Genomic DNA, 72,089 nt, shown 5'->3' with positions numbered 1-72,089 from the left:
AAAGGGCACCCATATTGGCATGACACTGACAGCAGCTGTGTGTGATGCACCTGCTAGAAACTTTATTAAAGCTGTAGCTGGCCATAGTGTCTATCATGCATGTGAGATGTGTACCCAAAAGAGCCAGTACAATGGAAGGAAGAGTCACGTTTCCTAACCTACGTGCACCCCTGCGTACGAATGACTCCTTTCGCTCGCAAGAGGACAAACATCACCACGATGGCCTCTCACCATTCCTGCCATTGAGCTTAGATATGGTGATGTGTTTCCCGACAGAGTATATGCATTTGGTATGCCTGGGTGTGATGCGGCGGATGCTCAGAAACCGGGTGAGCAGAGGCCAGGGTCCTAGGGCAAGCAGGTTAGGAAGATTTGAGCACTGCAAAGTTAATGATTGTTTGCGAGAATGTGCAAATGCCTTTTCCAGCTGCTTCCAAAGAAAGCCAAGGGGAACAGAAGAACTGGACCGCTGGAAGGCATCAGAATTCCGTACATTCCTTCTCTACGTGGGGCCTGTGGTGCTTAAATATTTGCTTCCAGCGTCACAGTACCAGCACTTTCTGTTGTTCCATGTGGCAATCAGAATATTGGTTTCTCCACAATACCGTCTGGTGTACAACCAGTTTGCCCGTGACCTGCTGCGATACTTTGTTCAGGAATTTGGCAAACGGTATGGCAGTAAGCAGCTCGTGTACAACGTGCACACCCTCAGCTATCTTGCGGAAACAGTGCTTGGTCCATGGGCCCCTTGATGAATTCAGCGCCTTCCCTTTTGAGAACCACTTGGGGAAAATGAGAAGCTGCTGCGCTCCTCTAACAAGCCACTCGCTCAACTCAGCAGGAGCTGTCAGAGATGAGGCATCTGAACTCCGAAGGCACAGAAGCAAGGGCCCTGTCAACTAAAACCAGGAGACTGTTTTTTTGCTGGATGATGGACCGGTGTTGTGTTGTGGAGGTGAATGACAGCAGTTTTAAAGCCGCAGCCCTACGAATCCAAGGGACTTTTACAAAGTACCACTCCAGTCATCCTGGCTTTGCATATAGAAAATGTGATGCCGCTAGTGGGATTTGAAAACTTGGCGGCTTGAAGACCTTCGTGGCAAAACACAGTGCCTTAAACTGAGGCGCAAGCGCAACTACATAGTTTTCCCTTGTTGCACCTGCAGTGAGAAGCCGGCAACCATCCTTTTGAAGCAAAGTGAATTTCTTAGTTGACAGATCATGCAACATTATGAGAAGGTTATTGCAGTGCACAGAGAAAAAATGTCTACGCCTGTGCATTACCTAGACAACTCCCACAGGTGATTCTGTGAGGATTTTAAAGCTGTTTAGCAAACCATTACTTGTATCTCGTATTACGAAACTATCATCATATACGGTATGTGCCACGAAAATTGGGTAAAGTCACTACTCACCACGGGTCCACTAAAAATGAAGAAGGTAACAGGTTCACCCAAAAAAATGGCTGCGAATGAACTCGTGCCTAACCTATGCAGTCATAAGTTGCTCGAAGATAGTCGCACTCCCAAGGAAGAAGCTGCAGTTTGTGAAGCGAGGCTTCTCACTATGCGTGAACGTCGGTGGCAGCGCTGAGAAGATCCACAGTATATGGCCAGGGAATTGTAACAGAAGAGACTGCAGTGGCAAGAAGATCCCGATTACAGGGAGCCCAAACATGCGGCAAATGCTCTTCATGTGTGTTCCCCGTAGCAAAGCCAAGCCCACCGAGAAAAGTTGAAAGCCCGTGCCTCTACCAGTGGCGCCGACACAAGGTTTCAGTGTGAGTTCCTTTCGTTGGAATTCGGACATTCCTATGAAGTGTGTGATAGTCTTCGGTTCAACACAAACAACCTGTCTACTCTCAGGACTGTGTGATAAGTGGAGTAGAGCGACCTTGGCTTGCGTAGGCTGCAGGAGCTCTTCCCTGACGCTATGACCGAGCTGGAAGATGTGTGGCTGAGTAAAACTTGTTACAAGACCGTTCTTCGAGGGAGAGGGCCACAGTGCTGCTTGAGCAACGGTTTCTCATCAAAAATCTGATGGTCTAAGATAAGGGAGGCAGTTCACTACATACCCACTCGCTTTTCGCCAGTCAAGCCAAGTTCAACCTCATTACAGCCAAGTTCTGCCTAAGTACAGTAATAAGCAAGCAAGCGACCGATCAATTCACAGTGGATCGAGCTATGCGTCGCTTAGTGCAAGCTTTGAGCCATATTTTTTGCCACTTTGTATCTGTTGATATACAGCAAGTGCAACATGTTTTTCAACCTCAAGCTCTGTAGCCGCTAGTCCACCATAACGCTGGCTAAACCTCTTCCTTTGCATCACTCTCCTCAACATTCACCCACCACGTTAACAGCACCTTCCAGTCAGATCACTGAAGTGCTCTCTCACTATGCCACAATTAGCATGTGCACCCTCTTTGGAGCAAGAGGATGCAGGATCACTGACAAATGATTTTAGTCACAAGCCTACTTGGTGTCAACAATAGCCTCGCAAAGCCAAACGATTGCAGTGATGAATAGCCTAGTAGCCACCTACCAATAATGAGCCGCCACACGCTGCTGACCTGTTTGCACTGGCGCGTCTCCCCGACAACTCACCCACCACCTTTGACAGCACACTGTACATGCCGAGCCACAATTGTGGTGCTCAACACTCGATTCAGTGGGAATAATTGGAGGGGTCCATGACATCACTCATGTTACATTCCAAATTGTGTTTTGGAAGGACTGTTTCTGCCATCATACAGCCTACAAGGACAATTTCAACGGCACTATAACGTCATTGCGATGCCAAATGAGTCAAGCCACCCATGTTGTCGTGTTTGTGTCTCTCTTTTGTTTGTGGTTTTTAGTAGCGGCAGAATGCCATTCAGTGAGTCAAGTCAAGGTGTTAGATGCTGTGAATGTTCATGATCAAGCAACATTTTTTTGTAGAGAAGTCCAGTTGTTTTCAACTAATTTTGTGACCTCTGGTGCTGGCCTTCTTGCTACCTGCAACCTTTATATGATGTTCATGTGCACACTGGTTGCAATTGAAGCCTTTTAACTGTCACCAGGATATTAGCTAATGCTTTTTGTTCCTTGATCTTCTTTGCTTGTTTTCTATCTCCATGTTACACCTCTTTTTTATTGCAATGCACACTGCATGGTCTTTGATTACGAGTTTTTTTGTTATTCTCCAAGTTTGTGCAGTGTGTGTTAGTACTGTGTTAGAATACAGTAGTGGTATACTTTTTACTTTAAGGATAGCGGCAAGTTTTTTGTCATGATTATGTTATGTTTTCTGCGAGTGCTCGAGCACATTTTTGTTCTTTGCTGAATTTTTTTTTGACGTGTATGCACCCATCTTAGTAATTGTTCTATATATACAATTTAAGCTTGTACTCATTCTAAAGGCTGGCTGCGAATTTTAAACCCATTATCTTTAACTAGGATATTGAGCTTGTATGAGCTTAGTCTTTATAGATGATTTATTTTTATTCCCACTTCAATTACTCCAGTACTTTCTTGGTATAGATCATCAGTATTAGTGGCAGTTATATCCCATCATTGCTGAAAAGCATGATGCCCGTAAACAGCAGATTACCCAGGTATTCTCCATAAATTCCTCACTAGTTCCTCTTTGTTCCCAATCTAGCTGTCCAAACAGTCTTTGTAGGCATGTAGTAAAGAATACATTCCTTTTTTTACCAAAAATATTTCGCTCTTCATGTGCAGAAGCAGCTGTAGAATCATTGTAAATGATAGTTATTGTCTTGGGTACTCCGTGGCGATGCAAAGCCTCGAAGCACTAGTATTTCTGCTGAATCGAATGCTTTTTCATAGTCTATGGAAGCCACATAAAGGAGTTTGCTACACCTGGAAAATATCATTTACTAGATAGACAGCATGGCTGTGATCCGATGTGGAATGTTCTTTCCTGAAGTCCACTTCCTCTATATTGGGTGGGCAAAGTCGGGTGTTTCTCTTATCCTATTTGAGATTGATTTCAGGAGTGCTTTGTATATTGTTGAAGCTATAGGCTGATTGGACTATATCATTTAACTTTTATAGATGTCTCCTTTTTTTGTATATTAAGGTTACATCAATAGTTTATCAGCTTAGTGGAACATTTGGTGTTCAGACATTTTATCCATCTTTCAACAAATGTACTGCTATGTCATCTGGCTGCTTTTTTATGGGACATGCCTAATATCGCCTTTCTGACTTTGTCAGGAGCATTGAAACTCGATTTAATGAAGCGATGACCAGACCATTAGTATTCCGTAAGGAAGGCATTTTTCAGTCCTCACTTAGTTGATTGTGTCTGTGTGCAGGAAATAACAGTATGTTAAAGGGAATGCACAACAGTTTGCATGACCAATATCACATCTTATCTCACTATAGTGCACCATGATACAGATAGTGCCAAACTTCATGTAGTTTGAAGAACACGCACAGTTTCAAAAACGGCACACATCTATTGCCAAGAAAGACCGTATGGCTGACGGTGTATTAAGGTATTAAGTCCGGAATGAGTTCGGTGGATGCAGGGCAGAAAGGCCAAGCCACAACAGTTTGACTGTGATCCTACGCTATCTGATAATTGGTTTAATACCAGTCAAAAGAATGCACTGAAATACATAAGCTTTAAGAAAAAAGGAGATAAAGAAAATGAAAGACAAATTGGGATTTGACTTTCTGATATCTGCGACCCCGCTACAGATACACGAGACTAGGCGCTTTCAACACTTCACCACACACCACTGCGAAAGGCTCAATTCAAAGAGGCAATATGTATTTGCATACTTACAAGACCCAATTTAATTTGTCGTTCATAGGTGTGTGATCTATGTTTGTACATGCTCAGCATATTATTGCTCCAGCTAAGATACAAGTCTCTAGAAGCATCGGTGGAAGTGCGAACAGGTAAACCATCCAGGGAATCTAGCTAGACAGTGTAATCTATGCTCATGCATGCACGCCTGAATTTGTAAAAACAATAACCATAAAACAAGTGGAAGATGACAAAGAGAGATTGGTTCGTGAAGTAGCTATCATGACTTCTCTGGGTGATGAAAATTGCATTAACATGCCATCCATACATTTATCTTCTGCAGAAGTGAATTTCATGGTGAAAACACAACAGGTGGGTGTCGTATCACTCTGGCATGTGCCTTGCACTCTATTTATATATGTGAGCAACACGAAATAAAACAGTCGAAAGATACACTTTGTCCCGTTTACCTCTGTCTGTCTTCTTTGTCAATAATGCGTAAAACAACGCTTATATGAGACTTCAACATGGATGAACCATCCCCATTCATCGCCTTACTTTTGCTCGTCAAATGCCCGTAGTAAAGCGCCGAAATCGAGATATATTCCCTTCAACATACCAGTGCATACACATTTCTTAATATGTCAATTGTGAGCATGGCCATAGAGGGTCACAAGTTTCTCATGAGATTTTTTGCCGATACGCAGCATGACAATCTTCAAGTGTCCTTGCCTTTAGGCTTTTGGCTGATATACAATTGCACCTGGTCTTCTTTTCCACAAAACCTCGTTTCGTCTGCTGTTCTTGCCCTCGTTTGCCCTCGTTTCGTCTGCTGTTCTTGCTCCAGATACATATTCAGTGTTCTTCGATGTAATTTCTATAGGTCTTTTCATCATTATTAAAAATTGTACTAACGAATGTGTATGCGAGTAATGTTGGTGAACGTATCTGACTTGATGCTCTGATTCGATGTACTCGCTGTTTGTTTCCTTTTTATTGTTTTCTTTTTGGTATTTTGTTTTCTGTTTATGTTGTTTGAAATGTATGTATTCACTTAAATCCCCCCCCTATGTAATGCCCAATTGGGCCTTTAGGGTATTGAAATAAAAAAAAAACCCTGTACCAAACAACATATATATTGTATCCCATGTTCATGATCAAACAAAAAGCACGCCAACAAAGCTGCTCAAAAATGCGCATGCACATTGTTTTCACCATGAAACATGTATCTGCCTTTGAGCATATCATATAATCAATATATGAACATGATTTCGGTCATGCCTGACTCAATCAGATTTTACTAACATCACATCAAGAGCACATGGGCTCTCCTATGATTAAGCGAATTTTTCATGATTCGTGAGAGGACATGAAATTGATTAGACACCATTAACATTGGTCATTGATTTGAAAAAATATGTTTTCTGAGACTTGTGACAAACAACTGAAATAACATCATCACCGTATGAGTATGATGTACAAGCAATACCATAAAACAACGTACTGTAACAGCTCGTTAATTCGATGTCGAAAGGTACTTTCAAACTGTTCGAATAAAGCAGAGTTTGAAATACAGGGCAGGCACTAGAATGAATGGATATCGAGCCACACTGCGTAGGCAGAACCCAAGGAAGACACCTCTGGACTTATTATCACAAATTAGGCGCTACTACAAGTTTATAGCAGGTCAAGTTGCAAATTAGATTTGTTGAGCTCTAACAGCATTGAATACTATAGCGTGAACTCAGAACAAAGACAAAGGCACACGAAGACAGAGGCGAACTTCCAACTTAGTGTATTGCGCAAGCGCTTGAAAATATATAGGCGACAAACACGTGAAAAAAAGATGAGCTATGCAGTAAACTCAAACTTAATAAATAAATGAATGAAACAACCAAGACACCAGTCCAGAGCTTTGTCGTGTGTCCTTCTTAAGTCTCCGTTTCCTTTAGCACTTCACCATACATGAACCAAGACAGAATTACTACTCAGTGCGTGCGCAGACGCTTTTTAGAAATCCTAATCCTTTAGCAGAGAGGGACAAAGCAGGCATGCTCACGCATGAGTCGTGCTCTCCAGGCACCTGCGCAGCCTCAACAATGATTCGTGTGCGGTCATCCCTGTGCCTGTACAGTCTCACACTATGTACCCGAATAGAGGCGCGCAGTGACAAGCAGTGCAATGCTGAGCTTCGTGTGCCTTTGTCATTGTTCTGAGTTTGCGCTATAGTATTCAACATGTCCTCCTAACTAGCCCAATCCACCGCCCTCTAATTGCGAAAAGAAATTAACTCATCAGTCAGTGATAAGGTAGCAGAAAGTACCGACATGCATTCATATGGGCACTGAGCCTTAATGTCGAATATATGACGCTATCTCTGCTCCGAAACACATTTATTTACTTGGCAGAATTAATGCAATCATAAATAAAGTAATCAGTAATTTCCATTTGCTTGTGTTTGTTCTGTGGCGACAACATGGGCATCGTCTGCAGCTTACCCAAGAGTTCCAGTGCAGCCTGCGAATTCTGATCTGCTGAGAAATGCTATTGCTTTATTGTTTTGCATCTCAAGGACATTTGTTTTGGTTTGGTTTTGCAACACAATGCCATTACATGGGGCCGACTTCTGCAAGGAGCGATGAAAACCAGAGGCGCACAGTTCCTGTTGCGGATACCGATGCATTTGATTTATCGAGATTTCCCCCATAGAATACAAAGGGCTGGGCCGGGACCAGGGCGTCAGTTCGAATTATGAATAAGTTTGAATTAACCGAATTCAAATTAACGAGACTTTACTGTATAATGGTGTAATATTTGTCACATGATGGTGACGAAGAAAGCAGCGGTCAGTGTGTTTAAGACAAAACTCTTTATTCGGGCAAAGTACGTTGTTCTGAGGAATTATTTAAAGTTAAAGTGTATGTGAGCAATACACGCTGATCGCAGCGATCTGTATAGCCATCAGTAACTTCAGTATCGGTGGAACACGTAGTTTATTACACACCATTTATCGAACCTTTCAGCGCTATTGCTGGTGCTTGTGTAATCTTAATAGAATGATCTCAGACAATCATGAAGCTTTTCAAACTTGCACCCGGAGGTGTAGCCCGATTTTTTTTTCTTTGGGGGGGGGCACCTCCTTGATTTGAAGTGGGGACCAGGCCGGCAGATATATGGTCGAGTGTCATTTTTTGCTCCACATGCCACGGAAAAAAATTCGGGGGTGGGCACGGGCCCGGTGTGCCACCCCCTGGCTACGCCACTGATTGCGGCGCCAACTGCATCACCCCAAGCTAAACACAAAACCTAGAATTGAAAAAAATGCATGCAGTACGAAAGAACTACAATTAAGCAAACAAAGGCTAGGCGCACGACATGAACGACTCGGTGCGCCGAGACATCGATAGTACCTTGTAAGGGCCAAAGTGTCGGCGAAGAAGCTTCTCGCCAACTCTGCGTCGGCGTATGGGCGTCCAACACACACATGGTCACCGGGCTGTATTCCATATATGCCGTCGTTACAGAATGTAACCGCGGCTGTCGATCATCTGCCGATTCTGATGCGTAGGCGGGCGAGCTGCCGGGCATCTTCGGTGCACTGAAGGTAGAGCGTCCAGGTTGTCCTCGTCACTACGACCGGCAACAGGACGTCAAGGTCGAGGCCTTGAGGGGCACCATAAACTAGCTTGAACTAGTTGATGTGCGGAAGCTTCCATGTCTTGAATCGACGTTGACACGTATATTGTCAGCATGTTGGCGCACGTCTTATTTATAGCCGCTCGGTGAGGCCATTCGTCTGCGGGTGACAGATGCAGTTCTGTCGGGGACCTGTATGGTTGCATTTCAAGACAACGTTGGCTTGCGTTAGGTCCGTCGCAAAAGCCGTACCTCGGTTGGTGAAGTGCTTCTGGAGCGCCGTGACACAGGAGGACGTTTCTAGAGGGCAGTACAAATGTCTGAAGGGAGACAAGTAAGGTCCAACATCGCCGGTGAAAGCCAGCAACTCAGCCAACATTGATTCGCGTGCGGAAAAAACGCGGAACAAACCGTCGGCTTCTCGGCTAGGCGATATCGGCGAAAGTACGGCAAAACCGGCACAAGGTTACCGGTGAAAGTCATCGGCTAAGCCGATATCGGCAGAACGGCGGCAAACTCGGCCCAACGTTGCCGATAAAGGCCAATGGCTAAGCCGATATCGGCAAAATAGCGGCAGAACGTTGGCGAAATCGACCCAATGTTGCCGGTGAAAGTCATCGGCTAAGCCGATAATGGCAGAAAGGCGGCAAACTCGGCCCAATGTTGCCGGTGAAAGGCCGACCTCGGCTGAAGGGGCGGCAAAGCCAGCCCAATTTTGCCGGTGAAAGTCAACGGCTCTCCGCCGATATCGGCACCATGCCGGCAACGCTGGCCCGTGCTTTGGCCGTGCTCAGCCGCCGTAAAACCAATATCGGACAGACGTTGTGTGCTGCCTGGGAGTGAGCCAATACAGCACCTACACCCACTGGGGACACACAATAATAAGGGAGCGTTTTCGTTAAAATGTACCAGGAAAAAGTCTAACGTTAACGACTTCTTAAGACATTCCAGCACCTCTTGGTGCTTCTCATCCCACTTCCAGTTAGCATTTTTATCTAACAGCCGGTAATGCTTCTCTGTTGTTTCAGATCGACCGCGCAAGAAACGATTGTAAAAGTTTATCATACCTAGAAACGCCTGTAGTTATTTCTCGTTGCTTGGGGCTGGGTCTTTGTGGATGACCTCTACTTTGGTTTCCGCCAGATAGACGCCTTTTTGGTCAATTCGATGACCGAAGAACTCCTGACCTTGTTTAAAAAATTCGCATTTGCTTGCGTGCACCCTGAGTCCAGCCTTGGCCAGCCGTCTAAATACGTCGGTGAGCACGTGCTCATGTTCCTCTTCTGCTTCACTGACCACGAGAATGCCGTCTAGGTATACGGCAAGTAGGGGAAGTCCAGTCAGTATTGTGTCCATGGTCCTTTGAAACAGACCAGGTGCCACAGATACGTCATACGGCAGTCGACAAACTTTGTAGAGTCCTTGTACTGTGTTTATCGTGAGTATTTCAGAGCTCTTTTCGTCCACTAGTAGTTGTTGATACGCCTGCGCCAGGTCTAATTTTGAGAAAATGCGGCCTTTGCCATGCTTATTAAAAAGCTTTTTGCTGGTCGGTAGGGGGTAGACGTTGCTCTTAGCGGCAATGTTGACGGTGCTTCGATGATCCCCGCAGATACTGAGCGAGCCATTCTTCTTTCGCACCACCACAGTGGCGGTAGCCCATTCTGCAAATTGAGTCGGCTCCAAAATTCCAAGGGCCATGAGTTCGGTCACAACAGCATCCTTCAAAGCAAATGGCACGTTCCGACATTCAAGAAACCGCGGTGATGCATCGTCATTCAGCTCGATGTTATTAGGCGGCAACGCCGCGCCAGGCAGCGACTCGCTGAAAACTTCCGGGAACCCACAGAGGAAACGTCCTGGTTTCTACTAGTGATGTGATGAAGGCCTGTTACTTCTATCTGCAGTGCCATGAACCAATCTCGGCCCAGCAGCGTGTTCCCTTCGTTCTTGACGACCACTAACGGCAACTTGCAATTTCTGCCCTTGAACTTTGTGGCACGATAATTTTTCTTAACAATTTGAGACCCTCCTTGGTCCAGGTGACGAGCTGCGTGTCTGGTTCTTGCAGCTTCCCGTGCTTTGCCACTGTAAGTTTTCCAAACTCTTTCTGGCTGATAATGGACCGCGCTGCTCCCGAATCCACTTCCATTTTCACCTGCTCACCGGCAATCTCAATATCGACAACGTACTTTGGAACGACGTTTGTTACTTGGCTAATGCAAAATAATTGACTGTACTTCGTTCCCGCAGCGACAGTAGCTTCATCCAGCTGACCTTGTTCGTGCGCCATAGTGCCTCTACAGGCTTTCGCTATGTGCCCTTTTTGTGAGCAGCTGAAGCATACAGCGTTCTTGGAACGGCAACGCATTGCCCTGTGATTTCCAAGACATCGAAAAGAGCGCCGCTCAAACTGCTGAGACGCACCCACGGCACGTTCGCCTCCCCTTTGTTCCGTGCCTTCCTTCATGGCTTGCGTGCTCAATTTTGCGGTCATTTCGTGCTGGACTTCTGTCTTGTGTCGGGTTGCCCTTATAGCTTTCTGCTGTTTAGCCGTAGTTTCCGCCGTCACTGCGAGTTCGTATGCGGCTTCAAACGTCAGCTCTTTTTCTGCCAAGAGGCGTTGCTGAACCACCCCATCAGCGATTCCAAAAACCAATCGGCCTCGCAGCATTTCCTCAAGCGGAAACTTGTCCTCGCCGAACCCACATTTTCCGGCTAATTTGCGCAGAACGGCTACGTAGTCAGCAACAGATTCCCCGCTTTCCTGGTCCCGTTTCGAGAACACATACCTCGAATAGAGCATGGATGGCCTTTGCTGGATATGTTTCTTGACGGGGTCGATGATCACCTTGTAGTCGACATTCAGCGGTCGCAGAGGCTTGACGAGCGTCGCTATCAGAGAGTACATTTCCGGTCCGCAACTGCTCAGTAACACAGCCCTTTTCTCTGCATTCGTCGTCAGCTTGCTGATGGCACAAGACAGTTCGATGCGCTCGACGTATCTATTCTTCCCATGTCACACCACCGTTGGCATCAAACTCTGCAATGCGGCCGGTCCACGCCATTTCGTCGAATCCAACGGCCCGCACGGGCGAGACCGCGCTTCGTCGCCACTGTAATGATTGACGTCCGCACAGTAGACAAGCCAAAGGAAGGCAGTGTTGTACGGAACGGCGTTCCAAGGAACGACGTTCCAGGAACTAGTTCCTTTTTGGAGGAACGGAGGAACGCCACCGTTCCATTGAGGATTGGTGGAACTGTAACGGTAACTCGTTACGTTTACGTAGGAACGGCATAGGGAACGGCGTTCCTTCTGCAAACGTTCCTCGTCATTGAACAGGCACACGCACGCAGCACATCACGTAAAACAGGTCGGATGAGCCACCGTGTGAGGCGCAAGAATCTACAGTTCGTCACTCACTTGAATAAGGCGCCCGCCGAGGGCGCAGGGAAGCTGTCTTCTGACACCCGGTTGCGTGGATAGCGGGGAAGATGACCGAAACTCAGTGGACGAGGGTGCCGCAGTGGCGCCTGTCCATTGCCTTCGATGTTTGCGTTTGGGCAGGCATCCCTTCAACACGTGAGTTATCTCCATGGCTATCGGTCTATAATTTTTATTTAGACATATCGACAGCCGCCCCACCGATGACGTGTGTCATGCAATAAACGATACGCGTATATCCAGGGCTACATTCTTGTTTCGCCCGCTGAACCTGCCCTCGCCCCTACGACTTCGGTTGACTTTGTTCCTATACTTGTATACAACACGGCAGTACCCACAAGCGCTTGATGGAGCGGCTATTCAACATTGCCAACGAAGTGCCGAAGAGAAAACAGGTTCGGCTGTCGGATACAATCACCATCATCATCATCATCATCATAACCATCAGCCTGACTATGTACACTGCAGGGGAAACGCCTCTCCCATGTTCCGCCAATCAACCCGGTCTTCTGCTTGCTGCACGTTATGCCCTCAAACTTCCTAATCCCATGTGTCCACATAACTCCCTGTCTCCCCCTTGTGCGCTTGCCTTCTCTTGGAATCCAGTCAGTTGCTCCTAATGACCAGCGGTTATCATGCCTATGCGCTAAATTTCCTGCCCATGTCCATTTCTTCTTGATTTCGACTAAGATGTCCTTAACACCCGTTTGTTCCCTGACCCATTCTGCTCTATTCTTGTCCCTTAAGGGACAAGAATAGAGCAGAACTTTTCTTTCCATTGGCCGCTGCGTAGTCTTCCATTTCAGTTGAACCCTCTTTGTAAGCCTCCAGGTTTCTGCTCCGTACGTAAGTACCGGTAAGATGCAGCTGTTATATACCTTCCTCTTGAGGGATAGTGGTAAATTACTCTCGCAAAATGTTGCGCGTTAAAGACGTAGACAGTGAACACAAAATAGACACACGGAGCGCCCAGTGTGTGTCTTTTTGTGTTCCCTGTCTACGTCTTTCACGCGCAACAGTTTATGACAATGACAAACCAACAAGCTTAAGTCGACACCCTTCTTAAATGGTAAATTACCATTCATGATTTGAGAACGCTTGTCGAATGTTCTCACCCCATTCTTATTATTCTAGTTCATTCTCATGGTTCGGCTCCGCGATCACTACCTGTCCTATATAGACGTATTCCTTTACAACTTCCAGTGCCTCGCTACCTATCGCAAAATGCTGTTCTCTTCCGCGGCTGTTATGCATTACTTTAGTTTCCTGCATATTATTTTCAGATCTACCGGTCTGCTTTCTTGTCCATTTTAGTAATAATGAGTTGCAATTCGTCCCCTGAGTTGCTCATACAGACATCGAGATGCAACTCTTGCTATGTGCGAACTAATGACTTTACTAAGTCGCGAATATGTATACTGGACAATATTTTCCACTTACACTGCAATACTGAATCAGCACTCATAAAATGTCTATGTATTGTTATTTTGGATGGGGTTTCCTGTGCAAGGAACTTAATTATATTGGTGCATGTGTGGAAATTTCTACTTGAATATCTGAAGCGCAGTATTCTGACTGCGCATTTGAAGACTGACGTGAAAGGTGCCACATGGGCTGCACTTGTAATAGACGCGCACGAAAGTTGGGCATGTCTGTAGTACTGCCGGTGGTCTATAAAAAATTCGTCTAGGAGCGTTTCTTTAGATTCCTTTTATCTACCTAGAACCTGCTGCCAGCGATATAAAATTCGTAAAGTATATGTAGTTTGATGTGAGCTTTAAGTTGTTGACTTTATTTCGCCTCAGGATTATACGGCACTATATTTTGATTAAAATTACAAATGTAACGTTAATGTAACGACGCGTTCCAATTTTTGAAATGTAACTGGAACGAGTTCCTTTCGCATTAAAGGAACTTGTAACGGGAACTCGTTCCGATATTGGGAAGGAACGAGGAACGAGCTGTCGTTCCTCTTTTAGAGGAACGTGTACAACACTGAGGAAGAGCGAAGTGGCAGGCACGAAACACTCCTGAGAAAATTGACAACAAAGTTTGGTTGCAGTTGACCCTGTGCTAAAGTGTGCCAGGACAGTAATGATGGGTGTTGTTGCCAGAAGGCAATAGTTTGGGCGTCTACTTCCTGATTTGGCCTGATTTATGAAGTTTATTACCCTCTATCATTTACTGCACACGCTTTTGTGCAGCCTCCTGGAACGCAATTGCACCAGACTACATCTGAACATCGGGCATGTTGGACTGTATCGCTACTGTTGCGGCCGATGAACGTGTCGTCAGGCGACCTAAATAGTCGTGCTTTAGCTCGATGAAGCTTTGTCATCACCCCTGTCGACTTCTAAGTCCTAAAGATTAATTTTCTTGTGCGATAAACCGCACTCGCGCCGCACAGCCGACACCCAAGCCCTTCTCGGCAGTCTGAAGCTGACGGCGGCGTCGCACCGACCTAAACAGCAGACGTATTTTTCACATTATTATCTTTTCTATGTGAAACGAGAACGCTCTTCTGCTGGTGGGAACATTGACGCGCATTTTATCGAAACGTGACCAGGAACGCGCGTGCGAAGCTCGGGTCTCAGCGGAGCGGCGCGAGAGCAAGCGTCTGCATATCAACTCCGAAGTAAAGCCGGTAAAGCGGCACTCGTCCCGGCAAGGGACGACACTGTAACGATTGACGTCCGGACAATGGACAAGCCAAACGGGTTATTTCAACTGTAACGAGCTCATGTAGGTGAACGATGCCCTTATCTGCACTTGTGGTGGCCGATACAAACGGCACATGCTGCCTTGCTCCGCCGTTACGGGACCGCACGAGGTCACTTTTATCACCGACCCGACGTACCGACAACCCTGTCGGTACGCCCCAATCTTATGACTGGCTCACGCGAACCATGCGATAACGTCCCCCGATTTCCCCCGTACGAAAGTAAAGAGGCTCCCACTTTGCCTCTCGTACACTCATCACCTTTCGAACAGCGGCGATTCACGTGCTTACGGCTACGGAGTGATCAAGCAACGAGCATTCCGCTTGTATACACAGCGGCCGTCGCCGTGGCATCAACCAATAAAAAAGCGCCTCTCAACGGTGTCGCGCGCTCCGCCAATAGCAGCGCCGCGTACATAGCAAAGTTCCTCAGAATGCCCTCCGAATTTCTTGTTGTTTGCCTTTGTCTACGCGGTGATCGTAAGCGAGATGGGCGGAAACGGAACGGCGGCACTTTGAGCTTTGAAACGACGCCAAGATGGCGGCGCTCGGTGGCAGGAAAGACGAATGCAATGCCGTGAATTGCGCCATTCCAGCGAGATTTTGGGCTTCTTTTTCACCGACTTCACTCACAAAATTATTTTTTCGGAAACTTAGAGTGCGTTTTTAACGTAATCGTTTAGATACTGCGTAAATGAGAGACCACCGATGACAAAACGAGTGCTTTCCAAAAATGTATTTTTTTTGCTATTTTCGCGATTTGGTTCCCGCGTCCCGCCTTAAGAGAAATTTATATATCTGCTGCATCTTACCGGTACTTACCCACGGAGCAGAAACCTGGCGTCTTACAAAGAGGGCCCAACTTAAACTGAGAACGACGCAGCGAGCGATGGAAAGAAAACTTCGACTATCTCCCCGAAGGGAACCCTGATGGGATGCGAAGCAGCAGCGTTGCGCACGGGTGGCGGCACGGGTTGAACGGCGCTAACGCGGGTGCTGCGGTGAGCGCTAGAAGATTCGTTTGAAGCGAACTCGGTGTAGCGTTTACTGGTGTAAACGTTTGTTTGAAACGCAGACACGGGAGGCGAGCGGGCGTTGGAGCCAGCAGCTGCGGCCGCCCCGGCGGGTGAGGGAGAGAATGACGTACGCGCGCACCTGCGAGGGAAGCGTGCGAGCCCAGCTGCGGCGTGACCTACTTGGCACCGCTCCAACACCTGCGCCGAGGGAAGCGCGTTACTAAGGCTAGTCAAAGAGCTGCTTCGCATCTAAAAAATATATAGGTGTAACGTTAAGGGACAAGAAGAGAGCAGAGTGGATCAGGGAACAAAGGGTTGTTACAGACAACTTAGTCGAAATCAAGAAATGAACCTGGGTAGGGAATGTAGCGCGTAGGCAAGATAACCGCTGGTAAGTAACAGACTGGATTCCAATAGAAGGCAAACACGCGAGGGGGAGGAAGAAAGTTAGGTCGGCATATGAGATTAAGAAGTTTGTGGGTATAACGTGGCAACAGCAAAGACAGGACCGGGTTGATTGGTGGAGTGACGTGAACAGCGCGTGAAACACATAAGGACGATTAACCGACGAGGACTAGCGCTGTCCTCGAACGCTAGTCCTCGTCGGTTAATCGCCCTTGTGTGTTTCACGCGCTGTTCACGTCACTATGGAATACCCAATATCCCGGTCACATACCTTGATTGGTGGAACCTGGGAGAATCCTTTCCCCTGCAGTGGGCGTAGTTAGACTGATGATAATGATAAGTGACCTTACGCATGCCGCCCTTATTGCTCTGCCGCATCATGAGGGTATGCCTGCTAGGAATAGCAAGTCGGAAGACTGTGAAAGTATTGGCACGTGCGTTATTTTGATGTATTCGTAGTTCACCCGGAAAGACTGTTTGCAACGGTCGGCGCAGACCGCGCCGAATTGTTTCAGAAGCCTCCCGATTGTTTAAGATCATTCCGTTAAGGTTGCGCGCAGGGCGCGAATAGTGTAGTGTATTCGAGAGCTTACGGGGCCACCAGCGATAACGCTGGAATCTTCGACAGCACATGTGTAAAAGCCGACACGCTTTGCTGCTTGTCAGATTATCGACGGCCGACGCTGCGTTCGCCGCTATCAGTCTAAGCGAGGTATCGCTTGTAGTTTGACTTCTCGTTTAGCGGGCACAGTTTCGCCCAAATAAAAAGTTCAGTCTTGAACACGCCGACTGCTTCCTTCGTACACGTCACGACCCCGTGACATTATCTTCGGCAGCCATCCTTTATGAAAGCATTTATACATGCAGTATTAAGGGCTACGATGTATAATTCATAACTGTGCTGACTCGCAAAAACAATGGAGGACAGTCACGCGAACGACCTAGGTACGTGTCCGTATTCGACTCACTTATTGAGGTGAGCTTCCTCTACAGCTCAGCCACTGATTTCTAAAACGTCAAATGGGTTTCAGGGCCCATTTTCATAAGTGATTGCTCCAAAGATTGTAACATACCCATGCCAAATTTTCACAATCAAGCGGTTATTCTAATATAGCATGAATAATAAATTGCGATTTCTTCGCAAGACGCCATAGGTTTTCGGACAGTTTTTCTAATTACAACTCGGTTCCCCAACGCATACTCGTAGTAAGCAACGGTTTCTGCATCTCACTATGCCCTAAATATGGTAGAAAGAAAGAAAGAAAGAAAGAAAGAAAGAAAGAAAGAAAGAAAGAAAGAAAGAAAGAAAGAAAGAAAGAAAGAAAGAAAGAAAGAAAGAAACTGTCTACTCTGTCCTTTTTTCCTATGTTCGCGCGCTTCAAAAACCTGCCAGTACGATTAGTCTCTCTCTAAACGTCCGTGTCCTGCTCGCCAGCATCATGTTACATACATGTATAGGCACCCACAAAATAATTCGGAGCGCCGGACCGGTGGCCCCTGATCGGCAGAACACGCCGGTGAACAAGCAGTGCCAAGGACTGCGCATGCGCGATATCCCTAGCTAGCTCGCCTCACTCCCCAGTGCTTGCTCAAAAGAATACGGTTGGGTGCTTGTTCGAGTTTCACAGGGGGCTGTGCGAACGCGGTCTCTAAAAACGCTCTGTGCGCGCTTCTGTCCACGGTCGAGCACACGCGCGTGCATGCGCGGTTATGGGGGATCGGCGTCCTAGAAAATGCCTTTCTGGCTCATTAGTCGCAGAATGTCGTCACTATCTGGCTGCGCGTCGTGGACAACAATTGCGGTAGCGAAAATCAGATATCGGTATAGTACAACTACACCGTGCAATGAAGCGTGCAAAACTGAATTAACAGTAATTATGAGTAATTCAAGAGTCCCTAGACTTAATAAAAGTAATCGGGATAAATAGGAAGACCAAATTGCTGACATCACACGAGTCTTATCATTTAAAACATGCTAAGATGGATAGTAAGTAAACGTGTTACCATTTGTTAAAAGTAATTAAGTGTTACGAAGAGTAACAGAGACTACTTAACATCAATTCGAGACTGCGTGGTAAGATTGGGCCCGCCAAATTATGACTAATCAGGAGCTCATTGAAGTTGATTAAATACTAAAGGTTCATTTACTAAGAGCTCATAATTAAGAGTTAACTAAGGGTCATGCCACAAGGATTAGGCGCGCATTTAGAGATTACGCTGCATACCGCCCTAGTACGCTATAGCCTACAGGCACATATCGCACAGATGTGTTGTCAGGGGCTATAATAAGGACAAACTGTATGTTTTTTAACGCAAGGCAACGCCTATGTAGATACACTAGGGAGCGGGGCTTGCTTGCTAGGCACGCGCGGACCACGGCAGTATCTTTCTGCAGGTGTGCTCCGCTGACGAGCGGCCACCGGTCCGGCGCTCCTAATTATTTTTTGGGCACCTCTACTCTCCCCGCTTTCTCCTGTTTGCCAGCCGCTCCCAAGGGCTTGGGTACGCAAGCCGCGTGGAGTACCCGGCACTGAACTCGTAATCTTTCTCAGGGCATTGTGTTTTTTTTTTTTTTTTTCTGTCAGAATGAAAGGCAGAGCTTATGCATACCTGCCACGGTAAGAAACTCACTGCGCTTTTGCTGTGATTCTGAAAGAAGCATGCAATAATGTCAGCGGCATGATTTCGCACCAGTTTAAGATTGAGAAAAAAATGTTGCACTATGCTTACATTTCCTGAAGCCGTGGGGCCGGGTACGCGTAGCGTCCTGTATTGAGAACTTGTGAAATATCTGTGACTAAGACCTAAAACAGTGTATTAATCCTGGACGTCTTGCTAATAATAGCAATGCCGTGGAGCATAAATATTTTCTGTTCTGTACATCCTCCACTTTCTAAACTTTACATGGTAATAAAATAATAGCGACATATGACAATGCTTGCTATTTTTACAGTATTTGTGTTTTCTATGTTTCTACCACAAGCATGAATGGTAAAGGGTTCTTCATAGAGAAAACACTGCTAGGTGTTCACTCCAAACAAGTGTAACCCATAACATGCTACTTAAGATTGCTCATGCGAATATAATTTTTCAAGCGGTTGTTGTTGAAGGCGTACTCCGTTTTTTTATGAGGTTACTACAGGATGTACTTTATGACTAAAAATACACAACGGATTCGCTTCATTAACCACACATACAAAATTCAAAAACACACTGACTTACAATCGGGCTTCATCACAAATAATTTTCGTCAAATGCGTGAGCCCCGTTTAATTTCGCTTTGATAAAAAAAAAAAGGTTTTACACCAAGGGTGCCGCTCGTTAATGTATTGCGCCAAACTGGCTACTTTTCAAGCCCGTCTGGCGAGAGAAATTTCAGGTTTGCTACACGTGGCTTTTATCTCGCTACGGCACACTTACTAGTCATTTTTTTATTATTTGCAGCTACAACCTGAAGTAAACATTAAAAAAAAAAACATTATTTATAGGTCTTTATTCTGTGCTGCCTCACAAGTGGCCCCATGTTATCAGCCCGGTGCCAAGCTGGTGCGCATCGAGGCTAACCGACGCGTGGCGCAGCTCCAAAGACGAATAAATAAAGCTGCGATCATGCCGGCAAACAAGTGGCTAGCACGCTGCTGACGCGTAGTGCCACTTTCTGATGCTAATGCTGAGCGCATGTTCAATTGTGTGAAGTTTACAAAAACAGAGATACGCAACAACATGATAATTGAATTGTTCATATGGCGGGCCAGATTTCCCTCCTCAAAGTAGGAATGGCCTTATGATGGCTTTGCAATCATATTCTGTCTGGGAAGTCAAGGAATGTATAATATTTTGGTATAATATTTACATAATACTTGTAGCCCAAAGAACAACAAAAGAAGAAAACTCCTGCACTATCTTCGTTCTCATTCAAGAAGATATTGATGCTATATAATGATAAATAAATGTATTCATAATTTTGCTTCTATTCAATTTAGATACCTGTTTTACGGAACGATTAAGTCACTTGATGGCCTGTAGCTACTTTTCCCTTCAGTTCTGGCTCTTTTTTGAAATCTACCCAACGGCAACCCTCTTCATACTCATTCACCTGTAGAACAAAGAACAATACCAACGAACTATGTTTGTAAGAAAGGTAAGTTTTTGCGTATTCTGACAAGCAGACACACCACTTGCTACAAGCATACACATACATTGTGATTCAAGTGTACGTTAAGCTATTATGAGGCGTAATAATCTATGTGTATGGTTTGCATGATTCATGTTTTCGCAACACATATAAGTGATATTGACATATTCGTACCTGTACTGTGCGCTTTAGGAATACTATATGTGGTGCTCGGCCAGATCGCATATACCTACAACAGAAACCACAACACGTCCTTTAAGATTATTTGATCTTCAAGCAAGTTTACAGAGAGTTGGCGATACACAATAAAGCATCGATCTGTTGGATCCGAAATCTATTGACGCTTAAAAAAGGCTAAAGCCACATATGAAACATCAATGAATGCCCTATTGCTATTTATTTTACTTGAATTCGGTTTGCTGCTAGCTATAGGCTGGTTTTTTTGCAAGGAGCTGTACATATCCCATGTGTAAACAAATGTATAGAATGTGGGCACATTTTTTTTTCTTCTGAGCATACGGAAGATCCTGCTGATATTACATTTCTGGCTGAAAACGCGGCTGAAGCTGTAGAGTTTACTGTCTCATGTAAACAACACAGGTCAAATTCAGCAATACAGCATTAATACTCCGTAATGCAGCAAGTTGTTTGGCCTTTTCAATAGAGGCTTATTAATAATTTTTTGCTGAGCACTGTGTATGGCTTTCAAAGAATTACTGGCTTGTACAGCCCTCAGAAAGCTTCTTCAAACAAAACTGTAATACCCACAATGATTAATTCTTCTGTCAACGCCTCAAATGTTTTATTCGAGCCGTTGAGAAAACTTTGGTTGTGCTGGACCCTTCTGCTTTTTGCGAGAAGAATGGCGACGACGCGCACAATGTATGGGCAGGATCGGAGAAGTAGTAAGGTTGAATCAAGTGGCGTGAAGGAAAGAGAACAGCTATTTTAAAGACAATAGTCTTTCTTGGGATACTTAAACGGAGAAATTTTGGTCTGTCTTTCTGTCTGTCTGTCTGTCTGTCTTTCTGTTTGTCGGCACGTCCCTCGATTCAGCCACTCGGCCAAAGTTGAACCACTTGCCCAAGGGCCAGCCTTCTTGAACTGGTACGGCTGTTCATACTTGTGAACGTTGTCGATCAAAAAGTAAATATGCATATCTGAGGTGCAAGATCATTAGGTAAGCATTAGATGGCGTGTTCCTTTAATAGAAACTGCATACATACGTAATTTAAGGACCCTAGTTTCTTAAGCTGCGCTGAAATTTGCCTTCCTCCGTGCCCTCCACACGAGCTCATTTGTGTGTTTCGGTTTCGGTTCTGTATTACACTGTACAAATGCCATGGGTTGGTGTTGAAAAACTTTAGATTTGAGAAGGCCAAGAAGGTGAAAAAAAATATTTAAAAAATGAAAAAAGCAGCGTTGTGGGCGACCTTCAGGCTGCCGGTTGTGGGCGCCGCTCTGGCATTCCTGTTTTACCTAGGCGACGTGTAAATAAAAGAGTGTGTGGAGAGCACTCGTTGAGTGCGGACGTTTCTTCTGCTTCAGCGTTTCGCACCAAACCGCGTGTTCGAGCTGGCTGGCGTCCCCGCCGGTCGCGTTGGTCACCGCCGGTCTTCGCCTGCTGCTGCGCCGGGACTACCAGCACGCAACACCGTACTTATGTTTCCCGACGTATTGCCAGATGGCGTCCATATCTCACACAGCGCCTCTTCTATCGTCTTTACACGACATTTGCAGCGAAGCACGCAGATACGCGGCCAATTTTTTAGTCCCCTTCCTCTGAGCACAAATTAAGATAAACACAGAATTACAGATGTATTTGCAAAACACAACTGTCAATCAATCGTAATATATTCTGTTCACCCTTTAGTTCCCAACCCAACCACGTACAGACTCCAACGTAGGCTTGGTTTGAAGCTCAACAACCTGTAGTTGCAGATATCACAAAATAAGCGTCCACTGTTGCTAGGGAAGCTACCTGAAATTAGCTACAACTTTAGTTTCAGCCGACAAACGCCTATTATGTCTAATGAAAACGAGGAAACGGCTGGAACCTAGCAATACTTCAGCTTGTTCACTCTTCTTGGAATTATTGTTTTTTCGGCCTTCATTTCGATTTTCATATTCTTTTACTTCTCACAGCATGGAACTGTAGCTAAGCGACCTCTCTCACCTTATTCCTGGCTCATCCTTAACAGGAGGTACACTCGAAGTATGTGGTGAATAATTATCATCATCTGCCGGAAATGGAGTACCAGCTTAGAGGCATTTATCATAAGTTAGAGGGCCACATATGCTCATCGTGAATGTGCCACTCTGTCAAATGACAGCAGTTGCTTCTACAGTTTCCATTGCTCAAGCACGGTACCCACTTAAGCAACCACTGCGGTGCTCTGTACGATATCGTGCTCATAACTGTAAATAATAGGAGTCTGAATTTTGTGCGTTGCGCTCATTTATAGTCTAAATAAATAGTAATGAGGTGATTTATTGCAAAGAATAATTATTCCTGCAGCTCTGCGGAGCGGCGTCCTAAATAAAACGGCCTTAAAATAAAGTATTATTCGTATAATAATCATTCGATTCAACAAATGTTGCGCTTCATAGTGAAACGAATTAATATTACGTATGAATTTTCCCCGCCTTTCCTCGGACCATCAATGATTGGAACGCGTTACCTTTTGTAGCATTCTGTGATAAACAAAATCCTGACTTTGATAACTATGTATCTTTCTGTTCTTAACCGTGAAACTCAAAGTCTCAGACTGTCTGACGTTGTATTTCATTTGCATTCTCTAGTTGCGTTTTGCATTTTTTTGCTCCCATTTGCTTTGTTCAATTTTGTCCTGTGTTCTACTGCGTTAACATGTTTTTTATTACTTGAACTTTTTTTTATTGAAGTTACATTGTGAATCACTTTTTGTTATGCCCCCCTGCTTGGTCTTTCGACCGCAGTAGGCTGTAAATAAAAAATAAAATAAAATAAATAATGCCTGAATTATGTCCAATGATGCCGTGTTGCTCCCATATTTGTTATTTTCTCGCATTGATTCCGTCGTCTTGAACGAAGCGTCGTATGAGCTATTCTCCTCATGTGTACCGCGTAAATTCGCGAGGCGTTGCATCATCGTTGTGAGAGCTTTTCCGTCCTATTTTCGTCACTATTTTCGCACCATTGTCAATACTGACCTGTTGTCATTGCGATACCAGTTCCGTTACTCTACCGTCACCCAATTATACGGTGTACATGACAGGATATCGCCGTCGTCGTTTCATTGAGATCATGCCATTGTAGGCACTTAGTGTCCATGGCAGTGTAACACTCATTCAATAGTCATCACTGCACCATCTTCCTGTAGTGGTGATTATTTCGCTGCTTTCATTTTTTTCATGCGTGAACAGCGTGTGATCGAACAGCGTAGGGTTGCGTTCTCAATTTTTTTTTCATGTGTCGGCAAAAGAAAACGAGGGCTCAGTGCAATAGCAAATAAAGCTGAGGGCTCCACCCTATGAGACTACACAGCAAAATGTAATAAATAAGCTTCTCTATTACCACTGCTAAAAATTTCTATAAGTGGAATAAGGACAGGCAATTTCCATATCTACTAGTCTTTCATGCCATTAATTTGAGAATATAATGATAATGAGCCTTCCTGACCGTATGAATTTCCCGCCTAATTGCTCCCATTCCAAAAGCTCATGCCTATCAGCGATTGGTAATTGGCCATTCGTTACGTATAATCTTCATTCATCTTCATATATAAGTGAAGGAGTGCCTTCCGTACCTTGGCACGTCATTAACGGAATAATGACCTAAGGAACCAACTGTAACGCTACTAAGACGGCGCGACTATCTCGGAGAAGCACATATGCGCTTAAAATAAACTCGTGGTGTATACATTTTCCTGATATCGTGCTTCGTCAGAACTAGCTTACTTAAGTATGTGAAAAGCCTAAGATCGTATCGGCAGCGAGCTTTCTTGAGCACGAAAGTAGCTGTAAGAGAGCACTGGAGAGCTTCCTGCCAACTCAAGAGGCCATTCACAAAGACCATTGAGGAACGACTGCAGAAAAGAGTACTAGGATATGAATGGAAGTGGTAAGGTTGCGTTTTATACTTCGTTCTTCTTCCTGAGTCATTGTAGCTGATATGATTTTACGCTGTCTTTTTTATGTAAAAATATTCTATTCCTATTTTCTGAAGTTCACGTTAATCATAATCGGGTGATGCTACATTTCAATATCAGATTTCTGTACGGTTTTACAATTTAGTATCGTTCTTACTTATGGAGACATTTCCTTTATTGCCTATAACGAGCTCATTTCTTATCTCAGCCATTGCCCTTCAATATCAGGCCTGCAAAAAAGCTATTCTGTTATGTTCTCGCGTGGACACAAAAATGTTCGCGCTGAAAACCGCAAAGGCACTTCACATCTTATTTCCAGTGGTAGTCGAATTGCCTTTATATTGCTCCAGAGAAAAAAAAGGTTCCAAATTGGTGTTATTTCACTATGAACGCTGTGTAACTTAACAAGTTTGTATTTCTTTATATATTTACCAGTGAAACCCTTCGCCGGAACACATATCCGGGTCACAGCCCTGAATGTAAGTTGAACTTTTCTCAAATACGTGAACTACATGTAAAACCCTTGATAAACGTGCTGAAGCTTTCACTCGGGTTGCGGAAGTGCACACATTACTCTAAACCTAATAGGTCGAATTGGGGGGGGGGGGGCAACACATCTTCTGTTACTCGTGTTTATGCAAGAGTGGGAATGTTCACAAAAGCAAATGCTACACAGAAGACGAGCTGTGTGTGCTGAGGTGCTCGGGTTGCGGAAGTGCACACATTACTCTAAACCTAATAGGTCGAATTGGGGGGGGGGGCAACACATCTTCTGTTACTCGTGTTTATGCAAGAGTGGGAATGTTCACAAAAGCAAATGCTACACAGAAGACGAGCTGTGTGTGCTGAGGTGCTCGGGTTGCGGAAGTGCACACATTACTCTAACCTAATAGGTCGAATTGGGGGGGGGGGGGCAACACATCTTCTGTTACTCGTGTTTATGCAAGAGTGGGAATGTTCACAAAAGCAAATGCTACACAGAAGACGAGCTGTGTGTGCTGAGGTGTCTTGCTTATGAAGCGATCCGAGGCATATAGAATTCATAGAGTGTTCTGGGCCTCCTGGTGTCGCGAATAGGTATATATCTCTTGAAATGTGGTGTTCTTGTGTAATATCAAAAATGACAGTCTGGACGACCAGACGCTTGAAGATGACAAGTCGGTGTAGAAGGTCGACTGGATTATACTGCAATCAGCAAGTATGTTTTAAAATGTATATTAAAGTTTCGTATATTAGTCTCGTGAAGACAATTCCATAGTAAGCTTCGGATCACATTCAGGTAAAATATCTGAAAGGTTGTTTCCGGTGGTGCGTGCATGAAACTCAGATGCGTTCGGTACGTCATTATCATCGCTGTGCGGCAATGTAATCTGTTGAATACATTAAAATAAAATGATCAAGATTCCTATAAAAATATTTCTTGAAGTTTCGTTAATGCCTCTGACGAACACAATTTACAGTAATCTTCGGATCACATTCAAGAAGGATTTACTAAAGGGTATTACAGGTGTTTTAGGTAGTGCGCACACGAAACTCAGATGCATTCGTTACCGTCTCATTCGTTGCGCGGCTATGTATATTGGTGAGCATGTTACAGGATATAAAGGTTCTAGACTTTACGCTTTTCAGTGGTTACCCTGGATAGCCCTGAACTGCAGCAGCAGTGAGAGGACGAAAGGGATGTATGGTCCAATGGCAAACATGATTGAGGTCCTATCTGAGCAAGCCGGCTTCACGTGAGCATAATCTTTGAAATCTTCCGGGGAGGCACATGTTCTGAGGTTCTAATAACTTTTTTTTCTAGAGCGGGAACAATTAGTACAAAGCTTGCATTCCCTTCGTCATTTGCAATACAAGTAACATGTCCACCTACTAAAGCAGCTTATCAGGCCCTTATGAACCATCAATCTAAATCGCTTCCTGTCTGCGTCGACTTCGCTTGCTGTAATACCACGTATGGCGCACGTAGGTTAAGGAATGGCGAAGAATAACGCAACTGCAATGGTGGTCCGAAAGAGTGTCGTCATTCTGGTCTTCTTGACAGGGTATGGCAGTCGCACTCTTGGGCGCTTTGGTTATGCTTCGCCAGTGAAATCTATTCGATTTACACGCTCAGAAAAAAATGAACCGCGAGTGCATTTCGAAAATAGCAAAGCAACAATGAGCTCTTGCAAGGAAGAACTTTATCTCCAGTTTCAATTTCTTCTATTTAAGAGTGAACGAAAGAAGGGGCATTCATCAAGGGCGCGTTTTCTTTGTTATACACAAGCTAATGAATTATTATTTGAAATTTATAATCAATGCCGTAATTATTGTCCCGAATCATCCTATTATGCCTGCCGATCCAGAGAAGTAGTTATGAAGGTTGCGAGCAAATATACCACTTCACCTATTTTTAGGACATTTTGTATAACACATTTCGCTAAACGCATTGTATAGTGTCAAACGTCGTGTACTGGTCGCGTAATATAGTGTCGGGTGTTGCGCCATGGGAACAACATCAGAACAAGTCCGTCATTACACAGACAAGTTGACTACTGGTCCTAACCTTATTTCAAACAGGATGCTCATGAAAATCATGGTCTTTATCAGTGTAGCTAACAAGTGCTTTAAAATTTCACATATTGAAAAAGACCTTGGACTCAAACATCACAATCAGTGCTCCCAACCACTGCTTTCATTATGGCCAGCTAGTTAGGTCACTTTTTTAGCGTGGATAGATGTGTACAATTTGACATGACGTGTGGTAGCCATGATGTTGATACGTTTCTTTCGGATTCTGTTTATAAACAACGAAGTGCCTGTAGTGCAACATTGTATGTGATTAGCAACACCCATCGGAACACAAGGAAGACCTAGCAGGATTTGGATAATTGGTTAAACGTACACCTCATTGTGTAGGACTGGGACTGTCTTTTTTCAATTTTCCCACCTGACTTTTATAAAGATAACACGATGCATTGTAACATAACTTTTTATTCCTTTCTGCCACAATCTCGGCCAAAGTCTAAGCTAAAGCACTGCCAATCAGCACAAAAAAATGATAAGAATATCAGTCGTATCAAGTATGCTGCGTTAAAAATCACATAGAAACGTAATGCGTCGTACTTGAAATTTGTGCTTTGGTTTTTGCAGTGGCCTCATTGTTTGCTTTTGTTTGCAGCTACAACATGGTTTGCCCCGATGAAGGGGGAACTGGTATAGCACTTCCCAACGGAACTTGGATAGGATTAGTCGGTGATCTCTATCGAAATGTGAGTTGTATGAAACGACCTCAGGTTCCTTAGACCTAGGCGCTGCACCATATACCTAATAGCGCTGTTTCACTTAATGGCCCTGAAGAAAAGAACGTGTTTGCATGTTCGTAATGCTTAATGTGCAGAGAATTGGTTATTTACGTGAGATGATCAACGTCAAGCTTTATTTTTTAGTAAAGATAGGCACTCGAAAGATAGTAAAGCCCACTTCCGCAAATACGTTGTGTGGTCAGGTGGACAGAAAGTGAGATAGTAATTTATCCCTCTCAGCCGTCCATTCAATTAAGGTATAGTAATGAAGTTTTTAGTGGCTGCAGTAAGCGGCCATGTATGTATTGGAAAGTAGGAGGCAGTCGTGTTTCTACACAGTTACAAGTATTCTTCTGGCGTGTGCGTGCTGCAATATATCGGGCTGCTAAATTTAATCGCAGTGTGTATGATAACGCGTGAAATGCATTGAGGGTCGGCGAAAAAATTCTCCTTGATGTGACGTGCAGTCATTCGTTGCTTTCGCCATCTCGTAGTAAAAGGGACAACGTTATCATATTTGCCAATGCCTGCGGCCCGCGGTCAGAATAGACTCTGCACTAAACTGCCGCGGCACATCAGGCGGAGCTTTGCGCCTGACCTTACAGTGCTGCATACGTTATCATGCGAACCGCATTTAAATTTTGTAGCCAGACGTCTCTAAGAACGTGCATGCTCTAGCTTTCCGATTAAACATGCGCGGCCGCTTACTGAAGCCAGAAAGAAGTTCACTATTCAATTTTAGTTAAATGGGTGAGCTTAAAGCTATATTTATCATCTCACTTTTTGTCTCCCTGGATGCATACAGTATCTGCAAAGATGGTCTTCACGCAGCTCCCTGCGCTGAACTTTAAGAGAACCATATAACTTAACTTTGTTCAGCCTCTATTAGTGTCAGCGCTATATATTTATCCTAGAGTCCACAATGTTTCCTGCAAGGCATTAACGCTTTAAGTGCCGACATTAGTCTTACGAAAAAAGTACGGAAGCGGCACGTGTTTTATGCAAGTATGAAAGCTAATTGCAGGCATACCTGAAAGTTTTCATTTTATAAATGGCGTTTAACAGTTCCTATAAACACTGCAATACGCGTATTACTATATTTTGTATTTCTTCAACAACATGCGCGCGACTTGTGTTATACTTTTTCTCTCATAAATTATGCCACATGGTGGTTATCGCACTGACGCATAGTGAGTTTCCTGAGAGTTAGCTCTTACTGCAGCGCTTTGCTTGTATTCCTCTACCTCCATAATTATAACGTGTCTATTTACAGAGGGCTGACATCGTTATCACTCCAATCTCGGTAACATATGATCGCACTCAAGTTGTCAAATTTTCCCCGCAAATCATGGCGGAGTATTTGGCCATTTTGGCTGGATTCCCAGATTTGGTAGAAGTCAGCGCTTTTGGAACACTCATGGCATTTCACTGGCAGGTAAGAACACAAAGTTTCACCTCAGCGATACCAGGTGTTCATATATGCGCAACGCATTTGAACTACACTATGTAGTCTCATTTGTGTACTCAGGCACGGTACATAGCGCTCTAGAGCACAGACGCACAATTGTTCTGTGAAAGTACCGCTATTTTTCAAAACTACTCCAAGTAACGATACATTTTTAAATTCCAAATCACATGCTGTAATTGAAAATTGAACCTGAGGAGTAAAGAAGGGATTTGCGCTTGGTATAAATGGTACCGTCGTTTTAGAGATATCTGCCCCCATGATCTCAGGAAATGGTTTGGTGTTCTACAGAAAATTGCAAAGACTTGTTTTAATGATTTCAGCAAACTGTTCATTGCAATACCAATATATTCGCTGTCTGAAATGGATTGGTTCTAGAAAGAATAGTGTTGGCGCAATCTACTGCTGCACATTTTGAAACTGATTCATTTATGCACTTTTTGACATCATATTGTTGTTACAGCACGCGGTCATAAAGCGGTATTTAATCAGATGATTAGCACATCACATGCAATTATATGAATAGGCATTGATAATATTTAATGCTGCGTGTGTCCGCCTTGCTAGATAGCCTGCCGACCAAGATTACAAAAGGAGGAACAGCATATGTATTGGTATTCCAGATAATAATAAACACTCTATATCTGCGAAGTACGCTCTTCAATATTCAGTCTCATGAAGTAAAAGCAGTAGTGTGTCGAGCAACACGTATACATTATCTAAAAAAATTTTACCAAACTGAAGAAATTTAAGCATATGTTTATGTCAGCGATAAGCTTCCCGACTGGGATCGTGCAATAGTTATCCAGTGCTTCATTGCGCTTTCCGCAATGAGCAGCATACTTGTAGGGAATCCGGTGACAATGAATAGAATAGAATAAGAATGAAAAGAAACAGAATAAGATCTATTTGCACGTGCTATGTCGAGCTCACCGTCACTTTAAACTTGAGGCTTAGTACGCGTGTCGCAAATATTACATTGTGAGGAAGCTGTGCTTGAGGCTCCTGAATTACCATGGGAAAAAAATTGCTTGTTTTATGGGCGACAACATCACGCAGAGTGAGGGTCATTTTGCGCCCCTGAATAGTTTGACTAACACCATAATGTGTCTAAAAAGTAAAAACGCTTCTTCGTTCATTCATAGCACGGGCCTCGTTCTCGAAGACTCCATGCCCTCAAGTAGCATTCATGGGATTATTGGTCAGCTGCCAGCTCGTAAAATGATCACGTGCTACGTGACGTCAGAAGGCAGAAAAAGAGTGTTCCACACTCGCTGTCATGGCTACCTGCGGCGCTAATTAACATTCCGAAGTTTAAATCCACACATTTACCCGATAAACAGGACGGAATGATGACTGCCGCCGTAGCTCAATTGGTAGAGCATCGGACGCGTTATTTGAAGGTTGCAGGATCGCTCCCTGCCGGCGGCAAGGTATCTCTTTGTCAAGTTTATTGGTTCCCATTTATGTCATAACTACCGGAAATTACGTGCCCTATGCACATCTTGCCTTGACTGTCTCTAATTTCTCATTTTGGTCTTCCTAACAAAGAAAAACCCAGCCTTTAAAATTTCCCCTTATTTGTTGGAGTGACATTTGCGAAATTGTGGTAGTCACTGGAGCACCTATTATAGGCTTTCATGTCAGAGATAAAACTTTGCCGCTTGAGATTCTCTAAAAACCGCTGTTAGTTTATAATCCTCAGTATATACTTTCGTTAAACATTTGGAGATACCGCACTATGCTTTCTTCTAACTTAACGTTTTTGTAATTTTAGTAGTGCTATCGACAGCTCTGAAGCAGAAAAATGTAATCCACAACCTTTTAGCAAGTTGCTAGAAAAACATACGGATTATTCAGAAAGTAAAAATGGGAATTAACGAAAATTTCGCCCTCCTTCAGATTGTGTGAAGCAGTGGAAATTTTTTTTTCAAGTACAAAACACCCTTGCTCAGAAATTCCTAAGGATTGTTGTGCACCGTCATGTCAGAACAAAAGTTTAGAACAAAATAAGGTTTAGTTACTCGGAAGTGGATAACGTTAGATATTTGAGTGCGGACATGTACCCAAGAAGCCAGAAACACGTTTTCTTTTTGCCCCATATGTTCCTTATTGCGATCCTTTCGCTAGCGATACTGAAGCATTTTACATCACCTGTGTAAACAACGCCCAAGGGAACTAGTTTATTTTACATTATTTGAGTCAGTTGTCTGCTCTAAGTACATTAGTCTTCTCTTATGTGAGCTGCAACAGCGTAATATCTTTTATCACGTCGAAATATCAAAATTACTCCAGGAGATGTTTCTAACATCGTAGTCATGGAAAAGAAGCTGACCTTTTTAGGCGAAGAATTGATACCCGCGCCAACCAACGCCAACGAAAGTGTTCCTAACTCCTTTTTTAAGGCGAAAGCCTTTAATGTCTCATACTCGTAGTGGCCTTCCGTCCGTGCCCTGGCACGGTGCCAGCTGTGGCCTCTCCCCCTCACACTTTCTCAGCAAACACGTGATGGCACAGCGGTACATAGCAACAGTTGCACGTTGCTCCTTCCAGCGCGCTTTGCGCAACAGGCGCGCAACGCGGCGACGGCATCCTGCGGCGGCGTCTGTCGGCGACGTAAGAATGTGGATTCCCCCGATACCATCGCATAGTCAGTCGGAAGGCCACAGACTTTCGCCGAACACACTTTGGAATTTACAAAGTTTCCTTGTGTTTTTTACGCATCATGTTTCCAAGTGTGCTTCGGGCTATATCTCACTTGTCTTTTCTTTCTGCCAAAGGTATGGGCTGGCCTTCTATGCTCCTTGGTGGCCTGTGTGGCAACTGCTGTTTTGGTAGACATCGCTGAGCGCATCAAAGAAGGCGCGACCATCAGAATGGGGAGAATCTTTGAGGAAAATTGGTGGCTGTACTTCTCGGCCATGTTCATGGAAGGTAGGTTGCACTTCTCACAAGTTGCTTTGAAATAACGTATGCCTTGGCCTCTTACGCGCATATGCTGCAACGGCGCACGATGTACAATAACACTAACTGAAAATAAGGACCGGTCCTTGTAGGCAGTGTAGCGTTAGAGGCTGGCTGTCTGACGTAGTGAAGTTGCTTCAACAACTGTGTTTCACTTGGGTATTGCCACTACGCTATCGAATTGACCAATGTTGCCTAGTGTTGGCTATATAACAAATAAGGTCCGCTTGTTTTGCATCATGAGGCTAACCCAATAATGGCTAATGTTGACTTGCGGTGGCCGTCCACGCTTGTACTGCTGAAATTGCGTTCACTCAATCGCGTTTAGCTGATTTGTCTCCTAAGTTTTTTTCAAAACACCATACGCATCTTATGACAAAAATGAGGTGACACGTTATCCTTATATTTGATCGAAAAGTACGGGAGTACAGGGGTAACTACATTTATCACAGATAAGACTAGAGATTATTACGGTAATGTTGAGTGGGTCACTTCTGTCACGCAGAAGTAATCCATATCCTTTCACTTTTAGATGCCTTTGTTTGTTTTGTAATGCTTAGCTGAATATGCTGTATATTAGTTTTTCTGTTTCTGTTAATACAAAGTCAATAGTTGAACGGAATCAAAACTAGTGCTTGCCTGCTTCGACAATTTTTTTCTAGTATACCGAACGACATTATTCCGTCTTAGTCATAAAAATACAGATGTTCAACTTTGGCTTACTAGACAGCAGAGCAGAGTTCCTTGGCCAATATTACGCTTAATGTTAGTTAGCAAACGTAAATTCTGACAAACTTGAATCTATAAATTTTGATTCTAGACATTTTTATTCTACACAAATACACATCGAGACTTTTCCTGTGATACCTAAGCCACAGAGATTGAGCAAGTATATACACCAAAAACACAGCGCTGTGTTTTGAATCGGTCACATAAACGCTATACAAGCATATGGCAACATTGCTTCTGAAAAATTCCCTAAACAAAAGAAAGTCGTTGCTCATTTTGCTATGGTAACCACACTGCTGAAATAAGATTACAGCACCCTTTTAAAGGGACACTACAGGCAAATAACAATTTATGTCAGAGTGAATGCACAAGGTATGACAACGTCTAAAACGGCAATATTATCAACAGCAGTGCCCTACTTACCGAGAAATTAAGCTAAATGTATCACACGATGAGCGCCACGAGCGGCACATTTTTGAAATTATCCCGATGACGTCAGAGTTCGACTGCAATTATTCACTGGTAATCAAACTAGCTGCAATAAAAAAGAAGCTTCCGCGCATCAAGGGACGTAATAAAATGCTTCTGGTTCGTTTCTGTTCAATTCATGGAAAAAATAACCGCTTTGGCGTTGCCATGGGGAACGGCGTGCGTGGTTCAAAGGTTCCGTTTTCACCGAACTGCGCTTCGCCCGGCGCCCTGCTTCGCTCACGCGGTCGCGTCTCAGTGGTAGTTTCGGTATCGCGTACTGACGCGTGTGTTTTGCGCGCTCGTGAAAGTCGCTCTGAGATCAAGACCGACAAAATCCCGCATGCATGTGATGTTGCCAGATGCCCGAATGGCACACGCCGCCAGTGCACGCCGCCGCGCAGTAAACGCGGGCAACGTTGGGCACGGCAGCCGTGACGCGAGAAACACCGCTTTCAGGCGGGTAATCTTAAGTGTGCTAACGCGACGCGGACCACTAACACGTGATTTCATTTCAAAATAAGCACTTCCTTGGCACAAAAGTAGCACTTCGAGGTTTCTGGACCGGTATTATTGCGATAGCAATTATATAGCCACTCTAGGCTGATTTTTGTCGTCGCCGTCTGCCGACGCCGTCAAGTCCCGGAAATGTAATGTATGTATATACATAAAAAGGCACAAAGAAAAATAAAACAGAGAGAGAGAGAGAGAAGAAACTTTATTATAGAAGAAACTTTATTATAGAAGAAACTTTATTAATAAAACAGAAGAACAAATTTCTGAAGTACCCGACCACGGATTCGAACCAGAAGCTTCTCGCTCACCAGCGCGGTGCGGTAGACAACTCAGCCACACGTCATGTATGCGCCAGCGAAATAACGGGGAGCTATTTATATACACCATGTACCGCTAGTGGTAAGCAAATCTCGGAGGAGCGTGAGCGTGTTTTCTATCACGCAATGCTCCTAATGTTCTTTCAATTTAAAAACTGCCCTTGAGTCGCACACGACAACGTGGCCCTTCTCTGTACCCACTCGTGATGTGGAAGGAAAAAAAACAAAGAACACCGGGAACACCTAAAGTAGGAACACCTTGCATTACACGCCCCCGTGTGGCTGGAGACGCAGGGGGTAACTCCACGTGCCACAGTTTAAAAGAACAAGAAATATCTACCAGCGACTGATTCTCCATGTCGACACGTGCAGACGCAGCTCTCCTAATTTTCTTTCATTACGAATACTGCCCTTGAGACGCGCACGACAAAGTGGCCGCTCGGGATGTGGAAAGAAAAAGAAATCCACAGCATATCCACGGGGTGAATGATGATGAGTGGGGCGAAGCTCCGGAGGGAATCATTGGTAAAGCGTGAATACTCCGAGTAATTCGCCCATTATATGATCAAGTAAACACGCGTGAAACACTGTGTATATATTAAACATCAAACTTTTATTGTACTGTTGGCTAACGTGGTCCCTTCATTACAACGGTCCCCCTAGCGTACGTCGCCACACTAAATCGAACGATTGCGTTCAACCAATGACACGCGCCATATGTGAATCTTCCGTGAATTCTGCCCTGTACATCATCAGCGACGTGAGACCGGGCGCATTTATACTAAAGGGTCGATGAGAGTCATGGCGACTTGCAGCTCACTTTATTTTACATATACGCTGTGAATTTTTATTGTTTAATCACGCACAGGAGAAATCTCACACGGGAACTACCTTGGAGGTGAAAATCCAGTGCCTATATATACGGGGTGGTCAGTGAACGGTTGTGCAGCGCGAGCAGTCGGTTTTTTCAATCAAGAAACTCGCTAGCGGACGCTGCCTGCGTCGGCCTCCCGAGGCGAAAGAGGGGGGGGGGACTAGAGCACGCATCTGCAACGCAGCGAGCGCGGAGCGTCGGCGTCGCGAGGCGAGAGAGAGAGAAGGGGGGGGGGGGATACTGCACGCATCTGCAACGCAGCGAGCGCCTCCGTGCCATCTAGGGATCTTTCTGAGAACTAGAGGTGGCTACGACAGCGCCATCTAGTGAACACTCAAAAAACTAGAGGTGGATACCTACTACTACTACTACATACTACAGAGGAGGGACATATCCACACCCTAAGGAGCTTCGCCCCTAAAAAAAAGAACGCCGGGCACACCTTGCATCAGACGCCCCCTGTGGTAGCAGACGCAGAGGGTCACTCCACGCACCGCAGTTTAAAAGAAGAAGAAATATCGAAGAGCGTCTAAATTCCAAATTTCCCCGCTTATATTAACCGCCGGTCTCATGGCCAATCCCCTGTAGTGGGTAAAAGCCAAGCATCTGATTCTCCATGGTGCATAGCTGCAGCGTGTTGCTCAAGCACATAAGCGTAACAACTGTGAGAGTTGCTTGTTCACGCTTGCCCTGTGCATGCCTGTGCGTGTATTTAGGGCGTCCTTCTTTGTGCTACAGCTGCACGCTGCAAGTATCGAGCTGCTTCTGGTTCTTCGTGTGACATTTCGATTTCTTGCTATCGCATTCATTGCTTTGCCCTTGCGGCTAAACTGTGACTTTTAAATGCGAATCATTTCTTAGCGAACCTCTGGCACTTTGAGCGTTTCTATCTATCTATCTAGTCGCCTACGTCTGGGTACTCTCATGATCGCCTCCTCAACTTGGTGTCGACCAAAATTGGCATGGGAGGGTAAGGAGATTTGCCGAATAGGACTGTCGGGTCATAACGTGAATAACGTGAAAATCCTGTCGCGTACGTCGTCAAACCCTTTCCTCCAGACACGTGTGGCACATACCCGTTTACCACGGGCCGCGGTGTACGGGTATGCGCCACAGGTTATTGACAGTTTATATCTACCCAGGAACGGCGAGAACAGACATTGGTAACTTAAGTGCGAGAGCATTAAGAAAAACCGACATCGGCAGCGTTCACACGAAGAATGGAAAGAATGAAAATTAGGATCCCAGCAGGAATCGAACCCAAGCATTCTGCGTGGCATTCACGTATCCTACCACAGAGCCACGCCATGCTTATAAACTGGTTTGGAAAAACAGCCTATGCAGGCGTAATGTCGGTGCAACGTCAGTAGTGGTTATGGTGCTGGCTATCTAATATTGCAAGAAAGCAATAAACGCTACATGACACTCCTACGATGTGTACTCCTATGATACAGGCGTCATATCAGATTAACGTCTGTGGTTCCAGTGTTCGCTCCGCTTTTACAGAAGTCTAATAAACATTACGTTTGTATTCATATGATTCAGCAAGCCATATTGAAACATTGCTTGACCCCGGAGGAATACCTTAACGAAAGTTAATCGTATGATCTTCACATCATCGCACCGTAAAGTGCACTTAGTCCGCCAGAACGACGCCGTATCTTCATCTTCATTTCTTACGAGGCTGGGCGATGGCCTCAAGCTGACCGAGGATGATGCCAGATTGACTGACAGCCGCTTTGTAAACTAGGCTACGTAGGCCACATGCGCCCAGGTAGTCTACGAATACGACAAGCGCCATCCACTGATGTTGGTCTACGTAGCACTTTCCAGGCCTTCAAGCCTCGACGGCCTATACCTCACCAACGCGAAGGGTGACTTGAGGTTCCAACATGTTGCCGGCTCCATCGACATACAATTTGTCGACGAAATGAACGAGGCATCCACGATTGCCAACAGCTGTATTATACCTCATACTTCACTACACATGGACCTCTCGTCACCGCGATCACGACCGGATCCAATAACACGTCATGACCAACTGCTGGTGCTCACTGACCATGGTGATGCTGACCTCATTCAAGAATTGTCAAGAACCTCTTCCACACATGCACACGGGTTCGTGAAACGTGCGTGCGTTCTCCATCTTTAGGGGCAAGTATAAGCACTACATATCAACTTACAACTTCTGGTGCTGGTAATACCAGCGTTGCCGTTGGCAGCGTTACCCAACTGTAAACAACTGATTATATAACACATATGCGACTCTTCAACATATATGTGTGGGTATAAAATTTATACAGATCTTTAGCGTCATTTTGTAACGTTTCGCTCAGTAAAAAAATTACGCCGCAGTCACCTTCCAGCCGCATGCTTCGCATAACATCGATTCCCACTGTACGTGGGATCTGCCGAATTTTTGTCAACAATCAACGTCGACTTAATATTTGCCTTCAGTGTCCCTTTAACAGTGGACTCTGTCGAAGTATATGAATGGTGATTGCGAAACAGGGACGTCCGCTCTTTTTTTATTGCGAGAGCAATTATGTGGATACTCTCGACAGGTTTTTGCCGTCGCCGTCACCATCATGTTCCGTATCAAGTCCAAGTTGATAACATCCCCCCGCGCATCGTATATTCTACCCGAGGGTAAAAGCGCGTGAGCGGGGGCGACAAGCGCTGCTGAGGCACAAATCAAACAAGCAGGTCCATCTCCGCCGCTTGGAAGGCGCATACGATAACGTCTCCCCGTCTGTATCACCTGCCGTCGCATGCTCAAGCACAGAAGAAACACCCCAGCCGTCTTGAACGAGCACGAAAAGACGCGGAGGGGGGGGGGGGTCGCACGAGCAGCAACTGTGAACATTCAGTCTAAGGGCGCGGTCGCGATAGCTGGCGCGCATGCTATCTCGGCAAGCATCAGCACACGGCTCGTATACCCTTCTACATGCGGAGCTCTCAACGCCGAGAGACTGTGAGAAGAGAGCATTTCACCCTGGAGCGGCCGTATTCTCTTGTGCCATCGTTTTCTAGAATTACGCGATATCGAATCTAAAAGAGTTAGTTGCCAGCGTTGCTTCGTATGTTATTACAATTTGTTGCTATCGTATTCATTGTTTGGCCCTGGCGGTGAAACTGATTTTTTATATGAAATTTTGAGAATTTGAGGAAAACAGCGATAGTCAGATATTATGCATTACTGCTATAAGGATTGAAATATTAAATAACTTTTTAATTTCACTCAGTATATACAGGTGCGTCGTGTAAACATATTTGCACTAACAATTTATTTGCACTAACAAACTCAGCCTGAATATGACTTTATTAATCCACTTTGGTAGCATTATGTTCCTGATGATTATGTTCTATACTATAGTGTATTCGTACTACGTCATAAAACGTGTTTTCTCATGGCGAACCTATACAAACCTTCTTGTAGATCTGCACATGCTGAATCGCGCATTATTGTTTTACGTGTGTTCATTTTTACGATTTACAGAGAATTTCCTCTTTCATACACCAGGTATTGCCTCCCAAAATAAAATGATAGAGGTAAACATTTTGCGCATTGTGCTCGTAACGCACTTTTTCACGTACAATTGCTTGAAGGATGAACCGGAATATAAACAATTGAAAGGTAAGGGGGTAGGGAGGCAACGTCTTATCAGATGGCAATATTACAGCGGTCTTGCACCTTGGGCCACCTAAACATATGGCATGAGAAAACGGCGTTGTTTGGCTAATGTAAACCCGCCTTTCAAAAATAAAAAAAATTGTTAAAGGAAATTGGCTGCCTAAATGACAGACCAGCAGCATATCTCCATAAGTTCACCCGTAAAATACCTCTGAAGTAAAGAATCTTGCGACACAGGTCCTTTTTTTTCTGCAGCGGCAACGCGCACGCCCCAAGGCACGCCGGGACGGCTGGTTCTCGGCGCATGGTGGTTAACCGTGCTTGTTCTGATGAACGCTTTCACGGGGCACATGAAGGCCACCATGATGCTTTTTCCTGAACCGGAGCGCATCGACAGCTTTAAAGATTTAGGTCGGCGCACTGACATTCGCCCTTTTCTTTGGAAAGGAGGAGCCTATGAAAACCTCCTCAAGGTAATAACCACGTCATGCTTGCTTGTTTGTTACAGAGAAAATACCAGAGCCGAACAAGCGTTTTAAAGCAATGTGCACGTGCGCTGTGCTGGAACTGTGCGGCACGTAGGGGCTTCCGCAGCCTGAACAACTTTGATACCGATAGGTCTACAACAGCATGAGTTTCCGAGAAGTCATAGTCTTCGCTATCCAAATGCTGCAGCGAATTCATAATTCAAATTCATAATCGAAACCGAGCTCACAGGTCCCGCTGTAGTTAGGCACACACAAAAATTAGGCTTGCTTGAAATGCGAGCGCTTAACGTAGACAAGCACGTTAAGAAATAACAGACGGACAGGCACTTGTCTGTGTGTTATTTCTTTACGTCCTTGTCTACGTTAAGCGCTCGCATTTCAATGAAGCAGAATGGATCACCAACTAGCCCAGCCAGCCATTTTGACAAAAATTAGGGCTCTGAGCGGTGCCGTATTCGTTAAAGAATGATGACAAATTGTGCTGTCAAGTTTTCTTAGCGACAGCAATCGCTATTAGAATATACTGTGACATAACCGCGAATGCAAGGTATTCAGATGGGCTAGTAAATACATGTTCTACTAAAAATTCATATTTGCACTTCGCTTAAAGCCTACACAATTAGCAACTCTAATTTGTATTGATTAAATAAGCATACATATCATATCAATTCAGCGGCGACCTATTTTCCTAATGCAATTAAATAAGCAGTTATGTTTGTACACGTAGGTGAAATGTTTGAGGCCTGTGTACTTGAATTTAGGTGCACGTTAAAGAACATCAGATGGTGAAAATTTCCGGAGCCCTCCACTACGGCCTCCCTCATAATCATGTCGTGCTTTCGGGACGTAAACGCTCAGCAATATGTGTGTGCACGGTTACAAGGATCATTTACACGAACACGTGCCATGATAATCGGAGTGGAAAGGGGACGAGCAGTGATGCAATAGCGAAACACGACGCACCATAGGGATACACTAAGAAGAACGTCCTACGTTAAAAATATTCACGTAGTCAGTGATTTGTAGATGCACTTTTCTGCTTCAAAGCCTAGATATTTTTTCGTTTCAAAGGCAATTCAACGCTTATTGAGACGACTGGTGCTTGGCGCCCGTGGTAAAGCCCCTACTGAGCCGATACCGGGTGGCATACGTAGACAGGACGCATTAAGGTGTTTGAAGGCAGCGTAAAGATATCGGAAAAACAGCGTGGCACACGCGTTTTGACGATTGGTTGTGCGAATAGAACGGCATAGAGGTCAAAATCAGTACGAGACTAGCCATTCTCTTTCGACTGTTCCATGCTATTTAACACCAATGTCATACAACCCAGGCAGTTACTAGTGGTAGTGACTAGAGCACTGCACGGGATCGGGCCTACCCGAAAACCCGGGCCCGGCCCGGCCCGTGGGCCGGGCCGGGCCGGGTAAGGTAGCTTTCACGGCGGTCCCGGGCCGGGCTCGGGCACGAAGCTCCGGGCTTAGGGCCGGGCCCGGCTTTGAGGTGGCGGGCTCGGGTCGGGCCGGGCTTGGACTTTGTTCGGTTCTTAAATGGACACTATAGTGAAGCACTGAATCGTTTTAGAGTGATGGAGTGTACTCTAAGAACTCTAATGCCATTCATTTCGCCGTCATATCTTTATTATCAGACGAGAAAATGAAGGTCAAAATTCCATTCTTTAAAATTTTGCGCCGAAACTCCAAGCATGACGTCACGGATTTCAAACTGTATTTGTCGTATTTGGGGGATACTGGCTCTACAAAATTTCCTGACACTGGGTATGTCAAGTCAATGGCCCCCTCAGAGATCAATGTACTTCATTTCTAGTGATTAGGAACTACGTAGGCCTCATTAGACGCCGTCAGAATCTAAGATGTCACGGAGTCTGCTGCGCGAATTTCGAATGAGCGTCGCCACACGCATTTATCTTTTTGCGCGTTTTCTCGCTTACCAAGAGTCTTGTCCCGGCGAGCGTGGTGGTTTATAAACTGCAAAATAGTAATTTACTGATAATAGATATATTGTTTTTCTTTCTAGTACCCCTTGTTCCACATATGTTGTGCATACGTATATGTTTCACGCTTTCTCTCTCGAAAAAAAAACGCTTTTTTCATGTGGGGCAAGCTAGTTGGAGAAATTTTATTAAGGAAAAGTACTGAACTTGTTTTGCTCCTTGCATATGGGGCTACTCGATTTATCTTAAACCGGTGAGCGAAAAGTAGGTATACCAGGTGCTTATATAGTTAACATGTCGTTATTCTGTGTTTTATTTGCATTAGTTATCATTTTATATCCAAAATGCTAATGGGGGGACAGGCTAGGTCGTATCAAATGTCAGCTAACGTTGTCATTTAAAAGAAGAGCTTTCCGATATATCACATATGGGTCGTTTCTGAAGGGTATTTGGCGGCAGTATTCCAAAACCATATCGATACCTATCTTCAACATGACTAAAATCTGGACGCCGATTTTGAAATATAGAGTTTTGTTTCACGGTTAGGTATCAACACACGGTAGCCGCAGGGGATGCCTCACGACAGCAAAGCTTTAGACCTGTCATGCCTGTGCAGCTTAAAGGGGTAGCGACACCATTTTTCGAAGGCGCGTTTACTCTGCCATTCAAATCTCCTGTATGCAGAGACGGCTCTCAGCAAGTGTGAAGCTCAGCAAATGCTGATAACTTATTTTATTTTGATATTAAAGTTAATTTTTCCATGGCGCATCTACTGACATCGACAACAGCTTCACATCAAGCTACAGTACAAATTCTGGTGACTTCACGCAGCAGTCTGGCTAGTTGTGATGACGTTAGGTATCAAAACTTCCAAGATGGCTGCTTGTGCGTCATCAAAACTTCCAAAATGGCCGCTTGTGCATCACCAACGGAGCGGCGGTGCGGAGCGGCCGTGGAAACGTTACCATATATTGTGCGAGCACATGACGAGAAGCTCATACCGTGTTGTGACGTCAGGGTACAGTATGAACCGAAACTAGCTTTTAAACACATACTGTAATTACTTTTTCAGGGCGCACTCGCGCTTAGCACTTCCTTTACTATAGGTTCTTGAAGGAGTACTGACACGAATTTTTAAAATTTTCGGATTGTTGCTCTAAATAAAATTACTGGTGTCGAGAAACCTAAAACGAATATTGTGGTGCCTGGGAATGCATCGTATATATTTTAATTACCGCTACCTTAAAAAGACACTTTCGGTTTCGATACCGAGGGGGCGGCTTCTCAGTGACGTTCCATGTCAGTATGACGTCACAGGGATACAGAAACTCGCGACGTACTAGCGGCGAATCCGTCATCTGCTCGTGGTGCACATAAACAACGATGAGTGAACTGTCGTCCAGTGACCCTGACAGTGATTTCTACGATTTAGGCTGCATGCAGGACGCAGAACTCGCAAACTCGGGGCAACTGTCTTGACTCGTCGGGATAATGTCCATTGCAGTGGGGCTGGCTTGCAGATGCTCAGCGACGAAAACTTCAAAGGCAAAATAAAATATTTTATACGTGTTCTCCGACACCGGTGTGTGGACAGCGTTGACACTGCGTACCAAGGAAACGGAAAATGTCCCTTTTGCGATGTCTCAAAATCGTGTCAGTACTCCTTTGAGGGCTTGACCTTCCATTTTACGCAAAAGAAAACGACAACTGAAAATATTTGTTTCAGTATCCCTTTAAACACATACTTATCAAGAAAATGGGACGAAGACAGTCATGTGCGGGCCGCGGGCCTCTAGGGAGAGGCCCACGGGCCGCGTGTTTGGGTCCCCTGCACTATACAGGTATAGTGTGCAGATCTACATGGTACTGCTGCAACACCGTCGGAATGTGTAGGAATAGCATAGGTTCAAACAGCATAAGGCGCGAGGCAAAATATATTTGCTTGACGAAATATCACGCTTAAGAAAAGGCAATTACGAATTACGTGCCGGGTGATGTCCCTTTACCTCAAAACATATGCACCCAATGAGAAAGCGCCGAGAAGCTTATTCAAGCATTTATTACCAAACTGTAACGAACACCGAAAATAGATCAAGATCGCTCCGTCCACCTCCTGCCAATCCTACCCGCGTATTCCAGTGATCATCTTCTACCAGTACAACATCGTTAGAAAGGCATAGAGCATTATGACATAGAAAAAAATGGCGCGGTGCAAGCCGTGCATAACATACACTGCTGAAAACTGCCAGGAGAAGCCCTCATAAAGGAGCTTTATAGGTGATACTGAAAACATATGTGTGCCACGACGTTCGGGAACGCTAGAAATGAAGGGATCAGCTTCACAGCTACGTTCATTCTGCAGAAGTCCAGAAAGACCTCCTAAATTTGCTCCAGTGGTAGAAGTTAAGAACAACGACTGCCGACACCTTCACAATTTGCAAGGCAGATGTGCACCCCTGTGACAAGCGCATGCAGTGCGAAAAAAGCGCCAGGCCTGCGCTGAAACCGCAGCACAGTCACAGCGAAAGCTGGAAGAGCGGCGTTTCTAGAGCCGTTGTAAGCTCTGTTGGGGCTACAATACAAGTACACTAGAAAGGTACCCACTACGCCATAAATCACAATTTTTGTGAAGTTGGGAAGCACCTACTAAGCCATTATTCGTCATTCTGCGGAGAAGCGAGGCACCAGCTACACGTCTGTAAGGCATTATGTGCACTTTGTTGAAGCGACGACTGATGACGATGAAGAATTATGGCTCAACCCTTTGTAATGGGTTGGAAGTTTTAAACGGCCCACCAGTTATGTAATTTGCATTGGGTGACGCCCGGTCGCTATTTCCCTCTCCCGTCATGCTGTATAACATACGTTGACGTGGGAGAGAGACCGGGGGGGGGGGGCAAGAACTTCACTGAGACGCAGAGGAAATGGATCATGCGCTTATGGGCTTCCTTGGCAGCCAATACAAGTGCACTTGCGATGAACCCAGTATGCTATAAATCATTCTAATTTTACTGAGACCCCAAGGAAATGGATCATGCGCTTATGGGCCTCCTTGGTAACCAATACAAGTGCACTTGCGAGGAATCCACTACGCTCTAAATCATTGTAATTTTACTGAGACCCCGAGTAAATGGATCATGCGCTTATGGGCTTCCTTGGCAACCAATACAAGTGCACTTGCGAGGAACCCACTACGCTATAAATCATTGTCTTTTTTGAGAAGTAGGGCAGCAGGCACTGTGCTATTTTTCGTCATTCTACTAAGAGCCGTAATACCTGCTTAACGCATGTAAGGCATTATGCGCACTTTGTTGATGCTGTGCCTGATGACGACGAAGAATTATGGCAGAGTCCTTTGTAATGGGTTGGAAGCATTCAACAAGCTACTCGTTGCGCAATTCGCATTGTGTGACGCCTGGTTACAGAATTCGCGTTGTGCGACGCTTGGTGCTCATTTTACTCTTCTACGACGCTATATTGCATATGCTAATGTGGTTCCTTCCCGACATGAAGCCTGTATAGGACCTTTTTGTAAAGCAGTTTCAAGCACCGGTATGGCTCAGAGGTTGAATACTGGGCTCCCGCGCAGAGGGCCCAGGTTCGAACCTCGTTCCATCCTGGAATTTTTTCTTATTTCGTTTTTTTTCTTATTTCGAGCGATACTGGTACGGACACCGGCGGCGGCGGCGGCGGCGGCGGACAACTACGGCGCCAAAAACGGCCGGTGAAATGATCTCATAACAGCTTTCGCTGTAAAACTTTAGCGTGGCAGGATATGTGATGCAATGGTGGATGGCGCGCCTAAAGCCGGAATCTCTAGATAATTTGATTTTTTGCACACTAACACGTGAAGAAATAAACTACAAAATATGCCACAAAAGACTTGTGGACTGTATATAGTAGCAGTGGTGTGATAAATAAAAAGAATTCTACCACAAATAGATTTTTGTCCTTTCGGCTGCCTATACGTATTTCTGACAGTACACGAGGTGCACACGCTTCGTTATAATTTTTATCTAGGTTAGTGTATTTAAAACAAGGTAATAAACTTGGCTTTCTTTCTGTATATTGCTGTGGCAAGGTGCTGCGATGCTGATGACAGGTGCTACATATCCAGAAGCCGGGTGCACGATTGTGTTTGTCGTTGGAGCATGTTTTAAGTTTCAATGAAGAGCGCAAGGAAAACAAATTGAAGAGAGCGTTCTGTTCTGTCTGCTCTGTTTTATTCACTTCTTATCGAAACTGAACTCATGCTAGAGATCACTTTCCTCGCTGCAATATCTGCTACAAAACGCTCTTGATGATCCCCATTGCATTTGCAAAATAAAATAAAAAACAGTTATAGTATACCATTGCCGAGCAAACATTCATTGTACCTAGTACTCAACTGTTTCCACCGTGAGCACCTTTTTACATGAAATTGCCGTAGGTTAAAGTAGAATTGTTAGCGAAACATTCGCCATCAAAGCGTCGATGTTTGCTACTTAACACTTGCTGTAGATTCTATGTTCTGGCAACACCACCTATATTATTGGATCGGGCCTCTGTCGGGCCTGATCTGCCGTCGGGCCGGGCCGGGCCGGGTAGGCGAAATTTTTTCTCGGGTTCGGGCCGGGCCCGGGTCGCGCATTCAATCACCGGGCCGGGCTCGGGCGGGTAAACTTGAACGAGGTCCGGGCCCGGGCCGGGCCCGGGCTGAAAATCACGGCCCGTGCAGTGCTCTAGTAGTGACACGAGTTGGCACATTGAAATAATCAGTGCAATTCTACACTGTGTCCACACGAAGGCACCAGCTGAACGTGCAACCTCGTGTGCCACCCGCTGAACGTGCATCGTGAACGTGCAACCATTTATCTTTGCTTGGAGTTCCGAAAAAGCAGCTTTGGCATACAACTCCCATTTATATAAAATATGAGGACGTTACTTACACAAGGAGTATAACAATATAACTTTAATGTACAGGAATACCTGTAACCGACTATGCAAGTAAGTGTTTCAGATTTGCAATGCACAAGCCCTACGAATGCCACGTAATAGCCACCGAGCCCGCATAAATTCAAACAGTACATTTCGACCCAATATATTTCGCAAACCCTAGCCAAAACGACAACAGCTTCGGGAAATGTGGAAGCTTGTATTGATGATAGTATTCTTACAGCAAATGCCGCTGGAGCCTTAGCTGTTTTTAAGCTGTTTGAGCTTTTCGTTCCGCCAGGTAGCGAGAACAGAAATTATCATCATCATGAACCCGCACACGCTGCATCGTGTTTCTCCCATTCGTCCTCTGTTTCACATTCTGGTTCGCTCCCACAACGCGTGCGCCATTTTCAGAGGCATGGGATGCAATAATACGGATTGGCGAGAGAGCGAGTACAGAGATAGGCATATATAGACAAATAAGCAGGTACGAAGAAAGAGGGAGACAACAGGGAATGAAAGGGAAGAAATGGAAAAAAAACACAAAGACAGACAAAGAAATAGACAGAGAGAGAGAAAGAGATAAAAAGAAACAGACACAAAAAGGAGAAAAACGGATATCAAGAAAGAAAGAGAGAGAGAATGAAATAGGAAGCAATAAATGAAGAGAGAGAGAGAGAGAAAGAAAAAGGAAGAGGTGGAGAACGTGGAATCACGTATCATTAGTCTCGTGATGTGTTTTTGACAAAATCACGTAACACTTGTCACACGACATGGTCCTGCCAAAATCACGTACCAGCAGTCACGTGGCGCAAAATCACGTACCAATTGGCCGCGAGATCGAGCGGAGTCGCCGCCTAGCGGCTTCTGGCTGAACCGCACCAAGTGTGGATTGCTCCGTGCGTCGTCTGCTAGCCCCGTTGTGTTTGCATGTGCGCGTACGTCATGCAGATCCTCAAAAGGCGGTTTGTTCCGTTGCGTTAGTGCAACTTAACCCGCACGTACGTATGCCTAACACGATATAAAGAAGCATTTGGCCTTGATCGGCTATATATGTACTGTAAATAAGATCAGAGAGTGCACTTGTCGAGAGTGCTGTGTGTGGTCGTCGTACCCTCCATTCATGAGAGTCATATCAGTGTAGGTGCCGCTCTGTGGTTCAAGCGCATTGCAAAGTGCACTTGGCGTCGCCCTAAAGATGAGAAGTATTAAATCGCATGTGAATATAGCCTTTTAGCGGCGCGGTGGTAAAAAAAGGCTCGCATGTACTTGAGCGTTGTTGTTAGGTGTTGTTTATACGTTACGCGACGAGCTTTAGTTGTGTACGGTCCTGGTCTCACTAGAGAGAAATATTTCTGTTAAGTGACGTCTGACACTTCGGTACTTAAATTGTCCCCGAAAAAGAACAGATAATGAAATGACGCGCAAATCGCAACAATGAGTTGATTTGCGCAATTTTAAATTGTGGCGAAATTTATATAAAAACACCCGTGTACTTAGAATAAGGTGCGCGTTATAGAGCGCTGATGGTCAAAATAATCCAAACGGCGTAGTTTGCGTTTATGTCGTAGTAATTTCATGCGAAGCCACATCTTTTTTTCTTTACATTATCTTGAGCGTTTGTGTTGCGTTGTTTAGATTGACAGAAGGCAGCGGACATTATTCGTATGAAAAAGCGTACTTTGGTCCCGTGAAATAACCGGACCTTTGTTCCATTACTGTCGTGCAAGTGATCAATCGAAGAAATTTCCGTGCTGTACAGTTACCTTTGTGTACTGTTACTGGAATAAAAACAAGCGTGTGCGTGTTAAACGTCTCCGTAGCGCTAAAGCGCTGTCAGCCACGTAGCTTTCCTCAGTAAACCTTTAAGCTGTCCTACATTTCATGGAGAACTGAATAAGAAATGCGAATGAATATTTGAGCACGCAGTGCACAAAGTGCTATTTCAACTCATCGTGCAGGAATACGGGCTTTCTTTTTGTTGAGGAGCATCCAAATGAACAAGAAGTAAATAGTTAATTCAGTCGCGCGATACAGCAGTTCCGTAGTAGGTGGAACACAAGCCAAACATGTAGAAATAAAACAACAAAAAACGTCACCCATTGCGAAAACGCTGACTGTCGCCGAAGGCGAGCAACCCGTTCGTTGGCAGAATACGCTTCTCTCACAAGTAATTTTAACGTTCGGCGGGCTTCGTGCATTAATTCGGGAATGAAGAGTGCACATATTACGACAACGCTGCAGTCAACGCATTTTAATTGCCGGAAATCGGGTCACATCGCTCACAACCAAGCGCTGTTGTGCAAGTTTGTATACGCGCCGACAACCGCCTATCCACACTATTGTGGCGACGGTGCTGCCACCTGTAGCCCGATCTCGCGGCGAATAGTTGCGTGACATGCTCCTGCCAAAATTACACAGCACTAGTCACGTGGCGTAAAATCACGTAGCCCTAGACATATGAGATGTTCCCGCCCAAATCAGGTAACAGTTGTCAAGTGACGTGTTCCCTCCAGGAAAATCACCTAATAACAGTCACATAACTCCCGCCAAACCAACGACATGTGTTTGGCTTGAACATGTCATGTGGCTAATGTGGCGAGAACATGTGTGGAGACACGGCCTTCGGGGGCAGCTTCTTGCTCGAGACTCCGAACACTTGTTCCGCTGTTGATTCGAGCCTTGCACCACTAGTGCAAGATGCGCCGATATTACGGGCAAAAATAATTGTTTTCGTTTGGGCAGTAAATGCTTTTTAGCAGCTATTCTTTTCTGTTGAAAAAGCCTACCTTAAAACTTTTTCTCAGCTTAACATTTCGGTAGGTGTAAGTATTTGCCATTCTCCTTGCCAAAAACCCTTCCCTCTGCGTGTCTTTCGACCTGTCTCCTAAAAGAGCCGATCCGATCAAGTTTAGATATAGCTGCTGCTTTTTGGCAATGTGATTATTCACAGACGAAAAAGATTTATTTACAATGAAATGTTTCTCAACTACGGTTTCTGTCCGCATTTTTGAAAGGACCCTGCACCACATGTTCCACCTTTGTTCCTCCCCTACCCAAAACCTGCGCTTGTCGCTGTTACCCTTCCGCTTCCAGTCTCCTCGTTCCTTCTTATTTAGCACACAAGCTCGCCCTTAGGGGAGGAGTCTGAACAAAGCAAACTTAAAAAAAATTACACCATCTCCCGCTAAAGGGGACCATGAGGCGATGCGAAGCCGGAGCACTTGCACGATCGCGTTCCGTTGGCGTTCGTTCGGCATGCTACCGACCTCGCGTCGTGGAACGCGAAGAGGGACGCTGCGCGCGTCGTATCTTCCATCTAGTCTGGCCGTTAATTCTCACAGGGCGAGCGTGGCGAACGCGGTCGACAGGCGGGCGAGAGGGGGGCAGCGTAGCAGGGAGAGAGAAGGGAGGGGACGCGCATGCGCTCGAGCTCATCGCGGCGTTGCGCAGGAGAGAATTTCGGCATGTCTAGCCCGCGTTTCAGAGGAAGAGCGGAAAGGGGGAGGGGAGAGGGGTATGGGAGAGGAGGAGGGGAGAAAGAAAGGGGAGAGGAGAATGGGAGAGGGTGAGTGGAGAGTGAAAGGGGAGAGGGGAAGGGGAGAGGGAAAGTGGAGAGGGGAAGGGGGAGGGTGAGTGGAGAGGAGGTGTGTGGGGAGGGTATGCGCATGCGCAGTAAGAGTGGTCACGCCGCACACCACCACCACCGGATTGAGCTCCGCCTTATGATACTTCGCATCTAAAACGCTTCTAAAGAACGAATATTCTGCACTGACATGCACACATTCCTACGTCGAACCTTTGCCTCCAGCGACATTTCCTCTTCTACGGTTATTCAGTGATAGCCTATGAAGCATGAATACATGAATAAGAATTGTCCGGATATATTTTAAAATCAAAGGCAATCCTACAATCGCTTGGTACTCACCTGCTTTGAGTACGATTCCTCTTCTGTCTTATTTTCAGTATTCTTTCTCTGTATCGTCTGGGCAAAATAGTTACTTCCTTTATGGTTTCTGTGGTCGCTGCATGCTATTTCATTCTATTGTTATTAACATCAATTGTGAATCTTGTTTCATTGTATTGTTCTGCCTTGACTGAATGGTATATGCAGAAATCATTGGACGTCGAAGAGTACCGCAAGGTGTGGCACTTGATTGTTACTCATGACGGCCTTCGGGAAGCCAAGCACCTGTATGATGATGAAAACCTTCGAGAAGTTCTGGAGGGAAAGGCGGTCATCGTGAGCGACTACACCACGACCCTATACCATGCCTCCCAAACCTGCCGCCGCCGCCTCGCAGCTGGAAGCTACTACTTCGCTAAGGAGCCCACATTTTCCACAAAGCTGTCAATGGCAGTAAGCAGGAGTGTGAACCCGGAGCTCTTTCAGCTTATCAATGAAAGGTGCGACCTTCGGAATACTAAAGTGCATAAAACACCATAAATGTCCAAAGATGCAATTTCAGAAGATTGTAGACGTCTTGAGCACGTGGTTCATAACTGCTCCTAAAAATCCCGATAGATTCTGACTTACGTTGCTTTAAACTCACGTTCCAAAGAGTGTTAATAAAACACAAAAAACAATTTATTAGAAGAAATGTTTTTAGGAAAAAGGTTTTTTTATTATTTTATGCTTTTGTTCACTGTGGACTTTTGCGAACTTAGCTATTGTCGACTGTCGGATCACCAACATAATCCTACATAAGCATAGGCCCCTTTTTCTATTTTTTTTTTGCTTTTTATTACGCCGCAATGCCTTCACAGTTTTTTTTTTTGTTTTCTTTGGTCAGTAACACAGGAGTATAGCTTTCGCATTCGCAAACAAATATTCACGGAAATGATCCCGGCCATGGGGATATGCAGCCAATATAAGTCTCATTTTACAAATCACAGCAGTTTTATTTCGAGTAGCAGAATTGGCACGCTGTACTTGAAAAGTAGACCCAATATCCAGGCTCTATGATAAGTCTACTTGTTTCCGTAATCCTACAAGATCTGTCCAATGACCGGATCGTTGTCTTCAGCATCGCCACCGTATAGCTTAGGAAATTTGCGGACGTGGCAAAACGTAAGTGAACGCTCACAAGTGGCCCACTTGTAAGCGGTCCCAACTGTCCTGTCCAGTTGCGCCTATGGGTTTCTCATAATTATTGCCTAAACAAAAGTGCGTGTACGACTAGGAAAATATCGTGGTTTATTTTTTATAGGAAACACTATGACGTGAAACCAGCTAGAGAGCAGTTAAACACCTTGCCACAGTTTTTCCCTCCAAACGTGTGCACAGAGTCCAAGGCTCAGTCATTGTCGCATGAGATTTTGGTGTTATGTCAAACAGATCCAGTCGGCTGGTGGAAAGTGGTGTTATCAAGGCGTGGATGGAAACTCAGTGGGGTGACTGGCAGTCCTGCCTTTTGGCAAAACGTGAAGAGACGTACACCGCGCTGTCCCTTTTCGAGACGCAGTCCGTGTTCCTGCTGTTTCTTCTTGTTGCCGGTGTCTCCGTCGTCGTATTCCTGGCGGAAATTTTTATCGGAGGTAAATATCGAAGTTATACTTAGCCTACCCAGCTAATGTAGCCTAAATCTTTAGCCGCTGGTTGTGTACTGTATTTGATATTAGTTAAAAGTAGTCCGATTCTGGAGGCATCGCAAAACCACGTTGGATGCAGAAACCGCATTCGCTTCAAACAGCGTTTTGTAGAGTTACGCGAGATCATATCCAAAGGAGCTATACGCAAGCCTAACACCCCAATTCGTTGCTAGCGCGCAATCATTGCTTCGTCCTTCCGACGAAAGCGTGATTTTTGTTTTGTGAGAGAAAAACTGTTAATAAAATGTGTTACAGAAGAGTATATCAGAAACCACTCATTTGGGCACTATAGTTGGCTGCTGAGAAGCGAAAGTCACCTAAACGAAAAAGTTTGAGAGCTGAATAAAAGAAAGGTTAGCCACTAATTAAGGCAATGCTACCAGACTTTGATTCAGTGGCGCCTATCATTTAGTGAACTCTAATCAAGTGCAACTTGGCCAAAGCTACCATATCAGAAGAATAACGACGTTCAACATTCTCTGACAGGGTCTGTCAAATTCTTCAATCTCTGATGTAATAATCAGTGAACAAACCATAAACTATTATACTGACATCCGAGGAACGTTCTTGCAAATACACCGTGTCTAAAATGCCAAAGTTGCGGCTGTGTATTTATCATGAGGACATTATGAAGCAAGTGCATTTTCCCTGAGAAGAAAGAGATCCTTGCAGTCAGGTTCTCATTGCTGCTTCGTTCTCACGAAATAAGACATGTTATACGTCCTTGTTACCGGCTCAAAGGACGCAACTGAAAAAAGATTCTTGGTGAAGTTCTAGGCGCGGACATGAATATTGTTTTTCTAACGTACTTTACTGTTTACGACCGGATGACGAGAGGTGAAATTTCAAACCATGAGTATTATCTTCACCACGAGCACTGCGGGAATTATTGAGAGTTATTTAGTACTAGGACGTGATATTACACAAAAAGAAGACAAATACAACAAGCAGAAGGCAGTAGAGTTTTTTACTTCTTCAAAGTGGTATCAGAACAATTTAACAGTTTGGATTAAAAAAAAGAATAATCATTATTTTTCGCAAATCACTTAAATAAAACATTAAACAATCGCAATACTTTTCTATTTTTTTCGACGTTTGTTTAAGTAGAGTCTACTTCTAATAAATGAGTATTGACTTTGCAGTCATGTTTCTTATGTAATTAAAAAAAACCTCGCATTGTAGAAATCTAGCCAAAACGAATGTATTATGGGTGCTTATGTAGGTTTGCTGGTTTTGCATTTCTTCTCTGGTACTTTTAACCTGGTTAGTTGGCTAGTCGTCCAGTGTCTTTCTATTGGAGCTTTAATTTTTGTAAAAGAAAAACAGTACCAAAAAACCCACCCAACTATACACTTACAGATAAATCCATGGGATCCCCCCCGGCGACTGCGTCCCGTTTAAGGGTTGCACGCATATCATATAAGCCCACTAGGGATCCATATCCTATCAGCAAGTGCATTTATGCTCAATGAAGGTTCGAAAAAGGTTGTAGATGAGGTATCGATGGAAGATAGCGTCGCTCACTTCACTTACCTTGCTTCAAAATGTGCGAAGATCATGTTTAAGCTTTGTTCCCACTGAAGTTTACCGGGCAGTGGTACAGTCTCTTCTTCAGCTTGTCTACTCCCACTGCAGGGAAAAGGCCTCTCCCATGTTCCGCCGATCAACCCAGTCCTGTGTTTGCTGCTGCCACGTTATACCCGCAAACTTCTTAATCCCATCACCCCATCTGCTCACCTAACTTTCAATCTCCCCCTCGCACGTTTGCCTTCTCTTGGAATCCAGTGTGTTCCCCTAATGAGCAGCGGTTTTCTTGCCTACGCACTACATATTCTGCCCATTCGCATTTCTTCTTCATGATTTCGACTATGATGTGCTTAACACGCGTTTGTTCCCTGACCCACTCTGTTCTCTTGTCCCTTAAAGTTACACCTATATTTTCCTTTCCATTGCTGGAAAATGATAGTTGTAAACTTGAAGGAAAAGAAGAGAGCAGAGGGCAGAGTCCTCCTACATTTTAGCCACGCAATCGCTCGTGGCTGAGCTTCATAGACTAACAGACGCCACGGCCCATGACTGCGATAGGCGAAATGAAAATATAACCGAAAGTGCGACGCATCATTGAGAGCACGGTGAACAGGTTCTGCAATAATTGTATTCGCACAATTATGTCTGTAGTTCGCCAACTTCAAATAAGACACCGAAGATATATACATATATTTTTTGTGCACTTTATGACGCCAACGCTTCGATTGGAAGCTTTCCAATATAGTTTACGTCTTCAGGATTCACTCAATATACTGTTGGCTAAATTAGGCAAAAAATAGAGGAAAGCGAAAATGCGTGGAATGTGCGCGATAAGGAGGGAGAAAAACACTTTTCTAGCGTCCCCCTGCAGAGCACTAGGATTGTCTTGTACTCTGATAAAAAAAAAAAAAGACTGAGATGTCTCGCGAGCCGAGTACGATCCGCATTTCATGAATAAACGATGTATTTAAAAGTAACGTTCTCGATAGTTTTTAGATGCAAAAGCATCTAAAACTATCGGGGCAGTATCCTTCTGCGGCGCCCGAACCCATATTGCGCATGCGCCAACTCTCCCCCTCTCCTCACGTGAGTGCGAGGAGGTGGCATGAGCGCTGTCTCCGCTTTGTTTCTCCTCTCCCGTTTCTCTCTCTCCGCCACAGCTGTGCGCTTGTATATAATGCGGCGCGTGCTCGCTCCCGTTGCACTCTCATTCGCAAAGGCGCTATGGACGCTCGCGAAGCTGAACATAAACGGCAACGCCGGCAAGCGAATCTCGAAGCTCCGAAAGCGCACGTTCGCTGTGCTTCTGTCATTCTCTCTCTGTGCAACGGTGTGCGAAACGCCATGAACAACGTCAACGTCGGCGCTAGTTGCAGCGGCAGCGCCACCGCCGCGGAGCAGAGGAAGGCTCGGGAAGCCGAACATAAACGTCAGCGTCGGCAAGCGGTAAATCAAAAGCCTCGACAACCAGCGTCTCATAAGTCGCATAAGAGAAACGGAAACTCGATGCGCAGGCCGCGCGATGCTTTCCCCACTATTGTTGCCCGTAGGGGGAGATGATGTGTAATTTTTGCAATTTTGGTTTTATGGCTATCTCAGCTGCAGCTAGCTTCTAAGATGGGTAAGTAATGATATGATTGTCGTGAAAATACCAAGGTTGAAATTTAAGCTGCAGTTGACACGAAGCCTTTCGCGATAAGCTTTTTTTTTCACTCGAATTCGTTACCGCTGCTGCTTTAACAGTACTTCCGGTAAGGTAGTAATGTTAATTGTTGGGATTTAACGTCCCGAAACGGCGGTATGCTTATGAGGAACGCCGTACGTATCAGAGGGCTCCGGAAATTTCGAGCGCTCGGGGTTCTTTAATGTGCACATAAACCAAAGTACACGGGCATCTGGCATTTTCGCCTCCACCGAATGCGCGGCCACCGCGGTCGGCATTTCATCCCGCGACCTTCCGATCAGCAGTCGAGCACCATATTTACTAGACCACCATGGCGGGTTTCCGGTTTGGCAACTTGGACTATAATCTTTTTTCCACTGCATCTAAAAAGTGTTTTTATTTCTATTTACTTATTCTCATTCGGTATAGTACTGTAATATATAGTGATAAAGGCTTAAGTGGTGTCTTATTCTTCGCAGTAAATCTTTATAGGCGCCAAAGGAATGTCAAATTGCTTTGCAGTTTCACAGTTAGGGTCTCAATTTTGTGGAAGCCTTCCGGCGAGATTTTCCCGTGAAATGACAGAGTGCCAATGAATTCGCATACAAGTCGGATCAATTAGTTTGTTCAGAGGCTCTCACACAAAAAAAAAATAGATGCATAAAACGGTTAATGGTCTCGTTTGTATGAACAATGCACCCGAGAAAGCATACGAGATTTCACAACAGCGACATCTACGCAAGGAACAGAGTTAAAACAATTTGGATATTTCACAGCGGAATGTAAAGCGAGCGCTTAAAATGTTTCTAGAGATCCAGATAAAAATAGATTTCGTATTGTTCTTGCAAACATTTTATATGCTTTATATTTTCAATCTTTCCTGCTCCTTTAGGTTGGAAAAGGCCTGGTCCAAAAGCTCGTCGCATGCCCAATGTGTTGCTTCTGAAATCTCCATCCACAGCAGATAATCGGCCTAAGAAAATGCCGCGCGCACAATTGTGGACCACGACTACCAGAGTTTCAACATGGCAACGGGCGTCCTAACTGTTCTTGGCACAGAAATCCGGAGTAAGGCATGCTGAAAGCACCGCACACAAATGTGACCATACGATGGTCTTCACGATATAACCTAATCATGCAGCTACAAGTTTCCAGCATGGCAATCGTTTCGAATAATTAGAAAAAAAAAGAGAAAATCATGCAGACGATCATGTGACGATCTTGAATACAGAAACAGAATTCGTTACAATTTTTTAAGGGGGCCCCTGTTGCATGTCTTCTAATTATTCAATGTGAGTAGAGACATAGTATTATGGTAGTAGTAGGCTTCTCACATTGCTGTACTAGTGGGAAAGCAAAAAAGATAGCTAACTCTCGCTGACATTACCAATCACTTAGCCAGCACTAGTCACAGCTACAAAAATATTAACAAAAAACGGCCGTCATTTGTACGTGCTAGTGATATGCGACCGATGTGGCAGGGTTCACGAAAACTATGCGCTGAATTCAATACTAATGCAAGTTTTGTAGCGTAATTCGTCTCAATAACAGCCGTATGATGTTTTCTGCATCGTAATTTGCAAAATATAATAGATCTTATTACAGAATTTTAATGCGGAAAATATCCTTTGGATCAGGAACTGCTGCTAAAACCTACTTTACTTTTCAATACAATCATTTCTCAATAGAAAGATCTCGCGAAGCCTTAGTCACGTACGAAATGCACTGCGCTAATAAATAATGGCATGCCATATGGCGAACGAGCACTTGTAGTTTGTTGTCGTGCTTAGAACTGAAACTTGCAACCATATCTACGCATTTAGCAAGCGTTATACTTTTAATGGGCCCCTGCAACACTTTTGCAAGTAATAATCGAATGACCTCACTATCGAAGTTTATCGTCTCTAGTGCATGACACGATTTCTAATAAACAATTGTCTTTTTGAAATACACTTGGTAATCAATGTAAGTAAGTTAGAGGCGCTAGTTCCCACGAAAAATTACTTTCTACATTGCTTGAAATTACGTGTGGTCTTAAACTCTCATGGTAAAATATTCCAGAAGATGCTAATTTTGAATTAGGAATAAATTGTTCGCGTGTGCTTTAGTAGCTTATAACCTCACAAGTTGCAATTACCTGTATTCAATGCAGAAGCATTTGTCAGAAATACAGCTCGACGTCTTCACTTAGAATACGAGTTTGGAGTTTGCTTTGCAGTGCGTCCGGTGTTGTACTTGAAAGCGCATGTAGAAAACATCACTGTCGAGCAATGAGATAATAAAAGTGTATTTCTACCATGAAACAGTATGACTGTGTCCTCGCATTGCCTCTATTTCATACGCACGTAATTAACGACTGATATCGGTGCAGTCAGTGGAAAGGCTACGTATCATAGGAGGTACGGCAGCACGTATTTCTGCAAAATGTCACAGTGGATTACTTCGTCGTGTACAATAAAAATTTTAGGCTCTTACAAAGATTATCTTTCTCTCTACTGCTGAATTATACATGCACTGGAAGCTACTATAACGGAAGCGATACAAAAACTCAGCTTTTAAACTCCAAAGTCAGTTAAACCCCCTAAGGCGCCTTTTTTCACACAGTAATGCGTATTAGTTATCTTACGTGCCTTTCTTTGCTGTACGCCGTGCGCGCGGAACTCTCAGGCCACGAACGGCGTGTGCCCTATCGGTGTGAGATGACATTCTTGATAGGAAGTGGTGAGTGGCGAGTTTTCCGGACAGTAAACGCAAAAAAAAAAGCCGGATGACGATTCTTGCTGTGGAGCAGAAACAACCCATAAATGGCACAAACCGTTTTGAACAAGAGACTGTTTTGAGCAAGAAAATGCACCTTTACTGGGCGAAGTCCCGGGATCGACTGCTGGCCGCCGTTCCGCCGTGAGCGCGCGAGCGCGCGAGCGCGTGCGCCCGAGCTACACATCGTCTTCGCTAAAGCCAGAGCGAGGAGCGATATCCACAATTGATGTTCTATACTGCAGACCTGTGCATTTTTCACTCCATCAACACGTAGGTAGATTTCTCAGGCACCCAGAGGTTGAACTAGACGTCCACACTGGAGCACAACGAAATAAATGAAACCAGTAGCTGCCGCGTCCGCGCTCCGATCTCTCCTGCGGCCAGTTTCCTCGGGCTCTTCGAGGCAGCAGTAGTCGTTCACATCGGGCGATTCTACCTCCATCGCTTAAGTGGTTTACGCTAGTATGGCAAGGCTGCAGTCGCTGTCGAAGGATCGACCGTGCGTGCTTACTTCGGAATGAGCCGGCGCCACGGTAGAGGGCTCAGCAACAGTGACATCAATGCATTCCGCTCTGCTTTCAGGGATGTATAGTGTGCCATTACCAACGGATTAAGCATGCTTTCTGCGGACGTGCTCGACCGAATCGACTGCAGGCTGAGGCAAATCGCTTACAAGTAGGACAAGACATCGGGGGGCTCGACCTTGACATGATTCACTTTATCCTACACACTAAATCCGTCGTTTCACTTTACGGTATACACCAAGTCATCAGCAAAAACAATTCAAATATTTTTACAACCTCTATAAAGAACTTTACGTCATATTTTATTAACGCGCCTCAGTCTTCCTATTGTTTGCCTAGATAAACATTGTCGTGAGAGCTTCTTATTTGTTTTCGGCCACGAAGCCTGGTGTGCCGTTGAACGGCCGTTCATTGTTTTCTGCTATCCTCGTTTATGATATTTGATTTGTTTGCTTCACGAGCGCAAATATTCGCTCTTTTCTATTTTGTCACGTTGCAGTGCACGTAGAAGTTCGCCTGTGAATGTGCACATGCTTCTGCTGCTCAGTTTTTTTTTTTTTGCTATTCCGCCTCCTGCACTTCATAAACTACCCTTGTAGCTTTTCGCTCGAGGCCCATGCATTTCCTGTATTTCGCTGGAAATAAACATTCATGAATTCATTCATGTGCGGTGATCTGCATCTAAAGCTACCAGTCTGTGCCGGTGAAGTGTATAAACGTGAGCGGGAAAATAAATTACACATATATATTGCCGAAGTGAAGTGGCACCACATTCCCCACTTCATGTTGTGTCGGTGGTGCCACGAAAAGGACGCCACGTTATTTGTCATTCTTCCCAAGAACAAAGACGATTTCCCCTATGAGCAGAGGCGCTTTAAGCGAATGCGGAGATAAGTCTGGGAGCGAGGTTGCAGAGGAGCGAAGCGAGCGCAATGCGCATTTCACCGCAGCTCAAAAAAAAAAAAAATAAAAGGCGCTCGTATCTCATAAACAATTGCACGGGCCCGACGTGTCGGCATTACTTCCATTGAAAGCATATTGGACGACTATCTGGTGCATGCCACGGGGTAGCGGTGGCACATGTGCGCCAGGAGACATCAGGATAACAGTGGTGAACAGGCTGCTGGAGAGCTGCTATAGGCTTCCCAAGCAACGCTTAGCGGCGCTGCTGCTCTTGACAGGCAGCGCCATCTCTGGCAGAAAAAGAGAAACTGGGGTGTGAGCAGCGCGCGTTTTCCCTTCTCTCCACCGCGTTGCCGCTCGCTTCTGTGCACGTGCAGAGCTCTCGCGGTGCACTTGCGGCGCCTCGCAATGTACCGCTTGCAGTGCGGCTTCAGAAGGATTTTCAAGCTTGACTGGCACTTCCGAAAAGCGAACTTGATAAAATGAGAAAGGCTAGTCAATCACGTTAACGGTGAAGAGCAGACGATCGACGACAACGACGCCCGACACAGAGCGAAATGCATTTCCCAAGTCGCGATTACACCGTGTAGGACGTATACCTCGAGGTAAGTCTCGTTCTGTCATGTTAAAGATGAATAATGGTCCACATGCACTCCAAAATGAAGCCGTACACGCTATCGATGTTCTGCGGCGTGGACTACGAATCATATGATTGTTGTTTTGATATGGCATGCTTACAGTAGCAGCCGTATACTTTCGTGAACAAACGTTTGCGGCGTGCGAAAAAAATATTATACGGCCATGGCACTGCTTCCTGAGAAGGTTTGAGTCAAGCCCTCCGTGCCGCTGGAGAATCACCCGCCGATTAAGACGCGAGGCAGCTAGCTGAGCTTTAACCACTGTCAAGCAAGATGAACTGCTCGCCTCGTTTTTTCGGTTCTCGCGCCATGCTTGCAGTCTCTTTTTATGATATCGACTTGACAGGCCTATAACACCTGTTGCTTGAACGCGGCTAGAAAATCGCACAAAGTCAGAAGGTGGTTACTTCAAGGTTGCAATTGCAAAGCATGTATTAAGTGCCAGTTATATCTATCGGCTTAAATATATATCACCCTAATAGAGTGACAAAAACAAAGCAAACCTGCAGAACGATGTCAAAGCTTGCTGAAAATGCACAGACGTCCGTTCCGGCGTGCTAAAGCAGCCTTCCCGACGCGTGAAATGCAGGCTCCGTACATCTGACAATGTGCCGAGTTCAGTTGAATTCAACCAACCGCGCAACGCTAACGGTATAACGCGAATGTGAACGTTCAACAAAGACGGGTAGGTCTCACGAGCACGGGGAATCAAAACACAAAGTTGCTTCACCTACAACCGTAACTGGACTTTAACAATGCGAGAAGACAGCGAGTAATCATTACTGTAGTCGCTGCGTGCATGCGCCGCGTTACTCACCGATTCAGGTAGTCGAAACGAACGAAAGCGATGAACTCAGACAGCCAAAATAGAAGGCGAGACAGCGCTGTCAGCTATCCACGCTTGCCGCCTTTATTTCTCGTGCGACACGCCCGGGAACCGATACAGTTTAACACGTGAATTGTGTGCCTTGGTGTTGTCTGCACTGTTGTGGCTGGCCACTAAGCCGCAATACTTCGGACCACGCTTGCGCTTCCGCGGGGTCGCTTCTGCCATCGCGGAAATGCGCAGCTTCACACAGCAAGCCTCTCGGTTCAACGTACCCAGCCGACGGCCCCCCAGTTACCCGCACCGAGAGAAGAACGCGTTCGCACGTGCGCTACCGCTACCGTGGAAGGGGCTGAGTCGGCCGCGCTAAGGTTCAGAGCTTTCCGACAGAGCCGCAGCGCGGCTGGCACGGCGCTGTCGTCGCGCCGTAAACTTGAGCTTGGGTTCCCTATGGGTACGTTGCGGGTAGGCATGCAAATAACCGAAGCATATGTAGACGAATCAGCCAAGCGTTTCTTTATTAGACGCAGTAAAGCCCCCTTAGAAGTGTAAATGAAGGAAGAGAATTGTTTGAGGGCTCGATTCTTTTGTTGGATACAGCGTTGATGAAAACCAGCAGATAATGAAGCCAAGGAAGGTCCAGGGGACGTTAATTGTACTGTTTGAAGTGCACTGCAGTAAATGTGATATAAATGGCAGTTGGCAAAAGAGTGTTCCACACGGTCCGTCATGACTGCGAGCGGCGCTGACTAACACACCCAGTGTTTACATGTACATCCATACATCACAAAGTGAATGAGGGGTTGACCGCCTCTGTCGCTCAATTGGTGAGAGTATCGGTCGGGCGCGTAATCCTAAGGTTGCAGGTTCGGTTCCTGCTGGCGGCAAGTTGTCTTTTCGTCCACTTTACTTTCTTCGCATCTGTATCAGAATTACTACAATACACTTAAAACAGTAAAATTAACGTCCCCTGCGCTTTCATTACCTTCATTATCTGCTGGTTTCACTTGAAAGTGTAAAGTGTTTGCTGTGCTGCAGGTGCTACAAGAGTTAGGACGTGTCCTTCAAACGTTTTTCCAAGGAAGCATTACCGCCGCGAATAGCTCAAGCCAGCTGCACTGTCGTTTGCAGCTCAGGAGCTGTGGTCCGCCTGTAGCTCAATACGACCGCCCTCTATTCCTTTGTTTAAAACAATGTCCATTGGCAGGTAGCTAACAGCTGCTCGTAGTGAGCGGGTCCAGCTTTGTCTCTCTTGGCGCCGTAGCGATGACGGTCTCCTTCCGATTGCTCTCCGCGGGCTAAACGCCAGTGAGCACCTTCTTTCGTCGTAGGCCGTATTTTTCTTTGGAATTTTAACCGGGTCACGTGTATCTAGAGGAGTTTGCACTCGTTTTGCCCTATTCCTTTTTGTCTGAAACGGTGGCGCCGCGTTGCAGTTACATTTGGCGCTGAAGAACTACTCCTTCACGAGACCTTTTCAAGATGGCGCCACCATCCTGAAAAATGTGTTCGGAAAAAGATATCATTGCGGAAAAGCGCTTCGAACAGTGCAATAAATATTTGTTATCTGTGCTCTTCCTCACTGAAGTTGCCCTGCATAGTTCACAGATAACGAAAGAGAGCTATGAACTACAGTGGATCATGGCCGCTTTTAAAAGCGGCATTCCAGCAGCGCCGTGCGCAGATTACCGCTCGTAGATGCCGTGCACTCACGAAACAATTTCTTCAAAAGATCGCGCAGCTATTTGTCTCAGTTAAATTTCAAAAAAACACTGCTCAGTAATGACTACAAATCGTAGAATTAAAAAATTTAAAACTTTCTCTGCAGGATTTAAAACAGTAATAAGACGGTGCAGAGGAGAGAGACATTTTATTTTTATGATATGTTGCAGGATTTCTCCACCGCGCCCAAAAAGAACGCATAATCCGGCGGAAGTGAAACAAGACAAATATGTGGGCTACATAAGACATTCTACAAATCCCTCGTCTGATTTTTCTGATGAGGTTTTTGGTTTTTGAATAATCAATAAATTTTCGTGTTTTCATAAAGTACAAGAAAAGTATGGCGTCACATTTACCCATATTTATGGTTCAAACATAGGTCTAACCCCGCCTTGTAGCGCAATTTTCTCATCGTACACTGAAAAATATAACTCACATATTCTTTAGAGCCAACCGCACTTTTTAGCCATTACTGATTGGTGTACATGTGGTATTCTTGAATGTCATACGCATAGGTGGGCAAACTCACTCATGAGTCGACTAACTCAGACTCAGATCGGGTGGTGAGTATCAGTCCGAGTGAGTCCGGGTGAGTAAGATTTTGACGAGTTTGAGTCCGATGAGTCCGGTTGAGGAAAATATTTGTGATCCTGAGCCCGAGTGAGTCCTAAGCGCCAAATATATTTCTTGAGTGCGTCTGAGTGAGCACTTCCTTTTGTTGACGATTAATGCTCCTATCTCATCTTCAGCATTACTATCAGCCTTATCGGCTTACGCTTATACCCAAATCTATTCACGCATATCTCAACACACTAGCTTTCATGCCCCACCTCAAAATTTATAGGTCAGAGGCGTTGTTAGGATAAGAGGTGTCATGACCTCCCACCGCAAACTCTTTCACGGGAAGTTCTTGAAGAAATATCTCGAGTGAGTCGCGTATTTCATAACAATACCCTTCTGGACTGAAACCACTGAAAACTTGTATTTAAAGGACCAAGATAAAAAGCAAGTGTTGAAGAACACCGACTATGTGAAACATTAGCGTTAAATAGCATTGAAGCCATGACCGAAAAAGTGAATTTTACGCGAATGGACTAATGAGTCGAGTCACACGGGCTCACTCCGATTCAGGCCAAGCCGTGAGTCTGAGTTTAATGAGCCCGGGTGAGTAATATGTTGGTGAGTTTGAGTCCGAGCGATTTTGATGAGAAAAAGTTCAGTGAGTCTGAGTCCGAGTGAGTCTGGTTGAGGAAAGTTTCGATGAGTCTGAGTCTGATTGGGCCCTGAGAGCAAAATGTATGTTTTGAGCGAGTCTGAGTGAGCTCCAACTTTTATTGCCGACCTATCGTTATACGCAAGTTCGCTTTCATCTTTGCTCAGGCCAAAATTTTCATCTGATCGCACTGAACCATTCCGCAATAATTAATACCATATATGTGGCGTTTTCTTTTTGTAAAAGAGCCAAATGCCCTTCTAGTGAAACTGAGAAAGACGCACTTTTATGCTACTGTCAATATGGTCGGGCCTGCTCCAACAATTTTTGCCAGTGTGTTCCTGTCCCTCATGTTCCTCATATTTATACTGCGGCTAAAATCTATATAGCCCACTATCGACGGTATTCAGGAGTAAACTTTGTATTTGGCTTTTATAGATTGGAACATTTCACTTGGGCTCGAATTAGCACGTAAAAGACGTCTAAAATGTTTCGAATGTAGGATAAAGCAATATTTTGCGATAAAATTAACACCATCCTTATGTTGCCGTCGGTGCTATCCTACGTCGCATGCGCGTAATGGCGATGACTAGACTTTAAGAACGAGTGTTCCTCCATGGCAAAAGGCGCACCATTCTGGACTGGCGGCTGCGGTTTCTTGTTCCTGGCATTTATAGAAGGCCTTGAAAAATGTTCCAGCTCTTGTTCTTCTTTTGAGCACGTTTTATGCCGTGCCGTTTCGGATCACTCTTCATCTTCAAGGAATAGATCGGTGCCCAATATCTTAATTTCATATATCTTTTATGTCAAGTATGCCGTGTTGGAGCGAAACAAGGACATGACACTGGAGTGCTAAACTCGAAAATAAACGCTAAGAGGAAAAAAAAGTAGTAAAGTCGGCCTCTAACTCTTTATATTCGAGTTTTGCCTTACAACATCATGTCCTTCAGTAAGTGCCAACTAGCCATAGAAAGACTAGATGTGGAATGTAAACGCGATAGGAAAGCAACGAGGACACAAATGAAGGAGATTGGATGAGGCAATCTTGATTGCTTTGGTCACGATTGTTGACGCAGCGCTGGTTTAATGAATGTGGTTCAGTTTGAAACAGATGCAGCATTTGGCTCATTTTTGATTAGAAACTGCCTTTTTGAGTTCACGTTATTATCAGGAATGACCCCATTTTGATTCCAACTGTTTTAGAAGTTAAAGGTACTTAGGCACGCTTTACGCTCCCGTGAAATTCTGACAGAGTGTCGGTTCCTCTATTTGGCCCTTTCTCAAAAAAAAAAACAAAAAAACACCACATATGCCCTAAGTGAATTGAGGAACATTCCAAGATAGCACCCCTAAAAACGCCAATTTTTTTCCAGATTTTAAACAAATCACCTATCTTGCAGGCATCATACTAGGTTCAATAAAGGTCATTATTGGTACCATGTGTTGCGGAAGGTAAATGAATTCCAGCGATGGTATTTATTCCATGAGCAAACGACTGACAAACGACTGCATTTATTCCATGAGCAAACGACTGGCGATTGTGTGTTTGTCTGTATGGTTTTCCCTCTAAGATGAATTTTCCTCTTTTTCCTGGCATGCAGCCATCCACCATGAATACTGGTGCTTGTGACATTTCCAGTAGCTTTTTTTGTGACACGTGTATCGTTTTACACAGCGTCTAAAATTCCAGCGCTCCTTTTGTGCAAACTTAATTTAGATAATGTCATTAATGTTTATCACAAAGGTTGTCAACTGTGTCTCTTCTTTCACACGATTTCTCTTGCTTAAAAGGGCTAGCTTGTCGCAGTTATCACATTTGTTATTATTGTTTGTTTAATCACAGTGGAGAATTTCTTCCCTGGAATGGCACTGATCATTTAGCTTTATTTAACTCTTCTAAATAGTTTTGTACATGTGGCGCTCCATACGTCCGAACAGATGTAGAATTTTTGCAGTCAAGCGTTTCCAGCAATAAAGGAAAAGTACGCCTTGTTTTGCCTCTAGGTATACACTTAAACCGTAGGTACGGGAGTTAGTATATTAAGCACCCCTGCCCCCATTTTCGCATTTTGTATGTATACATACACACGCGCACACACACCCAAACATACGTCTGAAGATACATAAAGGGGCGTTGGACGCCATTCAATAAATAGAAAATTGGCTGCGTCCCTTCGTACCGTGTGTTTGTGATTACCTTGATTTTTCTTGAGGTTTCAATATTGCTGCTGCGAACTAACGTCTTATGCCCAATTTTTTGCTTGTGACCTCATCCTCCTGAGCGCCTTCAAACATTCAGCTCAGGAAAATGTGGGCATCAAGAAGGCAAGTAGGAAACTGGAGTCGTGTGCAATCATTGGAAGAAGAAAGCAGCATTAAGAGAACCGGCAAAAAAATTCGCAGGCAAGTGACTGGAAGGTCATTACAGTGTAAGGAATCATGAACGAAAATTGAACATCTCAGCGGGAGAATTGGAGCTCAAAACAAAGAACAGGAGGACGTTAACATTTTTCTGTGAGCTGCAGCTTTAAGAAATTGGACGCTAATTATTTCATTAGATATCAGCTGAATGAGGTCAATGTTAGGATTATAGCAGTGCTGATAATGTGTCGCCCACGCTACAGGGGCATCTGGCGCCACCATAACAAAACATCAAAAGCTTGGCTAGAACATATCGGTTTCAACTTACGATCGAGTTGCGTAGTTTAAAGCTAAGGCTCTCATATACATTTTAGTAATCTTATGGAATAGTAATTAACAAGAAGACATGAAACACGCAGATCACACAAACCGTCTGCTTCTGTGCTAATGCGAACATTATCAAATTGTACAAGATGCACCCTCGTTTCGAAATTAATTCGGCTGAGGGCCAATGGTCTAGAAGTAAAGGTTGTGTCAGCGGGGAAGCGACAAGATCGTGCATATGAACAATTATTCCGTAACCTTAATTAGCGCAGAAACAAAGTTAAGCAGCCATGTTGTACCTAAAGCCTGAAACTTAGTCAAGTAGCGCCACACTTTCTTGAAAGCGCGCCTACTCTCTTCTCACCCTCCTCCAACCTCTTCGATTGTAACGGCGTGTCGCTATTCGTCAACTGTATTAATGAGAACTAACAGACAATAATGCCAAAGAAGTATAGGGGGTGTTATTTGTAGTAATTAGAATATAAGTGTGAATAAAGTAAAGTGGATGTAAAGATAACATGCCGCCGGCAGGGACCGAACCTGCCACCTTTGAATAACGCGTCCGATGCTCTACCACGGAGCTACGGCGGCGGTCATCCTCCCATCCACTTTATGGGGTATATATGTGGATTTAAACCTAGGAGTGTTATTCAGCGCCGATCGCAGCCATGGCGGCGAGTGTGGAACGCTCTTTTTTCTGCCTGTTGGCGTCACGTAGCCTGTGATCTCTTTTTACAAGCGGGCAGCTGACCAATAATCCCTCGCATACTACCTGAAGGCATCAAGTCTGCCAAACGAGACCCTCACTATGAATGACGCAAAGAAGGTGACTTTTAAAGGCTCGTTTTTGTTTGTTAGACACAATGATAATGAGAACTAAGTTCTCATTAATATTGTCTCTAACAAACAACAACGAGCCCTTAAAAGTCACCTTCTTTCCTGCATTGGTGAACGGGCGTTACATGAGATCCGCACAGAGTTCCTCCGCGTGCTGGCGAAGAACGCGTGTACCGCCGGCAGACATAGTTGCTGCTCCGTGCGCGTTGTGTTGCGAAATATGTTTCATCACAAGGGCGGCGTCGCTTGTCATCGCCATGAGCGGGTGCTGCGCTTCCGGTGGCCAAAGCAGATATAGCGATGGTCAAGAGCTCCTCGCGACACCGCGTTGTAGGAGCGACGAGTTACGAGGAAATGCATATGAGTGCGCCTAATCGGAATGGAAAGATTCAGTCCAATATATTCTATGCGAGTGATGAGTATGAATTGGTTTCGAGGTTTGCGTAATTTTCTGCGCGCTAGAACATCCTAAACAGGCTATATTTCACTCAGCCTTTTGCTGTTTCTCTTGGACGCTCTAACACAGCTGCCGTGTGACCTTTATTTTGTATCAACAATACATGGTCTGCTTTTCCAGCGTGCCCTAATTGGAAAAACAAGCGCTGTTCCAGTACCCCCAGCGTGATACCAGTATGTTTTTTGGCACTGGATCGCACTGGGAACACTGCTGCACGCTCGGATTCACTGGCACTTCGGTGAGTGCACAGGGAAAAGCTGGGTCGCACTGGTAGGGACGCTGACTTTGCCGCTGTGATGCTAGCGCTCAATGGGAGCACTGGAAACGCTGGAATTTTCACTGGATTGCGCTGGCGCATACGGGAGCCTGTACTGCTTCTGCCAGTGCCGCTTGCTCCTTCTAGTATTGTATGTACGCGGCGGAATGTTTCGCTATCGTTGAATATCCATTGTTTAATTCGATAGTGCCGATAAAGGCTATCCTAACAGATCCCAAACGTGTGCCAAATTTCTAACTTGGCAGTGAAAGAGGATTACATGAACACTATTTTTCACTTTGTACGTGATATGTGAAATCACTGTCATTTGTGAATCTCGAGAAGAATATGTTCATAACTAAAACAGCCAAGGCTGATCATTTCGCTTTCTACCGCGCTTTTTTATATTCATAGCAGTGTCAATAACGGCACTGATTGTTGCGCGAGGTCGTTGAATGCATATTTTTGTGCATGCTCCGCGAATATATCAGTTTTGCATCCGTGATGTGTTGCTGTAATGATTCCATATTTCAGCATTATAAGTCTGGAGGCATTGGTCTGAACAGACAAAGCAATCGTTACATCGCCGCGCAGATGGCGAGATGAGCTCTGGCTTCGCAACCCCTCCCAACGGCGGCCAAAAAACAGCCTTCGTTCGATATTGCCACACCGGAAACGCATCTCGGGCAAATATTGCACTTCCACTTACTTCAGCTGCACTTTATGTAACAGTTACGCAGGTGCCGAAGCTAAAATGCAGAAACGGGAAACATCGCAACTGACCTGCGCCTACGTCGGTCCTACCCAGTGTGGCTTCCAGGGAGCTTTAGGTCTAGCGTACCGGCCGAGTCCATCTACATGCTAACGGCGCTTCTTGGTTTAGGTATACGCAATTCCAACGTTTAAGAATGACTGTAGAGTATAGATTAGACACAGGTTAACCCAGATGAACCATTGTTTTCTTGTGTACGGCGTCCGCACAGGAAGCGATGAATGTTGCGACGTGCGTTCGGCAGCGCACACGTGCTCACCGAAAGCTGCCGGCCACACTCGTCGGTACTTCTCAGACTCATATATAAGGAGACATACTTGTTAAACGGTACGCCGTAGTGAACTAGCATACTGGCATATTTTTTCAGCACATTGTATTTGTTTTTCCCAGCCGTGTTATAGTTGAAGATGTCGATAGAACTGTAAATCAGTACACTGGCGCGCCCGCAGTACTGACATATCGTCGCTTGCACGAGAAAGCTACTTATATTCAATCATGCGCGCGCGTATTTATCGAACGAGTTATCATCAAGCTTATGTTCATGTTAAGAGTGAGAAACGGCTATAAAGATCGACAGCAACATTCCGCAAATTGTACACTGCAGCTGCTCCTCAGTCTGTTTGATAGTTTTCGGAGTTAATATGCGAATTCATAAAGGAACTTAGCGCTCTTTACCATTATTACATGTCATCCGTTGCCGGCCGCCGTTCACTTCTGTCTGATAAGGACGCAAGTTTTATTTGGAAAGAAAGATAACGTCTATTTCCAGTATGCGACAACTGAAGATGAAGCCATACGGTGCTTTCGTTCGTTGACAGCGATTTTACGCAGTGACAGGCATTTTTGGGCGTTGCTTAGCGGTAGCGTTCTCAGTTGGAAAACAGAAGGTGGCGAGTTTTAATCCTCGTGGCGTAGGCGTTTGTTTATGTTTTTTTTATCATAGGGCCTTTTTTTCTTATTGAGCAAATGCGTTCCATCAGTCTTGTAGTCAGGGGGTGGCACACCGGGCCCGTGCCCTCCCTCCCCCCATTTTTTTTTTCTCCATAGCATACAGAGCACGAAACGGCACTCGACCGCACTTGCTTGCCCGGTCCCCACTTCAGGTCAAGCAGGTGCCCTCCCGGAAGGAAAATTCCGCCTATGCCCCTGCTTTCCACATCACTTTCTTTGCTAATATATTTATGTATGGCATGTAGGCACCGCCGTTTTAACGCTGTAGAGTAGTTTTGCGTTTGAGTACCCAGCGCCTCCCAGTAAAAACGCCGCTCAAGCACCCCAGTGTCCAGCGCGACACTGGACCCATAATCAGGCATGACACTGGACGCTGGTACCGAGATGCAATGGGTTTTTAAATAGGGTGCTTAACCTTATACATGCCAAATACTTCGAACTCACCGTTATACAGTTGTACATCGCGCGTCGTGCACAATAAAACCCGACCAACTAATTTGCGGGCACGCGTGCACTCGTGTGAGAATTTCGTTACAGAACTTTAGAAATTCAGCACAGATGATCTTTTTTTCCTTTGATAAAACATGAGGCTCGAGCCTAGACCTACCATGAGGATTGCAAATTTGTGCGTCTTTTTGTTACGTACTTGCTTTTAAATCTAATTCGGCCTTTTGCTTCTTTACCGCTGATCGTCAGGCGGTGCATTCGCGATAGAGAGGTACACGTAGTATTTGTCTTTACAAGGTGCACACCCGACCGAGATACGTCGTGTGGTCGTCGATAGATTTCACGACGCACGTGCAATTTCGCAGCGCATACTCCTCTTGATGTTGACGCGTTAAATACACAACAGCCCCGGTGCCACACCATCTGCGCGTTTGTGTCTGCTTGGTACTGTTGTGCCAGAGCACCTGACCGAACGGGGAAGCGAATAAACACCTGCATGCTTTGTCTGCAATCCGGAAAACGGCGTCTTCGCCCAGCCGGCCCCGTCAACTGACGCCAGGTTCTTCCAAGCTACCCAGCTATGGAAAGGCTGCTCAACATCCTAAAAGAGCATTAACACCTGCTACCTAAAGGGACGTCAACATACTAAAAGAGCGTCAACAACTGCTACCTAAAGGGACGTCAACATACTAAAAGAGCGTCAACACCTGCTACCTAAAGGGACGTCAACATACTAAAAGAGGCGTCAACACCTGCTACCTAAAGGGACGTCAACATACTAAAAGAGCGTCAACACCTGCTACCTAAAGGGACGTCAGCATACTAAAAGTGCGTCAACACCTGCTAACTAAAGGGACGTCAACATACTAAAAGGAGCGTCAACATCCTAAAAGTGCGTCAACACCTGCGGCCTAAAGGAGGGTCACATCACAATAGACTGGGACCTTATTTAAGACCGGCCTGGTCCGTTGTTAGAGAGACGCCCCAGCCGACTTGGTCGAGCTGGCAGGCTCTGTTCTGCTATAACCTGCTATACCTGCTATAAACGTTGTTACTGTTTATAAACGTTTTGCCTCCCTGCTCTGCTCCTCAACGATAAGTACGAGCTTCAGCTACATCGGCTCGCCATCCTCCCGGCTTTCATCGACACGAAACCCTCATTCGTAACAGTGGTTGGCAGCGCTGGGATACGCTACCTTCATCTCATCGTTCGACACGCTGGGATACGCTACCTTCATCTTATCGTTCGACACGCTGGGATACGCTACCTCATCTCGTCGTTGGACCAGCTGGGATACGCTACCTCATCTCAACACTTGGCTGCACGGGATATGCTGCACTGATCTCAGCGTTTGGAGAGCCGGATCGGATCCCTGCAGGCCCGAGGAGCGAGGACGCTCAAGACGCCGCTCGACGGCAGCCACGAGTTCGACCCGAGTCAGCTACTTTGGTTGGGTGAGAGCCAACGTTTACTGGTCATTTCGCCAGACCTCTCTAGCACAGGCAGATGTTAGGAGAGAATTTTATGTTTTTTTGTTTGATTCATTTTACTCAATTTAAACCATGGTATTCGTTTTGTAAGAAACCATGGTATTTTGTAAGAAAGCATCACGAGGGACGAGATCGCGATGGAGAAGTACCTAGAGCAAGACCTCCTCGAAATTTGTGAGGACTTGGGCATTTCCGCGGGTCCGCAAAAACAAAGGAAGCGATTCTCGAGGTGATGCGGGCAGAGAACGTGACCGTCGAGGAGGCTGACGAGACTTGGGAGGAGATTTGCGAGAAAAAGCGGAAGGCAGAGGAACGCGAAAGGCGCGAAAAGCAGGGAAGCGGAGGAACGCGAAAGGCGCAAAAACGGGAGGCAGAGGAACGCGAAAGGCGCGAAGAGAGTCAGGCTCAGAAGCGTCGCGAAGAGCGAGTACATGCTCTTAAGATGAAGGAGCTTGATGATGAAATTGAGGCGATCAAGTGACAGCGAGACGATACTGTCTCCCCGTCTTCAAGTCAGGCTTCAACATTGAGACGTTTCTCGCTGGCTTTAAGACTGTCTGCGAGGAGGTTGGCGTTAGCCGAAACCTTTGGTTGGAGAAGCTTGTCACGTTGCTGCCGCGCCAAACTGCATGCGTTTTTCGAGCGCTTATCCGCTGAGGAAGCGCAAGACTTTGATAAGGCCAAAGAAGCCTTGTTGCGCCACTTCGCAGCTCCAGGTCCCGCTAACTGCGAAAGTCGAGACAGTAAAGACAGCGCTGAAGCGCGTCGCAAGGCGCTAGAGGCTCAGGCGCCGCCGCAGGGCCATAGAGGAGAAAGCACTTCGTGATGCGCTCGATGATGACGCGCGCCGTAAAACACTTGAAGCCGAGGGCCGTCGCGAGGCGCGTGAGGACGAAGCGCGTCGAAAAGCGCAACAGGACGAGGCGCGCCGCAGAGACCAAGAGGTCGAGAAGCGTCGCCAAGAGCGA

The 72,089-nt window shown here is 45.2% G+C and overlaps 1 protein-coding gene and 1 pseudogene across 1 annotated transcript; both read left to right on the top strand.

Annotated features, from left to right (window-relative positions):
* The first annotated feature begins 281 nt into the window (after window positions 1–281).
* LOC119378643 (uncharacterized) lies at window positions 282–857 on the top strand (annotated as a pseudogene).
* A 31,018-nt stretch (window positions 858–31,875) lies between these two features.
* Window positions 31,876–51,172, top strand: LOC119378642 (glutamate receptor ionotropic, delta-2). The gene is made up of 4 exons (XM_049411786.1): window positions 31,876–31,933; window positions 38,757–38,974; window positions 49,972–50,264; window positions 51,145–51,172. The coding sequence occupies exons 1-4, from the start codon at window positions 31,876–31,878 to the stop codon at window positions 51,170–51,172; spliced, it is 597 nt and encodes a 198-aa protein (XP_049267743.1).
* The last annotated feature ends 20,917 nt before the right edge of the window (window positions 51,173–72,089 follow it).

This window comes from Rhipicephalus sanguineus, unplaced genomic scaffold (genome assembly GCF_013339695.2).
Source record: "Rhipicephalus sanguineus isolate Rsan-2018 unplaced genomic scaffold, BIME_Rsan_1.4 Seq9061, whole genome shotgun sequence".
In the NCBI taxonomy this organism is placed as follows: Eukaryota; Metazoa; Arthropoda; class Arachnida; order Ixodida; family Ixodidae; genus Rhipicephalus; species Rhipicephalus sanguineus.
Note: the sequence above shows the minus strand (reverse complement) of the source record. Positions and strands in the feature narration are given on the sequence as shown.

Coding starts and splice junctions, on each gene's coding strand:
- LOC119378642 (XM_049411786.1), top strand. CDS start 31,876: ATGGGGAGAATCTTTGAGGAAAATTGGTGGCTGTACTTCTCGGCCATG. Junction 38,975..49,971: donor CCTATGAAAACCTCCTCAAG/GTAATAACCACG, acceptor TGGTATATGCAG/AAATCATTGGACGTCGAAGA. Junction 50,265..51,144: donor TTTCAGCTTATCAATGAAAG/GTGCGACCTTCG, acceptor ACGTGTGCACAG/AGTCCAAGGCTCAGTCATTG.